The sequence below is a fragment of the Manis javanica genome, chromosome 8, assembly GCF_040802235.1.
Source record: "Manis javanica isolate MJ-LG chromosome 8, MJ_LKY, whole genome shotgun sequence".
NCBI lineage: Eukaryota > Metazoa > Chordata > Mammalia > Pholidota > Manidae > Manis > Manis javanica.
Genome location: NC_133163.1, coordinates 83,365,982 through 83,438,070, shown reverse-complemented (window position 1 = coordinate 83,438,070; position 72,089 = coordinate 83,365,982). Strand labels below are relative to the sequence as shown.

Here is a 72,089-nt window from a genome sequence, read left to right as displayed (position 1 = left end):
CAGCTTCATTGGCTCTTACTCACTGTTCTTAGCTATTTTGGGCTTTCTGTTGCTGTAATATACCAACCATGCAATCTGAGACCTGTACGTTGGCCCTTCTCTCCACCTGCAAAGAGCTTTGCCTGGGTAAATGCAGGTCTAGCTTCTCATAATTCAGGTTTCAGCTTGAGTGTCAACTCCATAAAAAAGGACTTTCTATCTAAAGATCTTCCCTCTTGCCTTTCTGTAACAGTCATTATCATATACTTTGTTTAATGTCTTCATAATTTTATTTCTCTTTGAAAGACTGTTTAGTTAAGTTTTGTTTCTCTCCACAGGAAAAATGGTCCATAAAACAGAAAACATGACTTTTTGTTCTTTCTACCTAAAGAGGTGTCCGGCCTACAGTGGGAAATGAATAATTTTTTGTTTTTGTCCAAAGAGCAATGGTAAATAAAAGCTGAGAGGGAGAAAGAAACAACTACCTTTCCAAATCACAAGGAATAGAGGGGGGAAATCTAGTAGATTTAGCAGAAATGTTAGAATAAACTTACTCAGGATAACAAACTGGTAGAGTCTAAAGTACATTTGTAGGTTACTATGTAGTACATAGATAAGCACATGGAAGAAAAGAAAAAAAAATCACTGAAAGTTATTTCACTTAACTATAGTTGTCAAAATTTTGCTATATTTCTTTTAGTATTTTCCTTTATGCATTTAAAATTATAGAAAATGTTCTATATACATGTATATGTAATATGTATAAACATATATGTATATACATGTTATATATATGCTGGTCTACAATCCACTTAACGATATGAAATGTAAGTCATTTAACAATATAATATTTGTCATTTAACAGTATGATGTGTGTCTTTTCATGCCGATAAACCTACTTCTATCATGCAGTTCTTGGTGGCTATATAGTAATCTATTATATGGATATAGTCATTGCTTTAGCTGATACTTCATTGCTGACTTGAAGTTACTTCCAATTTTTAGTTAGCAACAGCTCTTCTATGAAATGTACCTCCTTGTATACACATACAGCTTTGATTACTTCTACATAAAATCATAATAGAAATAAAACTGCTGTGCCAAAATGCATTTGTGAGGCTTGATAACATATTGCAAAAATGCCGTTAACACGGTTGGGTTGACTTAAAATTCCATCTCTCGCAGTGAATTAGAGCACTGCTTGCTTTACCTTTGCAAACAGTGGATATATAATTAATCTGAATCTTTGCAAATATGAAAGATAGTTATCTACTGGTCTGTTTAAAATATTTCCTTTTTGTTATAAAATATTACATGCTTAAAAGATATATAACATATATTTGAGTTAAAAAGCATGATAAGAAAATGCTTGTCAGCTAACATAATACATGGCAAAAAGCTGAAAGCTTTTCCTCTAAGATCAGGAGCAAGACAAGGATGCCCACTCTCACCACTTTTATTCAACATAGTACTGGAAGTCCTAGCTATGGCACTCAGACAAGAAAAGAAGATAAAAGTTATCCAAATTGAAAAGGAAAAAGTAAAACTATCACTATTTGCAGATGACGTGACATATAGAAAACCCAAAAGACTCCACCAAAAAACTATTGGAACTAATAACTAGATTCAGCAAAGTTGCAGGATACAAAATTAATATACAGAAATCCCTTGCATTCCTATATACTAACAACAAACCAGCAGAAAGAAAAATCAGGAAAACAATTCCATTCACAATTGCATCAAAAAGAATAAAATACCTAGGAATAAACCTAACCAAGGAAGTGAAAGACTTTTACTCTGAAAACATTAGACACTCATGAGAGAAATGAAAGAAGACACAAATAAATGAAAATCTATCCCATGCTCATGGATGAGAAGAATTAATATTGTCAAAGTGGGATCCTGCCCAAAGCAATTTACAGATTCAATGCAATCCCTACCAAAATATCAATGACACTTTGCAGTGAACTAGAGTAAATAATTCTAAAATTCATATGGAACCACAAAAGAACCCAAATAGCCAATACAATCCTCAGAAAGAAGAACAAAGCCGGGGGTATTATACTCTCTGACTTCAAGCTATATTACAAAGCTATAATAATTAAACAAGATGGTACTGGCAAAAGAACAGACACATAGATCAGTGGAACAGAATAAAGAACCCAGATATAAACCCATGTGTATATGGTTAATTAATATATGATAAAGGAGTCAAGAATATACAGTGGGGAGAAGACAGTCTCTTTGATAAATGGTGTTGGGAAATCTAGACAGCTACATGCAAAAGAATGAAACTGGATTACTGCCCAACTCTATACATAAAAGTAAACTCAAAATGGATCAAAGATCTGAATATAATACATGAAACCATAAAACTATTAGAAGAAAACACAGGCAAAAATCTCTTGAACATAAATATGACCAATTTTTTTCTGGACATATCTCCTCGGGCAAGGGAAATAAAATCAAAGGTGAACAAGTCACACTACCTAAAACTAAAATCTTCTGTACATCAAAGGACACCATCAGCAGAACAAAAGGCAACCCACAGTATGGGAGAATATATTCATAAATGATTTATCTGATAAGGGGTTAACATCCAAAATATATAAAGAACTCATACACCTCCACACCAAAAAACCAAATAACCTGATTGAAATATGGGCAGAGGACCTGAACACACATTGTTCCAAAGAAGATACACAGATGGCTGGCACATGAAAAGATGCTCCACCATTGCTAATCATCAGGGAAATGCAAATCAAAACCACAATGAGACATCACCTGACACCATCAGAATGGCCACTATCCAAAAGACAAGATATAACAGGTGTTGGTGAAGATATGAAGAAAAGGGAGCCCTCTTACACTTGTGGTAGGAAAGTAAATTAGTGTAACCACTATGGAAAGCAGTATGGAGCTTCCTCAAAAACTGGAAATAGAAATACCATATGGCTCAAACAGAATCACAGACTCCAAGAAGGACTGGTGGTTACCTAAGGGAAGAGGTTGGAGGGTGGGTGGGAAGGGAAGAAGAAGGGGATTAACAGGCATTATAATTAGCACACATAATATATATTAGCACACATAATTTAGGTAGTTCATGGGGAACGCAATATAGCACAGAGAAGACAAGTAGTGACTCTATAGCTTCTTACTACACTGATGGACAGTGACTGCAATGGGGTATAGGGGGAGACTTGATAATATGGGTGAATGTTGTAACCATAATGTTGCTCTTGTGAAACCTTCATAAGATTGTATATCAATGATACCTTAATAATAATGAAAAAAAGAAATACCATATGGCTCAGGAATTCCACTTCTAGGAGTTTACCCAAAGAAATCAATCCCTGATTCAAAAAGACATATGTACCCCTATATTTACTGCCATATTATTTACAATAGCCAAGGTATGGAAGCAACCAAAGTGCCCATCAATAGATGATGGATAAAGAAGAGGTGGTACATATACACAATGGAATACTATTCAGCCATAAAAAATAAATCTTTCCATTTGCAATAACATGGATGGATTTAGAGGGTATTATGCTCAGTGAAATAAGCTAAATGGAGAAAGACAAATACCATATGATTTCACCTATCTGTGGAATCTAAACAAAACAACAAGTGAACAAAACAGCATTAGACTCACAGACACTGAGAAGTGACTGGTGGTTACCAGGGGGGAGGGGTTGGGGTATTAGGTGGGGAATAAAAGGCCACAAAATTCTCAATCATAATATAAGTTGGTCATGGGAATGGAAGTGCAGCATGGAGGATATAGTCAATGGTTTTGTAACATCTTCCTATGTCGACATATAGTAACTATACTAGTTGGGGTGAGGATTTAATAATATGTGTAACTATTGAATCACTATATTGTATACTTAAAACCAATATAATATTGTGTTATCAACTATATTTAATTGAAAAAAAAAAGAAAGAAAATGCCTGTGGCTCATCTATATTTCATCTACCCTCCCAACACCTATCCCTTTACCCTACCTCCAACCTGGAAGTAGTCACTGTTCTGGATTTGTTTATTCTTCTTTTGCTTTCTTGAAAAATAATTTTATTAAAGAAGTATAGATACACAAATAATATGTTGTTTAATTTTGCTTATTTATAATATTTATATAATTCTTCTTTAAAATATGTATAAATAATCAGAATTCACTCAAGAAAAATATAAATATATACCTTGAACGAATTTGTGTCATCTTTTCAGTTTTAAATTCATTGGTATAAAGTCTCTTTATAGCAGTTTACTATTTTAAAAGGAATTAAATACATCATGTAGATATAGTCCCTTCTTAATCATATCTCTGTGTCTGTTTTTCCTCCCCCATTTCTATTGCTGGGTATTTTGTATCATATATGTATATGTATAAATATAAATATATAATGTGTATATATAAATAATATATATATATATACACATGACATATATATCAGCTTTATTGAGATATAATTGATATACAAAGCACTGCATTTAATGTCTACAATTTTATTAGTTTTGGTACATGAAAATAGCCATGATACCATCACCACAATGTATTAGACATATGAAACACTTTCCAAAGTTTCCTTGTGTCCCTTAATTTTATTAATCTTTCTTTTGTAGTTAGAACACTTAACATAAGAGGTGCTGTTTTAACAAATTTTGAAGACCATATTGTTAACTATAGGCACTATTTTGTACAGTAGATCTCTAGAATTTATTTATCTAGCATACCTGCAATTTTATTGCATTGGAAAACTCCCTATTTCCCAGTCTTGGCAACAACTGATTCTATAAATTTGCCTATTTTAGAAACCTCATCTAAGTGGAATCATATAGTATTTTTTGTTCTGTGAATGGCTATTTCACTTACCAAGTGTCCTCCAGTTTCATTCATGTTGTTGCAAATGGCACGATTTCCTTCTTTTTTAAGGGCTGAATCATAGCCATTTGACTGTAAAGACCACATTTTCTTATCCATTCATCTGCTGATGGACACTTGGGTTATTTCCATATCTTCGCTATTGTGAATAATGCTGCAAAAAACACAGTAGTGCAGATATGTCTTTGAGATACTTATATGGCAGTTCTCTTAATTTTTAAAGGAACCACCATACTGTTTCCATAATGGCTGCACCAATTTATGTTCTCACCAATAGCATCCAATAGTTTTAATTCTCCACATCCTTACCAACATACACAAACACACCAACACATGTACATGCAAATGTGTGTGTGTGTGTGTGTGTGTGTGTGTATATATATATATATGCAGCCACATTAAGACGTGTGACGTGATAACTCAGTAGTTTTGATCTGCATTACTCTGATAATGATGCTGAACATCTTTTCCTACCTGTTGGCTATTTTTATGATTTTGAGAAAGAACAACATTTGAGGCATCACACTTCCTGATTAGAAATTATATTACAAAGCTACAGAAATTAAAACAGTATGGTATTGGCATAAAGACAGACATATAGATCAATGTAACAGACTACAGAACCCATTAATAAACCCACACATATATGATCAACTGATTTTGACAATGGTGTCAAGAATACATAGTGGGGAAAGGATAATCTCTTCAATAAATGGTGTTAAGATAATCTCTTCAACAAACCTATGCCATACACAAAAATAAACTCAAAATGGATAAAGGCTTAAATGTATACCTGAAATATAAGTCTTCAAGGAGACATATAAAAGAAAAGCTTCTTGATGTTGGTCTTAGCAATGATTTATTTGATATAATTCTAAAAACACAGGTAACAAAAGCAAAAATAAAGAAGTGGGGTTATGTCAAACTAAAAATCTTCTGCACAGTGAAGGAAACAATCAACAGAGTGAAAGGGTAACCTATAGAATGGGAGAAAATATTTGCAAACCATATATATGATAAGAAGCTAATTTCTAAAATTAAATAACTCAATAGCAAAAACCCACAAATAACCCAATTAAAAAATGGATGAGGGACATTAACAGATATTTCTTCAAAGAAGACATACAATTATAGTTTTATTTTGCTGCAGTTAACAAGAAGATTGTCTAATTATTAGTCTTTTAAAATAACCAGCTTCTGGTTTTGTTAGTTTTCTCTATTTTTTATTTATTTTCAGGATCCTTGATTTCTGCTCTTACCTATTCTATTTTACTTACCTGAATTTACTCTGTTCATTTTCTAACTTCTTATACTGGGAAGTTAGATATTTAATTTGTTGACTTCTTTTATCATATATTCATTTCCACTGAAGCTCATACAGGCTTTTCTACCCCACAGGTTCTGCTCTAAGTATCCACAAATTTTTCATTGAAACAAAAATTACTTAGAAGTTTTAAAATTTGAAATGTATGAGAATTAGAAAAAACTCTTTTATAAATTATAACTTGATGTTGTGGTCAGAGAATCAGGTCTAACTGATATTCCTTGATATATGTTAAGACACATTCTCTTTGTCACTTTTTGTAACTGTTTCACATGTTTGAAAAAAAATGTGTATTCTTTAATTGCTGGACACCGAGTTCCATATATTTTAGCTAGGTTATGATTGTTTATTTAATCATTAATATTGCTCAAAATTGTTCAACTCCATAGCATTGTCATTTTTCTTTTTGTCTACTTGACTTATAGATGGTGTAAGAAATGCATGGAAGTTTTATGTTGGAAAAAATGTTATTAAACTAATTTTTGCTTTTTCTATTTTGAGACTAATATTGTATACAAGCTTAGAATGTTCCTGATGAACTGAATCTTTTATTATGTTGTAACACTCTGTACTCCTAATAATGCCTTTGAAATTAGCATATATTATTGTTTGATATAAATACAGCCATGCTAGTGGGGTTTTTTTGGATATATCATTTCCCTATTATTTTACTTTTACCTTTTCTGTATATTTAGGTATGTGTCTTGTAAATAGCACATACATGGGTTTTCAAAGTCCATTTTGATATTCTCTACAAATATGTAAAGCCCAGAAAATAGCTTTCCTTCACTGAGTTGTTATTACAGCTGATTATTGATAGAAGTTGTCTCTGAACCATTTGGATACATTGATTAATTATAAAAATTATTCTAGCCTACATCAGAAATAATTAATAAAAAATATTTTTAACATGAATATTATCACATATTAACTATGTGTTCTGCATTGGGCACGACTGCTTGTTTGCCTTTTGTCTGGGTTATGGCAGGGTGTGGTGGAAGTGCCAGAGCCAATCAATTTTAATTCCTTTTAAGAATTAATACAAGGCAATAATATCTGAAGAATGATGGTAGTAACAGAAGCAGAGGAAAAGATTATAGGACAATGAAAGAAACATACAAGAACCTCTTATTAAATGTGGTCAAGGAAGGCTTTTCTGGAACCGGTATATGTATTTTCAGACTTTCTGATGTAACAATTCCTCTGATACTCTAGTAATTTATACTTTATCACTTAACAGCACTCTGGTGAAAAATCTAAGTTCCTGGGTTTTGTCTGTGGGACTGAAAAGCATCTAGCAAGCCAAAGTTCTTAAGGATAAGATAGCATTATGCTCCGTGGTTTCTCATTTGCTGTTACCGCGTTCTCACTGAAGAGGGTGTTTTTGCCATGAAATCTCTAATAGTACTAGAGTAGAATAATATTCTTTTCCTTTCTGGGTGCTTCTCAGGCATTCTAAAGTGTTCGATTTCTTAGTACTTCTAGTGACTCATTTTAAAGCAAAATGTTTCTTTATATCCATCTAAGGCACCATTAAATCTGGTACCCAGAAGCTACTTTTTTTTCTTTTGTTCTTTTGTCCTTTTTATTCCCTGGGTGAAAATCAGTGTGGATTCTGAGGTGTAATTCCCAGGAAAATCCAATCAAGGAAGGGCTGGCTATTCCCAAGACACACTATCATTTGGTCACCAGTATTCAAGGTTGCTAATTAGAATCTCTTTTATTTGAGAAAATCAGTATTAAACTCTTCGTTTTGGAAAAGTTTACAGTTTCAGTCAGAATATGAAATTGTCCTTCCCTGAACTTAGAAAAATGTTCCCTCTTCATGTACGATCATGTAAAATGTATGTAAAACAAATGTTTTACAGACTGAACATTAATCCAACCTACCCTCAGGTCTCTCTCCAATGATCACTCAGTAGTTATTTCCCTTCCTAAGCTACAGTTTAATTGTTATTCGACATATTTGTTGCATATGTATTCTGGGCAAGGCACAGGGAGAAGTATCAAGATGAGTAAACTAAGGCTCTTCTTAAGGGTACTGGGGGAAGGCTTTTTTCCGAAGAGATGACACTAAACTGGAGTGTGAAATGGAGGGTGAGATTTTGACTAGAACAGGGTGTTACAGGAGGAGGAAACAGCATGATATTTTCATCTTCTCTATTTTTATTCTCTTCTATTCTTCCATTCAGTATTTAGTGTTTCACCAACTCCTAAGTGACATTTTCAGTTTCTGTTTTTTTATAAGCTCCCAATTTCTCTCAGTTGCTTTTCAGCACCCATCAAACTAATTCTTTCATTTCTCTTTTAGAAATTATAGCTCTTATATAATAGGAGCTTTCAATCTTCTCACAAAATTTGGAGGGAATTGATCTATTATCTGAGAAGAATAATTCTTTGGTCTAATTCAGGTAAGAGTGAGTTCTAGTTCCTATAGCCTTTCTTTGCAAATAGGATTAATGACATTTTCATCATGAGTATGAGTCATTTGTAGGGCTCAGAAGCAGTCAGTGGAATGCAGTAAAGTGTAATTCTCATGTTAAAACTCCACTATAGGGAGCTAAGATCAGGTATAGGCCACATTTCAGAAGTGGGGTGAAAAACTGTTGATGTCTCTTTCTGGTATGCAAGGAGAGCAGGTTGAGAGTGGGAGAGTTTTAGCAGCCTGGAATAGTCAGGAAGCATGGCATAGTTAGGGACATATATAACAAAAATTAAAATAGTACATAAACCCAGGCAAGTGCATTGATTTCCTCTTAGCACGTCACGTAGGAATGGTACAATATATAAATGGTTTAACTGAGAAAGATCTAGAAAGGATAATTCTGGATGCTAGGAACTTAGAAGAGAGTAGATTTGGATAAGAAAGCCATAGTGAAGGTCTTGCACAGTCAGAAACAGTACGAGGATAGTAGATAACTGAACAGGAATAGAAGTCAGTATGACAACAGATGGCAAAGGAACCGGTAGACACTTGAGATCCACTTTGCCTTCTGTGAAATTTTATCAAGTGGCAAAATCTACTTCCTCATGTTCTTGAAGTTATTTTTAACTTTAGGTCATCAGTGACTCACAGAATAGTGTAGTGACTCTGGAGTCAACTTGTTCTTTAATATTTTTTGTTTAAAGAGAAATATATGTGCAAAATAGAAAATTTATGAAAGTATAATGAGAAAAAATCATCCATTGCTCCTTCCTAGAAAAACAGTGTTAAAATGTTGACATTTGATTCAGGTACTTACATCTTTACAACAATTGCAAGAACTGGGTTTGAATTTGACATTTAGCTGTGCAAAATCAGGCGATTTACTTAGTCTCTTTGAGTCCTTGTTTTCTAATCTGTAAAATATGAACCATAGTTTCTTTCCTATGAGCCCAAAGAGTATTAGGCTATTTTGTAACAAAAGATATGAAAGGTTTTTAGAAGCTGTAAACTTATAAATTTATGGGAAAAAAATAAGTTACTGTTATAAAATTTGCTATTTGTATCCTGTAGGAAATGATTAATAAGACAAAAAAAGAAATTGCAGCATTTATGCTCAGATGGAACTTGAATTGTTTTAGTTGCAATTATGTGAAAGAATGGGAACATTTTCAATTCAGATGAGTTTATAACTTATAGGACTCATAAATCATGAGGACTAGTGATATTTTAATGTACAGTATCTTTATTCCCAGGGGATACAGTATGGCTGTATAATATGTAATATTAATATAATATTGTTTTCTAAAGCCAGTATGAGATCAGAGTTAACAGAAATATGACCTGCAAGATACAGGAAATAATAATTTATAACTAGATAGACTTTCATTAATATTTTACAACCAAGACTCATTAGAAGATTATGAAATGGAAATGATGTATAGATAGTGAAGGAGATAAAAGAACTGCTAATATGCTAAAAAGAATTGAGAAAGTAGCTGCCATTAATAATAAAATATATCTATTCTGGATATCATAAGATTAAGGAGAGGTGTAATACTTTTTATTAAAAATATTATATGGCTGAGTTACTGCCCAGGTGGCTTCTTTGGCATTTTTTACATACATAAAGGGTCAATATTGGTGAATAATAATAGTTTCCATCTCTACTGAGGATTCAGCAGAAGTAAATAGTCCTAAAAAATCATCCTAAATAAATTATGTTTGATGATTTGGAGAGTAGTGAATCAAACTATTTCTGAAACTCTCAAAAGGATGCTCAAAGCAGTTTTTAGTATTTACACATTTGCATATATTTAGGCATGTATTTAGGCATGAGCTCCGATATTTGGCCTCCAGACCACAATTTAAGTTGTTCCCAATATTAATGAATCTATTTATAATTCCTTTTTTTTCCTTTTTTCAATTGTGCCCACATTAAGAATGAGAGAAGGCGAAATTAAATAAGATGGTTTTGCTTAACTATCTAGAATAAAATTACATTAGCATCAGATAGTCTAATATCTAAACCCTTGGATTACTTTTTCCCTGAGAACATTTTTGTATGTTCAATTAACAGATATGTCTTTGGCTCATGTAATGGGAATAACTTTTGATCTTTTTCTTCAACTATAGACTAGGCAGACAAAAAAAAAAATAGGCCTTTCTTCCCCCATGGAGTGACAACTCAAGCCTCCTATAAAGTCCATACTGCCCCTCACCCACTACCACCAGTTGTTTTCTGTCCTTTGTTGAAAGAGCTCTCCTTTGGCTGATCTTCTTTTTTTTTGTCTTTTAAAAAATGAAGTATAACTGACATATAACATATTAATTACATAACAACACAATGGGGATTTAAATCCTTAAGGATTTAGGTCCTCTCTATTAAATGACTCTAGTTAGAATTCTTATTTGAGGAGTTATCTTCTTCAGGTCTAGCCGATAGAACAGACATTACCAAAAGGGACAGAGATGCACACCCCAGTATCTACAATATTTCTCAGGAAGTAGGAAATGGTTAACAGTATGAAGTGATATAGAGAGATGGTAAGGATGGTGATTTAGCTACTCTGAGGTATTTGGTGACCTTTATGAGACCAGTTTAAAGAAGGTCATCTATGGTCAATAGAGTAGATAGTATATAGGGGAAATAAATATTTCTTGAAAGTAGAAGCATAGAAGGAGATCATCCTGGCAAAATGGTATGAAGCCAAATTATAGCAGTATACTCTAAATTAGGAATTTGTACTTTCAGAGGCAATGAGAACTAGTGAACAATTTTTTGATGTTGCTACATAGGGAGAGTAATCTGATGGCTATATTCAAGTTAGATGGAGAAAGATCAATTGTCCTGTATTACAGCATTTCAGTAATGGTTAGTAAATAAAGGACTTGAGAAAAGCAGAATAGATGAGATGCTTGTAAAATATATTACAATATTGTAATATAATACTTATTACATGTAATATAATGTGATGGCATAATAGATGATTATTAGTTTAGTTGCAGTCATTATATTTTGTTGCAGATTAATATATAAGCATCTAGGTGATCAAAGTTAGTAGGCTATGGGAAATATGACTATATTGTTTAGGATAGAATTAGGGATGATTGATATACCCACTTAGATTCAACCAGTATTTATATGCCAGTAAAACTACTAGATCCTTTAGTATATATTGCCTTTCACGCAGTGGTCAAGTTTTTGGGGAGGGTAAAATTAGAATACAATGGAAGCCCACTAGAAGAAGAGAACAAGGCAAGATCTTAAATAATGTTATTATTTATATAATAAACTGTAAGGGCCCAGGGAAGCTGTCTCCAAATGTGCCACAATGGCATATTGATTACTTTGAATTAAAATGACTGGAGAAACCCCTGGTGCAAGAGGGATACTCTGACCCTCCTCTCTCACCCTGAAACCAGGAAACAAATCTTCTCTGTGAAAGGTACCCTCCTTGAACTAGGAGGTACAGAGACGTCTTTATCATCAGACATAGGGAATTTAGATCCGGGAAGACTGCATAAACAAATCTTGCTATTTTTTTTTTTTTTTACTAGTTTACTACTCCAGGCCAAATGTTATTTAGAAATCCTTACTAATTGAAGACCCCAAACATAAGTTTTCTCTGTCCTTTTAATTTATCACAGATTTATTGTCTCTGTCTAAAATGTATAAAAACTGACTGTCTTGGTCATTTCTTTGGGTGTTAATTTTCCTATTGGGCCTCCATGTGCACATAATTAAACTTTGGCTTTTTTCTCCTGTTAATCTGTCTCTTGTCAACTGATTCCTAGACCAGCTGGAAGAACCTTGAAAGGCAGAGGAAAATTATTCCTCCCCAAGAGAACAAAAGATGAAAAACCAGGAATGACAAAAGGAGGAGTTTGAGAATTAGGACTACCAGGAAGGGTTCACTGTCGCTAAGGATGGTTATGGTGATATCATAGTTACTGAATTCTTGCTATGGGTCAAATACTGTTCTAAGCTTTCTACTCATGACAGTTTTTGAGGCCAGTCTATTATTACTCCAATTTAACAAATAAGTGGACTTAGACACAATAAGATTAAGTAACTTCTCTAAGGTCAATGTAAGTGGTAGGGCAAGTGATTAAGCTTAAACCCAGCAGTCTGATTTGTGATTCATCATTTTAAAACAATTTTTTACATCTGTTTCTCCAGAAATTAAACCCAAGAAGGAAAATGAATGAATCAATTTGAATAAACTATATAGTTACCCAAATTCAGATATTCGGAGGTGATTAACAGGGTTGATTTTTATTTTAAATTCTAGTTCTTTGTTATCTTGTAGAGAAAATTTCACTTGCCTTTAAGAGCAGACTTCACTGCGACAGGAAATATTGGGGATGACATTAATTCTAAGTCTGGAAACTTAAAAAAAGCAAACTCTCACGTGAGCTTTTGTTTAATCACTTCATTACACAGCAATACGTAAGAATACTGTTCTGCAAACACTGATGTCATGATATTTATTTCCCAGATTTTTAGGCACTTTTCTATTGTCAAGTTATTATTCCAACACCTCTTAACAAGGAGTCTAACACTGTATTAGGTGGCATTTATGTATCTGTAGGGTATTAGAGAGTTAAAGCAGTATCAGACTAGCCTGGATATATTAAATGAATCTTGGAATTGACTGGTTGATACAGATGATCTCTAAAGGTTCATCTCAAATATTATAATTCATATATATAAAGCACATATTAAGTGTATGTTATTAGGCTGATGTTGGGTACCAGGCTGCTGGAAGAAGCAGATGCCAATTTCAATAAAAAATAATAATAGCATGTAAAGGGATTAATGATCAACATAAACAAGACCCATTGGAGCTGAGCAATTCAGAAGAATTTAAACAGAGGATGATTATTCTTGAAATCCAAATTTGAGGCTAGAAGGTTAGGTACAATGAATATCTTAAAGCACATAGGATAAAGATGATAACATAGAAATCATGAAGGGAAACAAAACAGGGATGATAGATTCAGGAGTCATTACATGTAAAACAATTAGAAGTTCCAGAAAGATAAAAGGGAACTTTTTTATTATGTGTGGAAAGGAGAAGAAATAGGGGGGAGTATTTTAAGGGTCTCGTTTTAATTAGTTTGGGGAAAGTATAAAGGAAACAGAACAGATTGGTAGGGAAGATAGTTGACATGTTGAAGTAACAGTAGAGGAATGTACTGGAAAAGGGATGATAAACATGAAAAAAAGGATAGAATAGTTGGACTCCATGGTAACAGGGGGGTTATGAAATGAATACTTTTAATCAAACCAGCAAAAATTAAATATGAAAAATTACTACTTTTTGCTGATGACATTATTATAAACCTAGACAACCTGACATTTCATTAAAAAACTATTACATCCAATGACAGAATGTAGTAAGATGACTACATATAACAGACAAAAAGAAATTATTTTTCTTCATTCTAGCAAAATCTAGAAATGACAAAGAGAAAAGATATTCCATTCATAATGCCAAGAAATAAAACTATAAAATATGTGGGAATAATTTTAACAAATAAGGCATAGAATGAATATAAAAAATTGGCAAAATCTTATTGAAGGTCATGAAATAAGGTTTGAATAAATGGATGGGTATATTATGCTCTTAATGAGAAGACACCATCAAAATAGTGTTGCTTCATTAAAAGTTTATACATAGATTCAATGCAATTCAAATAAGAAGACCAGTGGAATTTTTTTGTGGGATTGGATAAAACAATCTTAAAGTTTACATGGAATAATATATGCTCAAAAACAGCTGAGAAAAATATGAAAAATAAGAACAGTAAAGGAAGAACTTGCTTTATCAGATATAGTGACACATTGTAAAGCCACTGGTGTGAAATACTCTGATATTTCTACAGGAATAGATGAATACGTCAGTGGAAACAGACCCCAAAATAAGAGAATTTCATACAATGCAAAAATGGTAGTTAAATTCAGTGGAGAAAGAATGGGCCATTTAACAAACAATGCCACTACATTTCTGTTCACCTGAAAGAAATTAGCAATAGACTTATATTTTAAGACATATACAAAAATGATAGAGCACAGTCTTAAATAGAGATAAAAAAAATAATAAAATATTGAAAGAAAATCCAAGCATGTGCACAGGTGATCCAGGAGCAAGGGAGATCTAAACTAAGACTAAACTCAGTTTCTATGAAAGAGTAATACCTGTATTTAACCACACAACAACGAAAAACTTGGGTGTAGACAAAGAAACCATAAATAGAATTAGTGGATAACTGATTTAGAAAAAAGTATTTAACAAATGACGAAAGCTTAATATAGTTTTATATAAAAAGAACTTACAAATTGAGAAGAAAAAGACAGCACAGTGGGAAATGGGAAAAAACATGAATAGACAATTCGCAGAAGAGCAAATCCAAATTGCAAGAAGGTTCAAGTTTATTGGTTCTCAGTGAAATGAAAGTTAGAGTTAACAGTGAGCTATCACTTTAAATCTACTTACCGGAAACAATTTAAAAAGTGTTAACATTTAATTTTGTGGAAATATGTGTTGGGATAGCCTTTTTGGAAACAATAAGGCAAAACTACTAAAATTAAAAATAACACATAGTTAAGCTACTGATTCCACTCCTGGGAACCGATGATACAGAGGAAAAGCATCAGTACACAAGGATGTATGTATAAGGATATTTATTTTCAGCATTATCTGGAGGGGCCATAAAACTAGAAACAAGGTAAATGCTTATTACTTCATAAATAAATTATGGTCTATCCACACTGTGAATATTAGGCAGCCATCAAAAGGAATAAATCAGAGCAACTTCTAGACAGTTTCTGTTGCCTTTTTGCACATATTTCCATTTTGTGGCATATTTCAGTATAGAAACTAGAAAGTATAATTCTACTTCCTGATGCACCTCTCCTTAAATTCTTAGGTGACTACATTTCCTTTCCTAATTATGTGCTGAAGACCAAACTAAATTTGAGGGACATGATTAAATGATACCAAAGGTCTAGACATGGAAAAATGCCTGGTGCTGGCTGGCTGTGATCCTGTAGTATGTAAACTCTAACTTTGTACAGCAAGGTGATTGTTAGTTTTGGACATTTATTTAACTCTATAGCCAGGACTGCCTTTTCAACTTAAAAATTATCCTTTTCTCCCTCTTATGCTCTTATTCAAAGCCAGCCTAGAATACAAAGTTGATGGATGGAGGAAATCACTCTATGGTGTCTGACTTTATGTTGCTGGGACTCACCAGTTCTTGGGAGATTCAGATTCTTCTTCTTCTGTTTTTCACAACATTTTATATAGCAAGTATGCTTGGAAACCTTCTTATTGTGCTCACAATCGTCTCAGACCATCACTTACATTCCCCTATGTACTTTTTGCTGGCAAATCTCTCTATCATTGACACAGGTGTTTCCAGCATTGCAACCCCAAAGATGATTTATGACCTTTTCAGAAAACATAAAGTCATCTCCTTGAAAGGGTACATTACTCAGATGTTCTTTATTCACACTGTTGGGGGTACAGAGATGGTGCCGCTCATAGTCATGGCGTATGACCGATACACTGCTATCTGTAAGCCCCTCCACTACCTGACCATCATGAGTCTAGAAATGTGTATTTCTCTTTTGGCTGTTGCTTGGACCATTGGACTCATCCACTCTGTGGCCCAACTGGCTTTTGTTGTAAACTTACCCTTTTGCGGTCCCAACAAAATGGATAGCTTTTATTGTGACTTTCCTCGGTTCATCAAACTTGCATATATGGACACATACAGACTGTAGTTTCTGGTCACTGCCAACAGTGGTTTCATCTCCATGGGCACCTTCTTCATCTTGCTTGGGTCTTACATCTTCCTTCTGGTCACAGTTCCCAAACACTCTTCAGGTGGTACATCCAAGGCCCTCTCCACTCTCTCAGCTCACATCACCGTGGTGGTCTTTTTCTTTGGTCCTTGCGTTATTGTCTATGTGTGGCCATTCCCTACCTTACCCATAGATAAATTTTTAACTGTCTTTGATGTCCTTACCACTCCTTTTATGAATCCTATTATCTATACATTTAGAAATAAGGAGGTGAAGGTGGCAATGAGGCGATTGCTTGTTAAGGTTTTAAGCTTCAGGAAGACTTCTTTCATGCACAGCCCAAGAAATTCAGCTTCATCTTGACTACTCTTGGAAATCAATCTTTTTACACTTTTCACATGTCTTTTCAGCTTAGTTATTGATTTCAATATCCACTGTGAAATCTCTAAAATAACTCTGTTCTGATCTGGTCAGTTTTTCATCGGGACCCTGAAAATTTTGAGGAGGGAATTCAGCCTTGGAATGTAGTGTCTTTCCTGTTTATTGAAGATTGGTGAAGGCTGAAATTCTACATACTGGGCACATTTTTCCACTAAGAGAAAATGATGGATACCTTTCTCTTTGGTAATGATTCTCAGAGACATAGCTCTTCTAATCTACATGTGTATCAACATTCATGTTCTCTGAGTTTCTCAGCGTCCTTAGACCCGGAGGAACTAGCAAAATGAACACAAATTGCCAAGGTAGGTTTGAGAATTTGAGACTTCTAAGATCTAGTTTTTCCCAAACACACTAGTATTTAGTTATTACTAAGGTTTTTAGATTTGGTTAGGAGTGGAAGGTGAAATTTGGGATAAATCATAAAATAACAGCTTAGGAAATGTGATATTATTAATTAATAAAATATTTTGAGACCAGAAGATGTAAATTCCTACAACAGTTGTATGATAAATATATTGTATCCTAACTATATCCTAAACAACAGTCACTCTTTTTATATGACAAAAAGGACTATGTGAATATTAAGAGATAATAAATGTATTGAATATTTTGGAGCTACAAAGAAATGACACTGGTTTATGAATAAATGAATAAAATGTAAAAATGATTTCTATATTATGTAAAACAGGTTTATAACTAAAACATCAAATACAAAATGTAGACATTACAAAAGAAAATTTATTGCAAAACTGTCTACAAAGAGATTAAAATGATAAGAGTGCATTAAACTTTCCATGTGATAAAGTACATCATATGTAATTATTTTTAAAAATAAATACATTGCATCTTTTGCATCCATGGATGTTTTGTTGCCCTTGCCTAGCTTGCATTAATACTCAGTCTATAGGCACAGACCTGATCTATAGGCACATTTGCCCTCTTACAGCACTAAATTATCTCCCTTCCACTTTATCTTGCATCTACCTACCACTTCAGCATTTTATTAAAAAAAATAATAATAATAAGGGAGAAATGTGGGATTCACATATAAATCAAGTATAAAAATCAAACGAATAATCATAATTGACCTGATTGTTTATAGTTCATGATGCATGATCAAAACCGAAAGTTTCTGTGATGACTGCCCTTGCACTGTTCACCATGTAAGAACTTATTCACTATGTAAGAACTTGTTCACCATGTAAAAACTTGTTCTTTATGCTTCAGAAGATTGGAGACTGTTGAGAATTAGGCATGGGGTTGATTAATGATTGTGCATTGAGTCCCCTATACAGAATTTTATTGTTGTTAACAACCATTTGATCAATAAATATGAGAGATGCCCTCTCAAAAAAACAAACAAACAATTGAAGATGTCCTCTATCAGTTGCTAATCCATAAAATAAAATAAATATTTTAAAGGAAAAAAAATACATTGCATCTTTTGCATCCATGGATGTTTTGTTGCCCTTGTTTAGCTTGGATTAATACTTAGTCTATAGGCACAGACCTGATCATCTACATTTGCCCTCTTACAGCACTAAATTATCTCCCTCTCCACTTTATCTTGCATCTACCTACCACTTCAGCATTTTATTAAAAAAAAAAATAAGGGAGAAATGTGGGATTCACATACAAATCAAGTATAAAAATCAAATGAATAATCTTATCTGACTTGATTGTTTGTAGTTCACGATACGTGATCAAAACCGAAAGTTTCTGTGATATGACTGCCCTTGCACTGTTCACCATGTAAGAATTTATTCACTATGTAAGAACTTGTTCACCATGTAAGAACTTGTTCATTTTGCTTCAGAAGATTGGAGACTGTTGAGAATTAATTAGGCTTGGGGTTGATTAATGATTGTGCATTGAGTCCCCTATACAGAATTTTATTGTTGTTAACAACCATTTGATCAATAAATATGAGAGATGCCCTCTCAAAAAAAATAAATAAATACATCACTTAGAAGTATAAATAAATATTCAAAGAGTATCTCACTGTTCTTTCTGGGTTACTAAGTCAATAGGGACAGGTGTTGAATGATGGCCTTATTATTCATGTGTAAGTTAGGCAACTTGTTATGAAACTGGCTTTCATCCATGAGCATCCAAATGATCACTGACAGCAATAGATTATTATTAAAATAGGGGAAAACTAATGTGCAAGGCTGAAATTAATGTTTCAGACAAATCTTTACCTTCTCCCCTACACAAATTTTCAGGTGAACCTTAGCTAAAAGATCACCTCTCTCAAGTTTAAGAGATGTGTTGGCATTCCTCTTGGGCAGTTCTTGCCTTTATATATTAACATTTTTCATCCTTTCAAAAATTGAGATATAATTTATGTTTAACATTATATCAGCTTCAGTGTACAATGTAATGATTCAATATTTGTATATATTATGAAATGATCACCACAATGCCTAGTTAACATCCATGACCACACACACTTACAAACTTTTTTCTTATGGTAAGAACTTTTTTTCTTATGGTAAGATCTATTCTCTCAGCAACTTTCAAATATATAATGTGGTATTATTAACTACAGTTACTATACTGTACATTACATCACAAGAATTTGTTTTATAAATGGAAGTTTCAGCTTTCCTTTGGTGTGTATATATAGTTATCAAATTTTACTAATAAGAAGCATACTATAATACCTCACTGTGTGCTTTTTTGATTATTTTCTCAGGATAAAGTATTTGCTATATAATGATTGGGCAAAAAATAACCATATTCTTAAGACTTTTGGTTCACATTACTAACTGTCCTCCTGAATGAGAATTTTGTTGAAAGATTTAGACACTGATCTAAATGTTTTCATTTTCATTAAAAAAAAATTCAAAATTTTCTTGAGATTTCTATTTTGATCCATAGATTGCTTAGAGATAGATTCTTTAATGTAAACACATTTTGGGGGTTTTACAGATATTTTTCTGTTATTAATTTCTTATATATTTTCACTGTTGTCAAAGGACACATGTATTATCTCAGTTCTTTGTGACATTATTGAGGTATGCTTTATTGTCCAGAATAATGGCTATTTTTATGATACTTCACTTAAAGAATGTGTGTTCTGCTATTATTGGTGGAATACTCTATAGATACCAATGAGGTTAATAGGTGCTTTTTAAGTCTTCTACACATTTCTTGATTTTTGTCTACTTATTTATTAATAGTGAAATTTTAAAGTGTAGTTATGGATTTGTCTATCCCTTGACTTTTATTTGTTTTTGCTTCTTGTAATTTGTAGATTTGTATTCAGCACATACACATTTAGGATTATTATGTGTACCGAGGATTTGAGTCCTTTATAATTATGAAATTATTATGAAATTGAGTTTTCACTTTCAATGTTCAAGTTTCCAAGTTCAATTTCAATGATTCCATCCTATCTTCACTATTATCTTATTAGCTATGCATCATCATTTTTACTATTTGCTTTAGGATTTACAGTATACATATTTAGCTCATAATAGACTCACTTCAAATAATATTATGCCACTTAATATATAGTGTAAGATCCTACAACAGTCATACTTTGTTTCATGCATTTTACATCCACGTTATAATTGTTACATTACTTTTTGCTTCAAAAATTTAATCCCTTCAGCTGTTTGTCTGAAAATGTCTTTTTTTTGTCTTTTCAAGCTGCTTTTTATTTATTTATTTATTAAGATATCATTGATGTACAATCTTACAAAGTTTTCACATGAGCAACACTGTGGTTAGAACATTCACCCATATTATCAAGTCTCTTCCACATACCCCATTGCAGTCACTGTCCATCAGTGTAGTAAGATGATAGAGTCACTACTTGTCTTCTCTGGGCTACACTGCCTTCCCCCTGCCCCCACTATATTATATGTGCTAATCATAATGCCCCTTCTTCCTCCCTCCACACCCACCCTCCTCACCTACTTCCCTTTGGTAACCGCTAGTCCCTCCTTGGAGTCTGTGAGTCTGCTGCTATTTTGTTCCTTCAGTTTTGCTTTGTTGTTCTACTCCACAAATGAGGGAAATCATTTGGTACTTCTCTTTCTTTACCTGGCTTATTTCACTGAGCATAATGCCCTCTAGCTCCATCCATGTTGATTTGTTGAAAATGTCTTTTTTAAACGTCAGTTTTGAAATATATTTTTGCTATGTAAATAACTATTACTTGACATATTTTTTTCTTTCTTTAAAGTACTTTAAAAATGTCTGGTATTGTTTCCTGGCTTGAATAGTTTCTCATGAAAAGTTGGCTTTAGTTCTTTGTTCTCTGTACATGATGTGTCATTTTTCTCTGGATCCTTATCTTTTTTCTCTTTATCACTAGTTTTTGGCAATTTGATTATGCCATTCGGCCTGAATTTTTGCTATGTTTATTCTGCTCAGAGTTGCACTCATATCTCTCTATAGCTTTTTTGTTTTTTGGTAAAATTTGGATGCTTTAATTATTACTTTTTGTCTCCTTTCCTTACTTTTTCCTCTAGGTATCCAACTGCATGTATGTTAGGTTCCTTGATATAGTTTCACAGATAGTTGATGGTTCAGGTCTTTTTTTTAATGTTCTCCTTTTCGCCCTTCTTCTTTATTTGGATAATTTCACTGCTATGTCATTAAGTTCACTGATTGTACCTTCTGTAGTGTTTAATCTGATGTTCATTCTATGTAGTGAGTTTTTCATATCAGATATTGTTTTTTTTCTTTTTTTCAGTGTTCCACTTGGGTTAAAAAAAAAAAAACCTTCCATTTATCTTTTCATCCTGTTCATGTTTTCTATACTCTAGCATGCAGAACTACTAGTTCCAGGATCTCTCTTATTTCTGGTTCTGTTCCCATTTATTGATTTTTTTTTTCTTGATTCTTTGCATGCTGGACATCGTGATTTTACATTGCATTTTTTATGTTGTTGATTCTGTTAACTGGTTTGGGTTTTCTTTTAGTGGGTAGTAATGTCATGTGGAATCAGATGGATTCTTTTGAGTCTTGTTTGTAACATTAACGGCTCTTCCAAATTTTGTTTGATACCATTAGTCTCTTTGTCTATTTCTGTAGTTTTTATATACAGAGGCTTTTAATATATGTTAGGGTTTCCTTCTTCCTCCTCCTCTCCATGATTTTCCTTTCCAAGGTTTTTGAGCTATTTTTGTTTGGTCTGTCAAATGAAATTTATAATCAATTTACCTAGGTCCTGAAAAAGCCTGGTGATACTTTCACTGGGATCACATTACATTTAGAGATTAATCTAGTGAAAATTGACATCCTTGTGTTTTTCTTTTTAATTCTTTCCTTTTACATATGTCTTTCTGCCAAAGTGTTTCCAATTTTTAAATTATATACTTAAATCTCACAGACTTTTCTGGAGTCTCCTCCCACCACAACTGTCTACTGAAGGTTTAGAGGAAAGGTTAAAATCAAATACTAGTGTCTATCGCTAGCTATAGGGAAATAATGATAAAATAAACTCCTTGGAGTAAATATTCTCTCTTATTTTTTAAATGAAAATTGTTGAATAGGAAATTTATATTAAAGAATTAGAAAAGGTTATTCAAGGATCCAATTCCTTTTCCTAGAGGCTAGCAATTTTACCTTTTCTTTTGTATTTACTTGCATGTGCATGTATAGAATATTATCTCCCATTCCACCTTCCTTTTCTTGTAACCAATGGTTTCCTACTAGTCATTATCTTGTACCTTGTTGAGAGAATTTCATATCCACACAGAGCTTCCCCAATCTTTCCTTGCAGCTCTACACTATTCATTTATATGGATGTTCCACAATTTATATAGCTATTCCTTTATTGATGAACATTCCCACTTATCTTCTGCAGTTATAAATATTAAAAAATCATTGTTTAATAAAACACACATTAAATCTCTAATGTCATCTAATACATGTCTGTTTTCAATTTTCACAGATATCTCTGTAGTTCCCCCCACTTTTTCATTATATCAGAGTAATTTTTTTCAGGTTTTAGTTTATCTCTTTCTGGGTTTATTACAATTTTTTGAAAGGCCATAAATTTTATGGTTTCATTTTATAAAATTACCAGAATAGGCAAATCTATAGATATAGAAAATCAACTAATGCTAACAAATGGTTGCGGCATAGGGGAATGGGGATTGCCTGGTAATGGGTATAAGGTTTCTTTTGGGGGTAATAAAAATGCCAAAATTAGATTGTGATTGCACAGCTCTCTAAATTAAAAAACACACTGAGTTGTACGCATTAAATGAGTCGATAATATAGTATGTTAATTATATCTCGATAAAACTAAAAATAAGGAATTAAGTTGAAATAATGTTATTCTCAGAAGGAAAACTATAAAAATTTGTCATAATACCAGATTTAAAAGAATAGTTGAAAAAGTTGTTCAAGAGAACAGTAATGAGAAAACAAATCCTACCATTTGCAACAACATGGATGCAGCTAGAGGGTATTATGCTCAGTGAAATAAGCCAGGTGGAGAAAGACAAGTATCAGATGATTTCACTCATCTGTGGAGTATAAGAACAAAGAAAAAACGGAAGGAACAAAACAGCAACAGACTCACAGAACCCAAGAATGGACTAATAGTTACCAAAAGGAAAGGGACTGGGGAGGATGGGTGGGAAGGGAGGGATAAGGGGGGAAAAGGGGCATTGTGATTAGCACACATAATGTATGGGAGGCATGGGGAAGGCAGTATAACAGAGAAGACAAGTAGTGATTCTATAGCATCTTACTATGCTGATGGACGGTGATTGTAATGGGGTATGTGGGGGAGACTTGATAATGGGGGGAGTCTGGTAATCATAATGTTGCTCATGTAATTGCACATTAATGTTACCTAAATAAAAATTTAAAAAAGGGAACACTAATGATAAAACAAGGATATTTGTAATATCGGAACAGAAAAAGAATAGAATGATAAATGTAGCAGTCTGTTTTTCTCCTCTTGACTTTTATGCTGAGTTCATAAAATATGTTTGGGAGTGTTCCCTCCCCTTCAGTTTTCTTGGAAGAGTTTAAGGATTGATGTCAATTCTTTAAATGTTTGGTAGAATTTCCCAGTAGAGCCATCAGGTCCTGTGATTTTTCTTTGTGGGAGGTTTTTGATTACTGATTCAGTCTCTTTATTGAAATTTGTTCAGGATTTTTATTTCTATATGATTTAGTCTTGGTAGCTTTACATGTTTCTAGAAATTTATCCATTTCTTCTAGGTTATCCGATTTGTTGACATATAATTATTTATGGTAGTCTAAGATCCTTTGAATTTTTGTGGTGTCTCCTCTTTCACTTATGATCTGAGCCATCTTTTTTATAAAGTATAGTGAAAAGTTTTTAAATTTTGTTTATTCAATAAACAGCTCTTAGCTTTGTTGATCTTTTCTATTTTTAGTTTCAATTTCATTTTATTTTTGCTCTAATATTTTTTTTCTATTTCTTTCCAAGAATGTTGTTCTTTGTTCTTTTCCTATTCCTTGTAGTGTAAAGTCAGGTTACTTGAGATATACATGTTTTTCTTTAACCAGGCATTTATTGCTATAAACTGCTACTTAGAACTTCTTTTGCTGTATCCTATAAGTTTTGGCCTGTTGCATTTCCATTTTTATATTAAGCTATTTTTTGATTTGGTTGTTTGACCCACTGGTTGTTCAGGAGTCTGCTTTTACTATTAAATTAAAATTTTCTTAGATTGTGATTAATGTCTATACTAGTTCCTTTTTTTGGAAATTTATTGTGATTTAATAAAAATGGTCATATAAATGGTTTCCATGGGTACTTGAAAAGAAGGAATAGTCTCAGTTTTAGGTTTCAGAGTATGATGTTACATAGATGTATCTTATGTACGTATTTCAGATCTTTTATATCCTCTTACATATTTTTGTCTATTTGATCTGCTATATGAGAGACACAGAGAGTTATCTGGCCTATAGATATTAATTCATTCCTGTTATATAATCATGTTGAATTTCACCTTACAATGATAACAGGTAGAATCCAAATGAATATAACACAGATAAACATCTATGGACAAATAACATAGCTGTTTGTTTTGTATTTGCATTTTTCTCTGATAAATGAGGCTTAATATTTTTATTCTAGTGTCCGATGAAATTTAAATATTTAGTCACTTCAACTTCTTCATTTTCACATCCAATTTGTATTATTTTACTTTTCTACTTATCTTTTCACTATTTAGTAAATCAAAACATCCATTAGTTGATTTATAATTTTAAATTATGTATTTTGACCGCAATTCTGAAAGATGAGGTAGTTATACTATCAGCACTACTCATTATCCCATTTGCCTTTCCGTCTTTTACTAATATCATTTTATAATGTCAAGGTTCATAGTTTTCATATACTGTTCTATAATAATTACCCCTACTTTCTAATTTTAGCTTTAGTTCTATAATGAAATAAACTTAATGTTTATTCCGGTTGACTGAAGTTTGCACTCTAGTAGTTTTTTCAAGATGATCTTGTGGAATACGTTTTTACGTTTTTACATTTTTCATGCTCAAAAATATTTTCCTGTAATGTTTATACTTGGAAGATACTGTGACTGTGTATGAGTTTCTTTTTTCCTTGAGGTTTTTGTAAGGATTCCTTCAATGTTTTCTGATGCTGAATGACACTTTGGCAGGCTTAATTTTTCTCCCTTATTAGTAATTAAAAATTTTGCCTATATGGTCATATTTTTTTTCAGTTATTTCTTCTGTTGAACATTTTGTGTCAGGCTTTTTTGTTTTCGTTTTTGTTTTTTGGATGGGACATTCAATCTGGAAAGTCATCTTATTCCTGAAAAGTCTTCTTAAGCAATAACCTTAAAGATGTATTCTGTTTCTTTTGAGTTTTCTTCTCTGGGATTCCAATTATGTGTATATTGAATATTTCAAATCTGTATCCTCTCTTTACCCCTTTTAATCTCTTAATTTGCATTTCATTGGGTTCATATCCCTGTTTTGTTTTGTTTCTTTTTACCCCATCTTATTTCACATTCAGCAGTGTGTTTAACCCTGCTCTTTTTCCAATTTTACCTTGATATCTGTGAGTAATTTTTTTCTATTATTTCTTTCTTGAAGTTTGTTCATACTTAATCTCTTTCTGAGTATTTTGTCACATCTTTTTGAGCTTTTAAGTCTCTAATCATGTCTTTTTACAATAAAGTTGATCAATCCCATATGTTTAAAGAATTCATGGTGAAATATTTGGTACTGATTTTCATCTGCTCTGTGGCAATATTTTTTCTGGGGTCTTTTCCCTGCCATTTGTTTCATGTTTACATTCTCTTTTTTGTTGTGTGGATCTTGTGCTGGCTTTAAAATTTTTTTTAATTAAAATTTATATTTGTTTTCTTTTAAAAACTACTTTTCCTTTGTTTAGTATTTTATAGCTTAGAATGTAGAAATGTTTGTCCATGGTAATCTTACACTCTTTCCTATTACCAAATTTTAATTTGCTGTAATATCTTGTTTTATGAGCTCTTTTACCCACTTTCTCTTTCCTCCATTCACTTCTTTCTCTTTTCTGTTTCTGAGGCTCTTTTCTGGTGAAAATTTAGCTTAAGCATTCCAAATGAATAGGTTTTTCCATGTGCCTAGCTTAGGGTCTACTGTTCATTCTGCATCCTTGTCATTGAAGGGTAAATTCTGTCTCTGAGGTTGGATGGAGGTATGTGAGGAGAAGGCAGAATGATGTTCCATGCATAGAGGCATACTGCCCAGGTCACTTCTGACTGACATTCTCTCCATGCTCTTTCCCCTACATTCCTAGTTCTAGGGGAAATGTAGTGTCAGGCTTTTTTTTTTGTCTCTTGTGGTGAGTACTTCCAAAATCTACTCTCTCAGCTGCTGGCTTTTTAAAAAACAGGATAAATTTTCATGTACCAACTTTTTGTACAAATTTCATGTCAAGGAACATATGTAACTGTGTTCTAGTTTAGCAGGATTTCTTTTCTTAGCTAATTTTTCCCTTCTTTGCATAAGCTTTTTTCCTTCTTTACTTCTATGAGCCATTGGAATTACTCAGGCAATTATAGGGATGTACTTAATACAAAAAGATTTTCTTCTCTTCCCTTTACATAAAACATATACTACTTACAATTTGCATTTACAACTTCTATAATAATTAGTAAAAAATTCCAGGATTGTATTTATTTTCTGCATTTTCTCTCTTGTTTGCTAAGTCATATGTGTAAAAATAGACATGATATCTGATACTTTTTCTTTCATGTTTTTCTCCTCTTTTTGTACTTTCTTCATTTCTCCCATGAATCAATAAGAACACTAGAGCTGTATACAACATAGGAAGCTTTGGAAATGGAAGGCACTGTAGGAATTATTTTCTATGGTCTTCTCATTTTACAGATGAGGAAATAACCCTATAGAGATATGAAATAAGTTATCTGAAGTTGTAGAGTGAGTTATTTATTAAACTTGAATAGAATGTAAGTCTCTTCTCTTCTGATTCCTAATCCATAATTAAATCTAGCACACTACAGTTGTTTCTGACTTTATGAAACTCTTATCCTTAGTGTGAAGTTGTGGATCTACAAACAGTTCCATATTATGAATATGCTAGCATTTGATGTATAGCAGAACAGATTGACAAATAATACACACACACACACACACACACACACACACACACACACACACTCTGAGAATTTCTATAAAATTTCTTGTTTTACCAGCCAAGGTTCTTGGGTGGAGTTGATTTATTCATTTTAATTAATTAATTTTTATTTTGATATCATTAATGTACAATTACTTGAACAACACTATGGTTAATAGACTCCCCCTATTATCAAGTCGCCCCCACAAACTCCATTACAATCACTGTCCATCAGCGTAGTAAGATGCAATAGAATCATTACTTGTCTTCTCTGTATATACTGCCTTCCCTATGTCCCCACCCCCCTACATTATGTGTGCTAATCATAATGCCCCGTTTTTCCCCCTTATCCCTCTCTTCCCACACATCCTCCCCAGTCCCTTTCCCTTTGGTAACTGTTAGTCCATTCTTGGATTCTGTGAGTCTGCTGCTGTTTTGTTCCTTCCATTTTTTCTTTGTTGTTTTACTCCACAGATGAGTGAAATCATCTGATACTTGTCTTTCTCCACCTGGCTTATTTCACTGAGCATAATACCCTTTAGCTCTATCCATGTTGTTGCAAATGGTAGGATTTGTTTTCTTCTCATGGCTGAATAATATTCCATTGTGTATATGTATCACAACTTCTTTATCTGTTCATCTACTGATGGACACTTAGGTTGCTTCCATTTCTTGGCTATTGTAAATAGTGCTGTAATAAACATAGGGGTGTATATGTCTTTTTCAAACTGGGCTCCTGCATTCTTGGGGTAAATTCATACGAGTGGAATTCCTGGGTGAAATGGTATTTCTATTTTGAGATTTTGAGGAACCTCCATATTGCTTTCCACAATGGTCGAACTAGTTTACATTCCCACTAGCAGTGTAGGAGGGTTCCCCTTTCTCCACATCCTTGCCAACACTTGTTGTTTGTCCTTTGGATGGTGGCCATCCTAACTGGTGTGAGGTGAGATCTCATTGGGTTTTAATTTGCATTTCTCTGATGATTAGCGATGTGGAGCATCTATTCATGTGTCTGTTGGCCATCTGAATTTCTTCTTTGGAAAAGTATATGTGTTCAGATCCTGTGCCCATTTTTTTTGAGAGGGCACCTCTCATATTTATTGATCAAATGGTTGTTAACAACAATAAAATTCTGTATAGGGGACTCAATGCACAATCATTGATCAACCCTAAGCCTAATTCTCAACAGTCTCCAATCTTCTGAAGCATAATGAACAAGTTTTTACATGGTGAACAAGTTCTTACATAGTGAATAAGTTCTTACATGGTGAACAGTGCAAGGGCAGTCATCACAGAAACTTTCGGTTTTGATCATGCATCATGAACTATAAACAATCAGGTCAATTATGATTATTCATTTGATTTTTATATTTGATTTATATGTGAATCCCACATTTCTCCCTTATTATTATTATTTTTTTAAATAAAATGCTGAAGTGGTAGGTAGATGTAAGATAAAGGTAGAAAACATAGTTCCGTGCTGTAAGAGGGCAAATGTAGATGATCAGGTGTGCGCCTATACACTAAGTATTAATCCAAGCCCTGTGCCCATTCTTTTAATTGGTTTATTTGCTTTTTGTTTGTTGAGCTGTATGACCTCTTTATATATTTTGGATGTCAACCCTTTAGCGGATCTGTCATTTATAAATATATTCTCCCATACTGTAGAATGTCTTTTTGTTCTACTGATGGTATCCTTTGCTGTGCAGAAGCTTTTTAGTTTGAGATAGTTCCACTTGCTCATTTTTGCTTTTGTTTCCCTTTACTGGGTAGATATGTTCATGAAGAAGTTCATGTTTATGTCCAAGAGATTTTTGCCTATATTTTTTTTCTAAGAGTTTTATGGTTTCATGACTTGCATTCAGGTTTTTCATCTATTTTGAGTTTACTTTTGTGTATGGGGTTAGACAATAATCCAGTTTCATTCTCTTACATGTAGCTGTCCATTTTTGCCAACACCAGCTATTGAAGAGGCTGTCATTTCCCCATTGTATATCCATGGCTCCTTTATCATATATTAATTGATCATGTAAGCTTGGGTTTATATCTGGACTCTCTAGTCTGTTCCACTGGTCTACGGGTCTGTTCTTTTGCCAGTACCAAATTGTCTTGATTACTGTGGCTTTGTAGTAGAACTTGAAGTCAGGGAGCACAATTCCCCCTGCTTTATTCTTCTTTCTCAGGATTGCTTTTACTATTCGGGGTATTTTGTGGTTCCATGTGAATTTTAGAACTATTTGCTCTAGTTCACTGAAGAATGCTGTAGGTATTTCAACAGGGATTGCACTGAATCTCTAGATTCCTTTAGGCAGGATGGACATTTTGACAGTATTAATTCTTCCTAGCCAAGAGCATGGGATGAATTTCCATTTATTAGTGTCTGCTTTAATTTCTTTTAAGAGTGTCCCATAGTTTTCAGGGTATAGGTCTTTCACTTCCTTGGTTAGGTTTATTCCTAGGTATTTTATTCTTCTGATGCAATTGTGAATGGAATTGTTTTCCTGATTTCTCTTTCTGCTAGTTCTTCATTAGTGTGTAGGAGTGCAACAGATTTCTGTGTATTAATTTTGTATCCTGCAACTTTACTGAATTCAGATACTGGATCTAGTAGTTTTGGAGTGGATTCTGTAGGGTGTTTTATGTATGATATCATGTCATCTGCAAACGGGGACAGTGTTACTTCTTCCTTACCAATCTGGATGTCTTTTCTTTCTTTGTGTTGTCTGATTGCCGTGGCTAGGACCTCCAGAACTATGTTGAATAAAAGTGGGAGAGTGGGCATCCTTGTTTTGTTCCTGATCTTAAAGGAAAAGCTTTCAGCTTCTCACTGTTAAGTATAATGTTGGCTGTGGGTTTGTCATATATGGCCTTTATTATGTTGAGGTACTTGTCCTCTATACCCATTTTTTGAGAATTTTTATCATGAATGGATGTTGAATTTTGTCGAATGCTTTTTCAGCATCTATGGAGATGATCATGTGGGTTTTATCCTTTTTGTTGATGTTTTGGATGCTGGTGATGTATTTTTTGAACGTACCATTCTTGCATCACTGGGATGAATACCACTTGATCATGATGGAAGATCTTTTTTTATGTATTTTTGGATTTGGTTTGCTAATATTTTGTTGAGTATTTTTGCATCTATGTTCATCAAGATATTGGTCTGTAATTTTCTTTTTTTGTGGTGTCTTTGCCTGGTTTTGGTATTAGAGTGATGTTGGCCTCGTAGAATGAGTTTGAGAGTATTCCCTCCTCTTCTACTTTTTGGAAAACTTTAAGCAGGATGGGTATTAGGTCTTCACTAAATGTTTGACAAAATTCAGCAGTGAAACCATCTGGTGCAGGGGTTTTGTTATTAAGTAGAGTTTTGATTACCATTTCAATTTCTTTGCTTGTAATTGGTCTATTCAGATTTTCTGTTTCTTCCTGGGTCAGCTTTGGAAGGTTTTATTTTTCTAGAAAGTTGTCCATTTCTTCCAGGTTATCCAGTTTCTTACCATATAATTTTTCATAGTATTCTCTCATAATTCTTTGTATTTCTGTGGTGTCTGTGGTAATTTTTTCTTTCTCATTTCTGATTCTGTTTATGTGTGTAGACTCTCTTTTTTTCTTGATTAGTTTGGCTAGGGGTTTATTTATTTCGTTTATATTCTTGAAGAACCAGCTCCTGCTTTCATTGATTCTTTGTATTGTTTTACTCTTCTCAGTATTATTTATTTCTGCTTTAAGGCTTATTATGTAACCCCTTCTACTGATTTTGGGGCTCATTTGTTCTTCCTTTTCTAGTTTCATTAATTGTGACTTTAGACTGTTCATTTAGGATTGTTCTTCTTTCCTGAGCTATGCCTGTATTGCAATCTATTTCTCTCTTAGCATGGCCTTTGCTGCATCCCACAGATTTTGTGGGTGTTGAATTATTGTTGTCATTTATATCCATATATTGCTTGATCTCTGTTTTTATTTGGTCATTGATCCATTGATTATTTAGGAACATGTTATTAAGCCTCCACGTGCTTGTGGGCTTTTTCATTTTCTTTGTGTAATTTATTTCTAGTTTCATACCTTTCTGATCTGAGAAGCTGGTTGGTAAAATTTCAAACTTTTTGAATTTCCCGAGGTTCTTTTTGTGGCCTAGTACATGATCTATTCTTGAAAATGTTCAATGTGCACTTGAGAAGAATGTGTATCCTGTTGCTTTTGGATGGAGTGTTCTGAAGATGTCCATTAGGTCCATCTGTTCTAATATGTTGTTCAATGTCTCTGTCTCTTTACTTATTTTCTGCCTGGTTTATCTGTCCTTTGGAGTGAGTGGTGTGTTGAAGTCTCCTTAAATGAATGCATTGCATTCTATTTCCCCCTTTAAGTGTGTTAATATGTGTTTCACATATGTAGGTGATCCTATGTTGGGTGCATAGGTATTCATAATAGTTATATTCTCTTTTTGGACTGACTCCTTTATTATGTAATTATACATTATTATGTAATGTCCTTCTTTGTCTCTTGTGACTTTCTTTGTTTTGAAGTTTATTTTGTCTGATGCAAGTACTGCAACTCCTGTTTTTTTTCTCCCTGTTAGTTGCATAAAATATCTTTCTACATCCCTTTACTTTCAGTCTGTGTATGTCTTTGGGTTTGAAGTGAGTCTCTTGTACGCAGCATATAGATGGGTATTGTTTTTCAATCTGTTCAGTGACTCTATGTCTTTTGCTTGGTGCATTCAGACCATTTCCATTTAGGGTGGTTATCGACAGGTATTTACTTATTGTCATTGCAGGGTTTAGATTCGTGGTTACCAAAGGTTCAACGGTAGTTAGTTCTCTTTCTATCTAACTATGTAATTTAACTCACTTCATGTGCTATTACAAACACAACCTAAAGGTTCTTCTTTTTTTTATCCTCCTTTTTCTTCCTCCTCCATTCTTTATATGTTATGAATCATATTCTGTGCTCTTTGTCTATCCCTCGGGTGACATCTGTTTAACCTTTGGAGTACTTTCATCTATAGGAGTCCCTCCAAAATGCACTGTAGAGGTCATTTGTGGGAGGTAAATTCTCTCAACTTTTTCTTATCTGGCAATTGTTTAATCCCTCCTTCAAATTTAAATGATAACCTTTCTGGGTATAATATTCTTGGTTCAAGGCCCTTCTGCTTCATTGCATTAAATATATCATGCCACTGCCTTCTGGCCTGTAAGGTTCGTGTTGAGAAGTCTGATGATAGCCTGATGGGTTTTACTATGTATGTGATCTTTCTTCTCTCTCTAGCTGCTTTTAAAAGTCTGTCCTTATCCTTGATCTTTGCCATTTTAATTATTGTATGTATTGAAGTTGTCTTTCTTGGGTCCCTTGTTTTGGGGGATCTGCACGCCTCCATGGCCTGAGAGACTATCTCCTTCCCCAGATTGGAGAAGTTTTCCTCAATTATCTCCTCCATGACATTTTCTATCCCTTTTTATCTCTCTCTTCTTCTTCTTCTGGTACCCCTATAATGCAAATTTTCTTCCATTTGGATTGGTCATCTAGTTCTCTCAATATTCTTTCATTCTTAGAGATCCTTTTTTCTCTCTGTGCCTCAGCCTCTTTGTATTCCTCCTGTCTAATTTCTATTCCATTTACAGTCTCTTCTCCTACATATAATCTGTTTTTAAATCCTTCCTTTGTATGTTTCTTTTCAGATATGGAATTTCTTAATGATTGAATCTCCAACTTAAATTCATTCCTGAATTCTTGAATATCTTTCTGTCCCTCAATAAGCATGTTTATGATTTTTATTTTGAACTCTTTTTCAGGCAGATTGGTGAGTTCAGTTTCATTAGGCCCTTTTTCTGCGGTTTGTGAGATTTTGGTCTGAACCATATTCTTTTGACGTTTCATAATTCTGCGTGGTGCCCACTAGTGCCCAGAAGCTCCAGTCTCTGGAGCTGCTCAGCCCCTAGAGTGAGTCAGGGTGTTGTAGGGGAGTGGAGCTGGTGCCTGGTAGGAGGAAAGGTCTGTTTCCTGATTCCCGTCTGCGGTGCCTGTCTCGAGTGTCAGAGCCAGTGGGCCAAGCACACAGGTGTAAGCCTCTGTGATTTGCATCTCTAGCTGTTGTAGGCAGGGCCACCCTCTGGCTGGCCTGATGCCAGCACAGTGACTGCAGGTTTGTGAGCCAGTGTTGACAGGCTAGGAGGAAGGTGCAGCAGGCTGTGTGTCACAGTCAGGGGCTTGGAGCTGAATAGGCAGCCAGGGAGATGGGGTGACTGAAGATCCTCAAACTTCCCAACCAGCTGGGCAGAGTGCACCCAGGCAACTTTGTCCAGCTCTCCCCTTCCCTGTGCAGCAAGCTCTGTGCGAACCCCGCTACTTCAGCAGCCCTCTCACTGCTAGGAAGCCTCTCAAACCGCCTGCCTTTCCTTTGTCCCAGAGCGGCATGTGTGCATCCTGTCCTCCACAAATGGCCACCATGTGTCTCTCAAGCACTTCACTTATCTGAGCTCCTCAACATCCAGAGCACCACACAGTGTAGGTTTCTGCTCTCAAAGCAGACCTCCAGGGCTCGGTGTTCAGCAGTTCTAGGCTTCCACACCCTCCCCCTCTGTTCTCTTCCTCCCGCCCATGAGCTGGTATGGGGGAAGGGCTTGGGTCCCACCTGATAAAGGCTTTTGTACGTTACTCTACTTTGTGAGGTCTGCTCTGTTCGTGAGGTCTGCATGCAGTCTGGTTCAGCCTTCTTTCTTGTTGCTGTTTCAGGGTTAGTTGTAGAAATTAACTATATTTTCATACTATATGTGGTTTTGGGAGGAATTCTCCATCTCACCTCTCACGCTGCCATCTTGAATCCCAAATTCGGTGTTGATTTTCTATAGATATAAGAAATTGTATATTTATGTACTCCTTGGAGATCCTTCCTTAACATTATGAAATGAAGATTTCAAATTAATAGAGAAATGGTGTTTTCTTCGTTTTTTTTCCATCTCTTTTTCCTCTATTTCATGACTCAATAATAGCTTCTTCCATTGGTCTGCCAGGATTCTGGGTGACAATTCCCAGTGAACTCTTATCAGTACCAGATCCTGTCTCTGCAGTATCATTTGGCCAGTAATCTTCTGTGTGTCAATTAGTGTATCTCCTACTATAATAGCACTTCTATAGCTTTTTGTGCATGAAGTATTGCCAGTTTTAACCAAGGAATGTTGAATGTGGAAATAGCCACATGTTAGATTTTTAAATAAGTGAGTTGGGGACAAATATAGAAATAGTTTAGGGATATTCGTGTCCAATGTTGATGTAGTCAAAGACCAGTAATGAATAAATGTTTCTGGTGACAGGATCGTTTTGTATAAAAATCAATTAAATGTTACCTTGTACAATAGAAGCAGTTTCAGTTGAACTTAATTGGCAAAAATCAGTACAAATGAGAAGAAAAAAGGCATGCAATCAGAAACTGAAATTACTCCCCCCCCCCCCCCCCATTGCTGTCCAAGGTCGAGATCCAAAAAAGGGAATTTGAATGGTTAGGAGACAGTCTTGTAAGTTGGAATAGAATCTGAATTGGTTTGGTTCTGGACTTTATTTCATTTGGTGTGGAGACAGAGCACCTTTGTTTTCTCTGTCAATTAGAGAGTAGGAAAAACTGAACCTCCTCTATGCAAATCTAAAGGAATTCATGTGGATCAAGACAATGGCGGTCTGGCAGGTCAACCCGGATGCTCTGAGATGCAGATATTACACATATTTACCTTGTCTTAGTATGGTTTTTTTAAATAGCATGGAGAATTATGGATGTGTTTGAAGGAGCTGAAGAAACTCAGATGCTTGTGAAAACACTTGAGGACAAATCTTCCTTCTCTCTTACTTAGATCTGCCTAGAATGCTGAAAGTAGAACATGGGGCATCCAGAAAGGGACTACGGTGTGTCATACAGTCAGAAAGTCATGAGAAAAAAGCAAAGTCTTATCTATATACTGGTTAAGAGGAAGATCAGAGAATCAGTATCAATTCTACCATCTAACTGTTATAACCTGTGGCTTTCCCTCTTTTGGTCTCAAGGAGTTAATAGTACTAACTTTTATGGTTTTTGGAAATATCCAAGAAGGTAGTATGTATAAAGAAGTTATTGTGGTGTCCTGCACATGGTGGTCACTGTTTATTTTTTTAATTTTTAAAATTTTGATATAATTAATGTACAATTACTTGAACATCATTATGTTTACTAGACTTCCCCATTTTCAAGTCCCCCCACATACCCCATTACAGTCACTGTCCATCAGCGAAGTAAGATGCCATAGAATCACTACTTGTCTTCTCTGTATATACTGCTTTTCCCATGTTCCCCCCTTCACATTATGTGTGCTTATCGTAATGCCCCATTTCCCCCCTTATCTCTCCCTTCCCACCCACCCTCCCCAGTCCCTTTCCCTTTGGTAACTGTTGGTCCATTCTTGGGTTCTGGTCACTGTTTTTATTTTGATTTTGATTGTTATCATTATTTCCATACATAGCTCATCAAACACTTCTCCAGAATGGGACATATTTCCTGATTATATCTCAGTATTCTTTAAGCTCAGATATGAAGCTAAACATCCAAATAAATTATATCCATATTTTAAAGTGTAGCATAGGTCTTGATTTCTTTCTGAACACAGCCCTGATCACTCTGGCCAATGGGCATTTTTCTGCTTCAAAAATTACATGAGCATACTATTTATGACATTCTCTATAAGGCACATTAATTATTATTTGTATTTTTGTGTGCTCAAATGCAAAAAGAGTTAAGAGTGGTAAATATCTTAATACCTCAGAAAGTCCATAGTGTCCTGGAACAATGTATTACACTTAGAAGGCATCTAGTAAACGTTTGCTGATTGATTACAGATCATTATGATAAAGGGGAAAAAATGACATAGCAAATTGACAATAATATGCTAATTGAGCCATGTAAGTACTCCAAAAGGAATTAGAGAAGAGGGAGATTGACAGGAAGAGAGGGCTTTCTATGGGATATGGGACTTACAACCAATTTAAGGCAAGGGAAAAGATAGTGCATACAGTAGCAGTTCAAAGCAGAATATTATCATGGTGAGTCTCATTACATATTAGGCTAGTATTGTGTTACAGAACCATAGAAATGTGTAGGCTTGGAAGGATCACTTAGCATCACACATCCAGCCTCTTTACAAGTAATGAAACTGAGTTCAGAAAGTCAGTTGAGTTTGTAGAAGAGATGGGAGAAAGAACTTACTGAAGTTCTTATGGACTGAGGGCTGGAAATTGACCACAACTCTTCTGATAAGTGCAGTATTCTGTCCAGCATTCCATGAACTGTGAAAAGTGAACACGGGATGGACAATGATCCACAATATCAATCACATAGAATTTTGCCTGCTGCATTGCATTAGCTCATCCATGTTTGGATTTACAGCATCAACCTCTTTTCTGGCTTGTCTTTACTCTAGCATATGCTGTCACAGTTCAAGATTTGTGAGTGCTTTCATTCCTTGAGCTGTGCTACAGTAACTGGATACCTTTAGGGTTTCTACATTACCTTTTCTCTTGAAAGGTAAATATGATTTGATAAAACTGCAACAGATTGATGCTCAATATGAGGAAATATTAATGGGACTGGTAGGATTGCAAATACGTAGCAATAAAAGGGGTAAGAAAATGAAGGCCTGAGGTTTGGGGAACTTCATGGGCAGGAAGCACAAACTGTGAGGGAGCATCAGTGAGTTCATGTCCATTTCCTCTTTCTTCTCATGTCATTCCAGGGCATTCCTAGGATGCCTCTCATAGCCCTCCTGATTCAGAAGAACATTTCACCTAATCTCTTATCGATACCTAGGGAATGAGGGAAGCTGGGGAGTTAGAAGCTGTGCTTTGTAGTAGTGAGTTACTGCTTCTTTTCTGCAACTACAGTTTAAGGGGTTATATTAGGAGTGTTTTGTCTGTGTGAAGGCAATATTTTTTCTTTACAATTTGAACCTCATGTAGTCAGTGACTTCCCACAAAGTTGATTTCCTTTTCACTCTCTTTTTCAGGTAAAATTAGTGTCACCCCTGCTTGCAGAGGCAATGGATGAAGCCAATCACACTGTGGTATCTGATTTTGTGTTCCTGGGACTCTCCAGTTCGTGGGAGATGCAGCTCTTCTTTTCCTCTTTTTTTTCCTGTGTTCTACATGGCAAGCCTGATGGGAAACCTCCTCATTGTGTTCTCTGTGATTGCTGACCCTAACTTGCACTCCCCCTTATATTTCCTGCTGGCTAACCTCTCTTTTCTTGATGTGGGAGTTTGCTCTATTGCAGCCCCCAAAATGATTTATGGCCTTTTCAGAAAACACAAAGCCATCTTTTCTGGGGGGTGTATAACTCAGATCTTCTTTGTTCATGCTACTGGGGGCACAGAAATGGTGCTGCTCATTGCCATGGCCTTTGACAGGTATGTTGCCATATGTAAGCCTCTCCACTACCTGATCCTCATGAGCCCACACATGTGCATTTTGATTTTGGCTACAGCCTAGGTTCTTGGCCTCATTCACTCAGTGGCCCAAGTGGCTTTTGTTGTAGACTTGCCCTTCTGCGCTCCTAATGTATTGGACAGCTTTTATTGTGATTTTCCTCAACTCATTAAACTTGCTTGCACAGATACTAATAGACTGGAGTTCATGGTCACAGCCAATAGTGGACTCCTGTCTGTGGGTTCCTACTTCATATAGATTATTTCTTTTACTTATTTATTTATTTGTTTGTTTGTTTGTTTATATTTATTTATGTTTCCTAGGCTCTCCCCTACCCCAAGTCCCCCCTACAAACCCCATTACAGTCACTGTCCATCAGCAAAGTAAGATGTTGTAGAATCACTACTTGTCTTCTCTGTGTTGCAAACCCCTCCCCTTCCCCCACCCCCAACATTATACATGCTAATCATAATACCCCCTTTCTTCTTCCCCACCTTTATCCCTCCCTACCCTCCCATCCTCCCCAGTCCCTTTCCCTTTGGTAACTGTTAAGTCCATTCTTGGGTTCTGTGAGTCTGCTGCTGTTTTGTTCCTTCAGTTTTTCCTTTGTTCTTATACTCCACAGATGAGTGAAATCATTTGGTATTTGTTTTTCTCTGCTTGGCTTATTTCACTGAGCATAATACCCTCTAGCTCCATCCATGTTGTTGCAAATGGCAGGATTTTTTTTCTTCTTATGGCTGAATAATATTCCATTGTGTATATGTACCACATCTTTTTTATCCATTCATCTACTGATGGACACTTAGGTTGCTTCCATTTCTTGGCTATTGTAAATAGTGCTGCGATAAACATAGGGGTGCATCTGTCTATTTCAAACTGGAGTGCTGCATCCTTAGGGTAAATTCCTAGGAGTGGAATGCCCGGGTCAAATGGTAAATCTATTTTGAGCATTTTGAGGAACCTCCATATTGCTTTCCACAATGGTTGAACTAATTTACATTCCCACCAGCAGTGTAGGAGGGTTCCCCTTTCTCCACAACCTCGCCAACATTTGTTGTTGTTTGTCTTTAGGATGGTGGCGATCCTTACTGGTGTGAGGTGATATCTCATTGTGGTTTTAATTTGCATTTCTCTGATGACTAGAGATGTGGAGCATCTTTTCATGTGTCTGTTAGCCATCTGAATTTGTTCTTTGGAGAACTGTCTGTTCAGCAACTCTGCCCATTTTTTAATTGGATTATTTGCTTTTTGTTTGTTGAGGTGTGGAGCTCTTTATATATTTTGGATGTCAAGCCTTTATTGGATATATCATTCATGAAAATATTCTCCCATACTGTAGGGTACCTTTTTGTTCTATTGATGGTGTCTTTGCTGTACAGAAGCTTTTCAGCTTGATATAGTCCCACTTGTTCATTTTTGCTTTTGTTTTCCTTGGCCAGGGACATATATTCATGAAGAAGTCGCTACTGTTCACATCCAAGAGATTTTTGCCTATGTTTTTTTCTAAGAGTTTTATGGTTTCATGACTTACATTCAGGTCTTTGATCCATTTTGAATTTACTTTTGTGTATGGCGTCAGACAAGAGTCCAGTTTTATTCTCTTACATGTAGCTGTCCAGTTTTGCCAGCACCATCTGTTGAAGAGACTGTCATTTCCCCATTGTATGTCTATGGCTCCTTTATTGAATATTAATTGACCATATATGTTTGGGTTAATGTCTGGAGTCTCTAATCTGTTCCACTGGTCTGTGGCTCTGTTCTTGTGCCAGTACCAAATTGTCTTGATTAATATGACTTTGTAGTAGAGCTTGAAGTTGGGGAGTGAGATCCCCCACCCCAACCCCACTTTATTCTTCTTTCTCTGGATTGCTTTGGCTATTCGGGGTCTTTGGTGTTTCCATATGAATTTTAGAAGTATTTGTTCCAGTTTGTTGAAGAATGTTGTTGGTAATTTGATAGGGATTGCATCAAATCTGTATATTGCTTTGGGCAGGGTGGCCATTTTGAGGATATTAATTCTTCCTAGCCAAGAGCATGGGATGAGTTTCCATTTGTTAGTGTTCTCTTTAACTTCTCTTAAGAGTGTCTTATAGTTTTCAAGGTATAGGTCTTTCACTTCTTTGGTTAGGTTTAATCTTAGGTATTTTATTATTTTTGATGCAATTGTGAATGGAATTGTTTTCCTGACTTCTCTTCCTATTGCCTCATTGTTAGTGTATAGGAAAGCCACAGGTTTAAGTGTGTTAATTTTGTATCCTGCCACGTTGCTGTATTCCAATATCAGTTCTAGTAGTTTTGGAGTGGAGTCTTTAAGGTTTTTTATGTACAATATCATGTCATCTGTAATTGGTGACAGTTTAACTTTTTCTTTACCAATCTGGAATCCTTGTATTTCTTTGTTTTCTCTGATTGCCATGGCTAGGACCGCCAGTACCACATTGAATAACAGTGGGGAGAGTGGGCATCCCTGTCTTGTTCCTGATCTCAGAGGAAAAGCTTTCAGCTTCTCACTGTTCAGTATGATGTTGGCTGTGGGTTTATCATATAAGGCCTTTATTATGTCAAGGTACTTGCCCTCTATACCCATTTTGCTGAGAGTTTTTATCATGAATGGATGTTGAATTTTGTCAAATGCTTTTTCAGCATCTATGGAGATGATCATGTGGTTTTTGTCCTTCTTTTTGTTGATGTGGTGGATGATGTTGATGGATTTTCCAATGTTGTACCATCCTTGTATCCCTGGGATGAATACCACTTGGTCGTGGTGTATAATCCTTTTGATATGTTTTTGAATTTGGTTTGCTTTTATTTTATTGAGTATTTTTGCATCTACATTCATCAGGAATATTGGTCTGTAATTTTCTTTTTTGGTGGGGTCTTTGCCTGGTTTTGGTATTAGGGTGATGTTGGCTTCATAGAATGAGTTTGGAAGTATTCCCTCCTCTTCTATTTTTTGGAAAACTTTAAGGAGAATGGGTATTATATCTTCCCTGTATGTCTGATAAAATTCCGAGGTAAATCCATCTGGCCCAGGAGATTTTTTTCTTGGGTAGTTTTTTGATTACCGCTTCAATTTCTTTGCTGGTAATTGGTTTATTTAGATTTTGTCTTTCTTCCTTGTTCAGTCTTGGAAGGTTATATTTTTCTAGGAAGTTGTCCATTTCTTCTAGGTTTTCCAGCTTGTTGGCATATAGGTTTTCATAGTAGTCTCTAATAATTCTTTCTATTTGTCTTGGGTCCGTCGTGATGTTTCCTTTTTCGTTTGTGATTCTGTTGATGTGTGTTGATTCAATTTTTCTCTTAATAAGTCTGGCTAGAGGCTTATCTATTTTGTTTTTTTTCTCGAAGAACCAGCTCTTGGTTTCATTGATTTTTTCTATTGTTTTATTCTTCTCAATTTTGTTTATTTCTTCTCTGATCTTTATTATGTCCCTCCTTCTGCTGACTTTAGGCCTCATTTGTTCTTCTTTTTCCAATTTCGATAATTGTGACATTAGAGTATACATTTGGGTTTGTTCTTCCTTCTTTAAATATGCATGGTTTGCTATATACTTTCCTCTTAAGACTGCTTTTGCTGCGTCCCACAGAAGTTGGGGTTTGTGTTGTTGTCGTCCTTTATTTCCATATATTGCTGGATCTCCATTTTAATTTGGTTGTTGATCCATTGTCTATTTAGAAGCATGTTGTTAAGCCTCCATGTGTTTCTGAGCCTTTTTACTTTCTTTGTACAATTTATTTCTAGTTTTATATCTTTGTGGTCTGAAAAGTTGGTTGGTAGAATTTCAGTGTTTTTGAATTTACTGAGGCTCTTTTTGTGGCCTAGTACGTGGTCTGTTCTGGATAATGTTCCATGTTCACTTGAGAAGAATGTGTGTCCTATTGCTTTTGGGTGTAGAGTTCTATAGATGTCTTTTAGGTCCATCTGTTCTAGTGTGTTGTTCAGTGCCTCTGTGTCCTTACTTATTTTCTGTCTGGTGGATCTGTCCTTTGGAGTGAATGGTGTGCTGATGTCTCCTAAAATGAATGCATTGTATTCTATTTCCTCCTTTAATTCTGTTAGTATTTGTTTCAGATATGCTAGTGCTCCTGTATTGGGTGCATAGATATCCTCTTGTTGGACTGAGCCCTTTATCATTATGTAGTGTCCTTCTTTATCTCTTGTTATTTTCTTTGTTTTGAAGTCTATTTTGTCTGATACTAGTACTGCAACACCTGCTTTTTTTTCTCCCTATTGTTTGCACGAATTATCTTCTTCCATCCCTTGATTTTTAATGTGTGCATGTCTTTGGGTTTGAGGTGAGTCTCTTGTAAGCAGCATATAGATGTGTCTTGTTTTTTTATCCATTCAGTGACGCTATGTCTTTTGATTGGTGCATTCAGTCCATTTACATTTAGGGTAATTATTAATAGGTATGTACTTATTGCCATTCATGGCTTTAGATTCATGGTAACCAAAGGTTCCAGGTTACTTTCCTTAGTATCTAAGAGTCTAACTTACCTCACTTAGTATGCTCTTACAAACACAATCTAAAGGTTCTTTTTATTTCTCCTCCTTCATTTTTTATAAATTAGTTATCAAATTCTGTACTTTTTGTATATCCCTTGATTGACATTGGGGATAGTCAATTTAATTTTGCATTTGCCTCGCAATCAGCTGCTCCACCCTCCCAACCATAGTTGTACTACCTCTAGTGACACCTATCCAAGCGTAGGAACACTTCCATCTCAAGCAGTCCCTCCAAAATAGACTGCAGAGATGGTTTGTGGGAGGTAAACTCACTCAGCTTATGCTTATCTCGAAATTATTTAATCCCTCCTTCAAATTTAAATGATAAGCTTGCCAGATAAATTAATCTTGGTTCCAGGCCCTTCTGCTTCATGGCATTAAATACATCATGCCACTCCCTTCTGGCCTCTAAGGTTTCTGCTGAGAAGTCTGATGTTAGCCTGATGGGCTTTCCTTTCTATGTGATCATATTTCTGCCTCTGGCTGCTTTTAACAGTCTGTCCTTATCCTTGTTCTTTCCCATTTTAATTACTATGTGTCTTGTTGTTGTCTTCCTTGAGTGCCTTGTGTTGGGAGATCTGTGGATCTCCATGGCTTGAGAGACTATCTCATTTGCCAGATTGGGAAAGTTTTCAGCAACTGCCTCCTCAAAGACACTTTCTATCCCTTTCTCTCTCTCTTCTTCTTCTGGTATCCCTATAATGCGAATATTGTTGTGCTTGGATTGGTCACACAGTTCTCTCAATATTCTTTCATTTTTAGAGATCCATTTTTCTCCCTGTGCCTCAGCTTATTTGTATTCCTCTTCTCTGGTGTCTATTTCATTTATTCTCTCCTCCACCGTATCCAACCTACTTTTAATACCCTCTATCATGCTCTTCAATGATTGGATCTCTCACCTGAATTCATTCTTGAGTTCTTGGATGTCTTTCCATATCTCCATTAGAATGTTGATGATTTTTATTTTGAACTCCCTTTCAGGAAGAGTCATGAGATCCATATCATATAAATCTTTCTAGGGAGTTGTATTGATAATTTTACTCTGGACAAGGTTCCTTTGGCATTTCATGTTTGTATATCGTGCCATCTAGTGTACAGAACCTGTATTCTAGAGCTGCTCAGCCCCTGAGGCAATGTCCTGTGTCACATGGGAGCGGTACTGGTGCCTAGGCGGAGGAAAGATCTGTTTCCCACCTCGCGGCGGCTGTGCCTGTCTCCACTGCCTGAGTCAGGTATATTTTGTCCCAGGGGAGCTGGATATGGATCCTTGCTTTCCACAAGCAGCCAGAATCCCAGTCTCCCCAGGAACTCTGCCTGTATTAACTTTCCAACCCAGTAGTCATGCGAGTCTCATGAAAGCACCATGAAATGTTGGTTTGTGCTCCTAGTGCAGCTCTCTGGAGCTAGGTATTCAGCAGTCCCAAGCCTTCCACTCTGTCCCTGCTCCATTTCTCTTCCTCCTGCTGGTGATCTGGGGTTGGGGAGGGGCTCAAGTCCTGCAGAGCCACAGTTCTGGTATGTTACCCCGTTCGGTGAGTTCTGCTCTTTTCTCTAGGTGTATGCAGTCTAACGCCATCTTCTTTCCTGTTGCTCTCTCAGGATTAGTTGCACCAATTAAATTTTCTAATTGTATCCCGTTGTAGGAGGAAGCATCTCTCTCTCCTCTCATGCGGGCCTCTTTAATCTGCTTTCAGAAGACACATTTTACAGCAAATGAAATATAAGAAAAATAATAATGGGTTCACAGACATATGGAACTCATTAGTGAACCTACATGCTCCATCACTTACTAACAGCTGATTTTGTTGATTAGTAGAATGGCCTGCTGAGATGCAGGGGTGCTAGTTGGAGCATTCACCTTAGGCTGATGACATGCCGTACCTCAGGATGCACTATAAGCCTGGGATAAGTTACACATGCAGGTTGTATTACTTTCCTTTTCACAGCTCCTGTGGGGTCTCCCTCTTCTGCAGCTACAGCTTTTCACATGTGGTCCTAGAAATAACTCCTTCCCATCTCCCTGAAGTCCTGGGATGATAAGACCTCACTGCTCTTGCCAGCTTTGGGTTCCATTACCACCACCAAAACTCTTGCATATAATCCATCAATCAACTCACTTTAATCATCCATTTGAAAGTGACCTCTCTTCCTGTCTGGACTTCAATACCCTGAAATAGCTGTAAAAAAAATGAAAATAAATAAACTAGAGCCATATGCATTAATATAGATAAATAGATATAAATGTAGAGCAAAAAAAATAAGGTCTGTAAGAATACCTACCACATGATATCTACCTCTAGAGAAAAAGGCAGGGCCTTGGGGTAAGTAGGAGTCATGACCAAAGTGTCCTTGGTTTTATTTGTGATTTTCTAATTTTTGAAATGAGAAAGATTCATGTATTTTCTGTATAATTAAAATTGATTTTAAAAATTAAAATTTTTCCTATCAAGTCATTCTGTGAGATTTTGAGTTTTCAAAGTATCATTTGCTCATATCAAAAGTTAAGATTTTATTAATTCTAATATGTATATATATATATTTTTCCAGCTAAAATTAAACATATGACTACATGGTTTGAATCTGCTCTCTTTCAGATAACTCTGAGGGTTAAGAATAATGTGTCCCTGAGCTGATTATAGGCCTCTTTCAAAAATCATACGCTGTCTGGCATTACAGGTATTCAAAAGGGAGGTTGGGGGTCATGGATATGAATACCCTTTGAGAAGACACTGAGTGAGGTTAATAGTTTAACTTTGGCATAATTGTATTCTTCATATTTTATTTTTCTTGGTTCAACAAATATTTATAGAATATTGACTCAATGTCAGAAAATGTGCAAGACACACAGATAGTGTAGCAAACAATAAGACAGCCTCTCTGCCACTGAGGAGCCTCCATTGTATGGGACACAGAGGGAGAAACAGTTGCTATGTTATGATGTACAGGCAGCGAGAAGCAAGTGCACAAGATGCTAAGGGAGTACAAAGTGGAGCATAGAGGAAAGCGGTGGCTGTGCATCAGAACACCTCAGGTGCCTATTGAAAAAGCACAGGTATGGTGAAATGAGAGAGAGACTTTCTCAAATAGTCTGCTGTGAAGACATAGATATGCCACAGACATGTAATATGTGTGGGACCAGAAATTCACTGTGCTTTTTCAATAGTCCTAAAGTTCCCTGTTTCCACCAGAACTTTCCAGTTCTTTATTTGAAGCCTATGTCCACTTGCCTGTAGCACTGTGAAAGTAAAATAAAGATATTATCAGGAGCCAAGATGGCAGTGTACGTAGAGCAGCAGAAAACTCCTCCCAAAACCACATATATTTTTGAAAATACAACAAAGACAACTCTTCCAAAAGGGAGACCAGAAGACACAGGACAACATCCAGAGCACATCCACACCTGAGAGAACCCAGTGCCATGTGAAGGGGTAAGATACAAGCCCTGGCCCAGCGGGAACCAAGTGCCCCACAGTCCAGCTCCAGGGGTGGGGGAGGAGAGGAGTTGGAGCATGGAGGGGGACAGAGCCCAGGACTCCTAAACACCCAGCCCTAGCCATGCGCACCAGAGCGCAGACATAGTGCATGCGTGGGGTCCTGGGTACTAGGGAAACAGGACAGTAAGACCTGTGAGTGGGTCCCTACAGCCAGCGCCCCAGGGACAAAGAAAAGCGAGTACTTTTTGGAAGTCTTAAAGGGACAGGGACCCCACAGCTGGATGGTAGCATCCTGGGACACTTAGTCCAGCAGCAGGGAACACCGGGCACCCTAAAACCCTGGATAGCAGGGAAGTTCAGAGGCCCCTCACAACAGCTTAGAGGCTGTTGGAGATAAACAGCCTCCCCGCCATTCCCCTCCGATGCAGCTCCACCATATCAGAGCAGTAGTCTGAGGCAGGCCACGCCCCCAGAAGAGCGGAGATAAACTCCATAGCAGCTGGGCAAGAATCAGAAGTCCCATTTGCGTGCAGCTGCCATGCACAAGCCACTAGAGGTCACTGTTCTCCCAGGAGAGAAAGGCCACAAACCAACAAGAAGGGAGGTTTTTCCAGCCGTCACTTGTGCCAGCTCTGCAAACAATCTCTATCACCATGAAAAGGCAAAATTTGAGGCAGACAAAGATTACAGAGACAACATCTAAGAAGGAGACAGACCTCACCAGTCTTCCTGAAAAAGAATTCAAAATAAAAATCATAAACATGCTGATGGAGATGCAGAGAAATATACAAGAGCTAAGGGATGAAGTCTGGAGGGAGTTTACAGATGTCCAGAGGGAGATTACAGACATCCAGAAGGAGATTACAGAAGTGAAACAAACTCTGGAAGGATTTATAAGCAGAATGGATAAGATGCAAGAGGTCATTGATGGAATAGAAACCAGAGAACAGGAATGCATAGAAGCTGACACAGACAGAGATAAAAGGAATGAAACAATATTAAGAGAACTGTGTGACCAATCCAAAAGGAACAATATCCATATTATAGGGGTACCAGAAGAAGAAGAGAGAGAAAAAGGGATAGAAACTATCTTTGAAGAAATAATTGCTGATAACTTCCCCAAACTGGGGGAGGAAATAATTGAACAGACCATGGAAATACACAGAACTCCCAACAGAAAGGACCCAAGGAGGACAACACCAAGACACATAATAATTAAAATGGCAAAGATTAAGCACAAGGACAGAGTTTTAAAGGCAGCTAGAGAGAAAAATGTCACCTATAAAGGAAAACCCATCAGGCTATCATCAGACTTCTCAACAGAAACCTTACAGGCCAGAAGAAAATGGCATGATATATTTAATGCAATGAAACAGAGGGGCCTTGAACCAAGGATACTGTATTCAGCACGATGATCATTTAAATATGAAGGAGGGATTAAACAATTCCAAGACAAGCAAAAGTTGAAGGAATTTGCTTCCCACAAACCACCTCTACAGGGTATTCTAGAGGGACTATTCTAGACGGGACCACTCTTAAGACTAAACAGATGTCACCAGAAAAAATAAAATCACAGCAAAGAAAGCAGACCAACCAAATACTAACTAAAGGCAAAAAAATAAAATCAACTACCTACTAAAAGCAGTTAAAGGAAACACGAAAGAGCTCAGAATAAAACAACCAACATATAAAGAATGGAGGAGGAGGAATAAGAAGGGAGAGAAGAAAAGAATCTCCAGACAGTGTATATAACAGCTCAATAAGTGAGCTAAGCTAGGCAGTAAGATAATAAAGAAGCTAACCTTGAATCTTTGGTAACCACGAATCTAAAGCTTGCAATGGCAATAAGTACATATCTTTCAATAGTCACCCTAAATGTAAATGGAATTAATGCACCAATCAAAAGACACAGAGTAATAGAATGGATAAAAAAGCAAGACCCATCTATATGCTGCTTACAAGAAACTCACCTCAAGCCCAAAGAGAGGCACAGACTAAAAGTCAAGGGATGGAAAAACCTATTTCAGGCAAACAACAGAGATAAGAAAGCAGGGGTTGCAGTACTAATATCAGACAAAATAGACTTCAAAACAAAGAAAGTAACAAGAGATAAAGAAGGATACTACATAATGATAAAGGGCTCAGTCCAACAAGAGGATATAACCATTATAAATATATATGCACCCAACACAGGAGCACCAGCATATGTGAAACAATTACTAAGAGAACTAAAGGAGGAAGTAGAATGCAATGCATTCATGTTAGGAGACTTCAACACACTATTCACATCCAAAGGACAGATCCACCAGACAGAAAATATGTAAGGACACGGAGGCACTGAACAACACACCAGAACAGATGAATCTAATAGACATCTATAGAGCTCTACCTCTAAAAGCAACAGGATATACACTATTCTCAAGTCCACATGGAACGTTCTCCAGAAGAGACCACATACTAGGTCACAATAAGTGCCTCAGTAAATTCCAAAAGATTGAAATTCTACCAACCAACTTTTCAGACCACAAAGGTATAAAACTAAAAATAAATTCTACAAAGAAAACAAAAAGGCTCACGAACACACGGAGGCTTAAAAAAATGCTCCTAAATCATTAATGGATAATGAACAAATTAAAATAGAGATCAAGGAATACATGGAAACAAATAAGAACAACACAAAGCCCCAGCTTCTGTGCGATGCAGTGAAAGCAGTCTTAAGAGGAAAGTATATAGTGATCCAGGCACACTTAAAGAAAGAAGAACAATCCCAAATGCATAGTCTAATATATCAATTAACGAAACTGGAAAAAGAAGAACAAACGAGGCCTAAAGTCAGCAGAAGGAGGGACATAATAAACAGAGAAGAAACAAAGAAAATTGAGAAGAATAAAATAATAGAAAAAATCAATGAAACCAAGAGCTGGTACTCTGAGAAAATAAAATAGATAAGCCTCTACCCAAACTTATTAAGAGAAAAAGAGAATCAACACACATAAACAGATTCAGAAATGAGAATGGAAAAATCATGACAGACTCCACAGAAATACAAAGAATTATTAAAGACTACTATGAAAACCTATATGCTAATAAGCTGGAAAACCTAGAAGGAATGGACAACTTCCTAGAAAAATACAACCTTCCAAGAATGAGCAAGGAGGAAACACAAAACTTAAACAAACCAATTACGAGCAAAGAAATTGAAATGGTAATAAAAAAACTACCCAAGAACAAAACTCCCGGGCCAGATGTATTTACCTCGGAATTTTATCAGACATACAGAGAAGACATAATACCCATTCTCCTTAAAGTTTTCCAAAAAATAGAAGAGGAGGGAATACTCCCAAACTCATTCTATGAAGCCAACATCACCCAATACCAAAACCAGGCAAAAATCCCACCAAAAAAGAAAACTACAGACCAATATCCCTGATGAATGAAGATGCAAAAATACTCGATAAAATATTAGCAAACCGAATTTAAAAATACATCAATAGGATCATACACCACGATCAAGTGGGATTCATCCCAGGCATGCAAGGATGGTACAACATTGGAAAATCCATCAACATCATCCACCACATCAACAAAAAGAAGGACAAAAACCACATGATCATCTCCATAGATGCTGAAAAAGCATTTGACAAAATTCAACAACCATTCATGATAAAAATTCTCAGCAAAATGGGAATAGAGGGCAAGTATCTCGACATAATAAAGGCCATATATGATAAACTCACAGCCAACATCATACTGAATAGCGAGAAGCTGAAAGCTTTTCCTCTGCGATCGGGAACAAGACAGGGATGCCCACTCTCCCCACTGTTATTTAACATAGTACTGGAGGTCGTAGCCACAGCAATTAGACAAAACAAAGTAATACAAGGAATCCAGATTGGCAAAGAAGAAGTCAAACTGTCACTATTTTCAGATGACATGATATTGTACATAAAAAACCCGAAAGGCTCCGCTCTAAAACTACTAGAACTGATAGAGGAATACAGCAAAGTGGCAGGATACAAAATTAACACACAGAAATCTGTGGCTTTCCTATACAAGAACAATGAAACAATAGAAAGAGAAATCAGGAAAACAACTCCATTCACAATTGCATCAAAAAGAATAAAATACATAGGAATAAACCAAACCAAAGAAGTGATAGACCTATACCCTGAAAACTAGAGGACACTCTTAAGAGAAATTAAAGGGGACACTAACAAATGGAAACTCATCCCATGCTATTAGCTAGGAAGAATTAATATCTTCAAAATGGCCATCCTGCCTAAAGCAATATACAGATTTGATGCAATCCCTATCAAATTGCCAGCAACATTCTTCAATGAACTGGAACAAATAGTTCAAAAATTCATATGGAAACACCAAAGACCCCGAATAGCCAAAGCAATCCTGAGAAAGAAGAATAAAGTGGGTGGGATCTCACTCCCCAACTTCAAGCACTACTACAAAGCCATAGTAATCAAGAGAATTTGGTACTGGCACAAGAACAGAGCCACAGACCAGTGGAACAGATTAGAGATTCTAGACATTAACCCAAACGTATATGTTCAATTAACATTTGATAAAGGAGCCATGGACATACAATGGGGAAATGACAGTCTCTTCAATAGATGGTGTTGGCAAAACTGGACAGCTACATGTAAGAGAATGAAACTGGCCTCGTCTGACCCCATACACAAAAGTAAATTGAAAATGGATCAAAGACATGAATGTAAGTCATGAAACCATAAAACTCTTAGAAAAATACATAGGCAAAAATCTCTTAGACATAAACATGAGTGGCCTCTTCTTGAACATATCTCCCCTGGTAAGGAAAACAAGAGCAAAAATGAACAAGTGGGACTATAGTAAGCTGAAAAGCTTCTGTACAGCAAAAGACACCATCAATAGAACAAAAAGGTACCCTACAGTATGGGAGAATATATTTTTAAATGACAGATCCGATAAAGGCTTGACATCGAAAATATATAAAGAGCTCACCCACCTCAACAAACAAAAAAACAAATAACCCAATTAAAATATGGGAAGAGGAAATGAACAGTTGTCCAAAAAAGAAATGCAGATGTCCAACAGACACATGAAAAGATGCTCCATGTCACTAGTTATCAGAAAAATGCAAATTAAAACCACAATGAAATATCACCTCACACCAGTAAGGATGGCTACCATCCAAAAGACAAACAACAACAAATGTTGGCAAGGTTGTGGAGAAAGGGGGACCCTCCTACACTGCTGGTGGGAATGTAAATTAGTTCAACCATTGTGGAAAGTAGTAAGGAGGTTCCTCAAAATGCTCAAAATAGACTTACCATTTGACCCAGGAATTCCACTCCTAGGAATTTACCCTAAGAATGCAGCACTCCAGTTTGAAAAAGACAGATGCACCAATATGTTTTTTTTGCAGCACTATTTACAATAGCCAAGAATTGGAAGCAACCTATGTGTCCATCAGTAGATGAATGGATAAAGAAGATGTGGTACATATATACCATGGAATATTATTCAGCCATAAGAAGAAAACAAATCCTACCATTTACAACAACATGGATGGAGCTAGAGGGTATAATGCTCAGTGAAATAAGGCAAGCAGAGATAGAGAAATACCAAATGATTTCACTCATCTGTGGAGTATAAGAACAAAGGAAAAACTGAAGGAACAAAACAGCAGCAGAATCACAGAACCCAAGAATGGACTAACAGGTACCGAAGGAAAGGGACTGGGGAGGATGGGTGGGTAGGGAGGGATAAGGGGTTGGGGAGAAGAAAGGGTATATTATGATTAGGATGCATAATGGGAGGGTGGGAGAAAGGGGAGGGCTGTGCAACACAGAGAAGACAAGTAGTGATTCTACAACATTTTGCTATGCTGATGGACAGTGACTGTAATGGGGTTTGTGGTGGGGTCTTGGTGTAGGGGAGAGCCTAGGAAACATAATATTCTTCATGTAATTGTAGATTAATGATTAAAAATAAAATAAGAGAAAGAAAAGGGGGATTACTCCCTGATACGATAAAACTAACTGCAAATCACCGATTAATGCATGCTTTACATATCCTTAATTTTGATCTTTTAAGAGTGTCAGATGATCAGGTATGGAAGTACATTTTTCTGATAATATTCCTTTATCTTAAAAAAAAAAGCAGTCCCTGTGTGATGATCTCCAATAGGTTCTTCACAATGGTATAAAGGTCATATTAAAGTGTAGGGAAAGGGTTTGTTTGTGTTTATACAGAGGATCAAAGCCTAGTTTGGCTACCCAGAAAATGAATTAAGATACGATATGAAGAAGAACTTCCAACATCAACATCCTCTGGAAGAGTCATTCCAGAAGATGATCATCAAAAATCTTCAACAAAGATCCTGGTGGCGTGGTTGCAGTTGTAGCTGCATTCATCCCACCAGTTCCTGGACTTGCCATTGGAATGAAGAAAGAGATATCTAAGCTGGCCTGTTCATACAGTAAAACAACAAATTTGACTGGATATATACTGACAGAACTCAACCAAGAATTAGGAGAAGTGCAAGTTGCAGTGCTCCAAAATCGTGCGACTATAGAGTATCTACTGTTAAAAGAACATATGGGAGGTGAACAGTTCCCAGGAATGTGTTGTTTGTTTTAATTTGTCTGATTTTTCTCAAACTATTCAAATTCAGTTAGACAATATCCATCATATCATTGATAAGTTTTCACAAACGCCTAGGGTACCTAACTGGTTTTCTTGGTTTCACTACATATGGCTGGTAATTGTAGGTCTGCTTTTGTTATGTAGCTGTATTCCTATTCTGTTAATGTGTGTACGCAATTTGATTAGTAGTTTGTTAAAACCTATACATGCTTATGTTACACTACAAGAAGATATGTCAAAGAAATAATCAATCTTTCCATGTTTTCTTCTGTCTACTTTTATAGCTTTTCTTTTTCCTTCCTAATTACAACCCTTTAGTAGAATTCGTGCCTCATATCGAAAATTACTGAGTATCATAATTATTCCAAGTGGTAAAGATACCTCAAGATAAATGCTGGCCATAGATACCAATGGGCATAAATCTGCAAAGAAATAAAAAGCTAACTTTTTCAAAGAACATTGCTTCTCTCTCATTTACCAACTTTACATTTCCCTGTATGGCCCCGAAGATGACTGGTTAGCCAGAGATGGATAAGATTCCTCAAGGGAGGAACAACCTAAGACAGGCACAGTCACAGGGGGGCCATCAGGTGAGAAATTGGGGATCAACAAAGGTGAGGCTTAGAACGTCACCCCCCCTGTTTTGAGAGAAATCTTCTGCATCCATGGATGTTTTGTTGCCCTTGTCTAGCTTGGGTTAATACGTAGTCTATAGGCCCAGACCTGATCATCTACATTTGCCCTTTTACAGCACTAAATTATGTTTTCTACCTTTATCTTGCATCTACCTACCACTTCAGCATTTTATTAAAAAAAATCATAATGATAAGGGAGAAATGTGGGATTCACATATAAATCAAGTATAAAAATCAAACAAATAATCATATCTGACTTGATTGTTTATAGTTCATGATGCATGATCAAAACTGAAAGTTTCTGTGATATGACTGCCCTTGTACTGTTCACCATGTAAGAACTTATTCACTATGTAAGAACTTGTTCATTATGCTTCAGAAGATTGGAGACTGTTGAGAATTAGGCTTGGGTTTGATTAATGACTGTGCATTGAGTCCCCTATACAGAATTTTATTGTTGTTAGCAACCATTTGATCAATAAATATGAGAGATGCCCTCTCAAAAAAAAGGGTATTATCAAGAATCCTATTAAATAAATCCTTACTGTGTTTGAATCAAGTAACCAACTTGAATTCTCTCTTCAGCTTTCCTCAAGATCAATTACCATACCCTTAGATTCCTAAATTTGGTGTTTTCCCTGAACCTTATCTACATGATTTGGTATTGTTTTGGCCAAAATTAGAGAGCAAAAAAGAAAACAACTAAACTTCCAACAAATACAGATCATAGAAGGACTGATTCCCCTTTAATATCATTACAGCAGTTTCTCGACATCACACTTGACAATGATGGTAGGTAGGATTTATTCCAGGGATGCAAGGATGGTACAATATTAAAAAATTAAGCAATATCATACATCATATCAACAAAAAGTCAAAATTCTCATCTCAATAGATGCTGAAAAAGCATTTGACAAAATCCAACATCCATTCATGATAAAAACTCTCAACAAAATGTGTACAGAGGGCAAGTACGGCAACATAATAAAGGCCATATATTACAACCCACAGCCAACATCATACCTAATAGCAAGAAGCTGAAAGCTTTTCCTCTAAGACTGGGAACAAAAAAAGGACTCCCACTCTCCCTATTTTTATTCAACGTAGTATTGGAGGTCCTAGTCATAGAAATCAGACAAAACAAAGAAATAAAAGGCATCCAGATTGGTAAGGAAGAAGATAAACTGTCACTGTTTGCAGATGACATGATGTTATACATAGAAAACCCTGAAGAATCCACCAAAAAACTACTAGAACTAATAACTGAATTCAGCAAAGTTGCAGGATACAGAATTAATACACAGAAATCTGTTGCATTACCATATACTAACAATGAATTAGCAGAAAGAGAAATTAGGAAAACAACTCTATTTACAATTGCTTCAAAAGAATAAAATAGCTAGGAATAAACTTAACCAAGGAGGTGAAAGACCTATACCCTGAAAAGTACAAGACACTCATGAGAGAAATTAAAGAAGCCCCCAATAAATGGAAATACATCCCATGCTCATGGATAGGAAGAATTAATATTGTCAATGTGTGCATCCTGCCTAAAGCAACCTACAGATTCAGTTCAATCCCTATCAAAATACCAACAGCATTCTTCAAAGAACTAGACAAATAGTTCTAAAGTTCATATGGAACCACAAAAGACCCTGTATAGCCAAAGCAATCCTGAGAAGGAATTGATAGGGAGATTACGCTCCCTAACTTCAAACTCTACGATAAAGCCACAGTAATCAAAACAATTTGGTATTGGCAAAAGGACAGAGCCATAGATCAATGGGACAGAATAGAAAGCCCAGATATAAACCACACATATATGGCAATTAATATATGATAAAGGAGCCATGAATATACAATGGGGAAAAGATAGCCTCTTCGACAACTGGTGTTCACAAAACTGGACATCTACATGTAAGAGAATGAAACTGGATTACTGCCTAACTCCATATACAAAAGTAAACTTGAAATGGATCAAAGACCTGAATTTAATTCATGAAACCATAAAACTCATATAAGAAAGCAGGCAAAAATCTCTTGAATATAAACATGAGCCACTTTTTCCTGAACACATCTCCTCGGCCAAGGGACTCAAAATAAAAAATGAACTGGGATTACATCAAACTAAAGAGCTTCTGTACAGCAAAGTACACCATCAGCAGAACAAAAAGGCATTCTACAGTATGGGAAAATATATTTGTAAATGACTTATTCAGTAAGGGGCTAACATCCAAAATATGTAAAGAACTCACATGCTTAACACCCAAAAAACAAATAAGCCGATTAAAAAAGTGGGCAGAGGATCTGAACAGACACTTCTCAAAAGCAGAAATTTGGATGGCCAATAGGCACATGAAAAGATGCTCCACATTGCTAATCATCAGGGAAATGCAAATTAAAACCACAATGAGATATCAACTCATACTAGTTAGGATGGCCAACATCCAACAGACAAGAAACAACAAATGCCTGCAAGGATGTGAAGAAAGGGGAACCCTCCCACACTATTGGTGGGAATGTAAATTGGTTCAACTGTTGTGGAAAGCAATACGGAGTTTCCTCAGAAAACCAAAAACAGAAATACTATATGACCCAGTAATTTCACTTCTAGGAATTTACCTGAGGAAAACAAGATCCCCGATTCAGAAAGACATATGCACCCCTATGTTTATTGCAGCACTATTTACAATAGCCACAGTATGGAACAAGTGGCGATCAATAGATGAATGGATAAGGAAGATGTGGTACATATACAAAATGGAATATTATTCAGTCATAAAAAGAAAATAAATCCTTCCATTTGCAACAACATGGATGGAGCTTGAGGGTATTATGCTCAGTGATATAAGCCAGGCTGAGATAGACAAATACCTAATGACTTCACTTATTTGTGGAGTATAAAAACAAAGCAAAACTGAAGGAACAAAATAGCAGTGGACTCACAGACTCCAAGAAGGGACTAGTGGTTACCAACGGGAAGGGTTTGGAGAGGGTGGGTGGAGAGGGAGGTTATTAAGGGGCACTATAATTCACAATCGCAATATAGATAGGTCATGGAGAAAGCACTACAGCTTGGAGAGGACAAGTAATCACTCTGTATCATCTTACTGTGCTGATAGTGTCTGAAATAGTGGGGGTGGGGACTTGATAATATGGATGAATGTTGAAACTACAGTGTTGTTTATGTGAAACCATCATAATATTGTATATCAATGATACTTTAATAAAGAAAAGATAAAAAAGAGAAGGATAATTTCTGATGAGCAACAAAATCAGTTATATGATAAGTTTCTTTGGCTTCGAATAATCCTCTTTGTTTATCTAGTACATGTTATTAGTTATTATTCTTCAAAGGAGAGGATGGTTAACATTGGTAACACTGACAAAGCAATCTAACATCCAATGCCCACTGTGGATTGACCAGGTGCACCCTTGGGTACCAGTCCACTAGAACCCTCAGTATTCATTGTGTTAGCAAGGCTACCTGGCAACTCAGTTACTGATACATGTAATTGCTGCAATAGTGGCCAAAAGGATGTTATTTTGTTTTTGTGAAATGTGCAGGTAATATTTGACTTCCAAAATTTACTGTTGCTTAGAGGGTATTAATATAATAGTATTTTTAATTGGGTCATTTTCTTCCTTTAAGTAACAGGAGAGTGAACCTACCAAATGGGCCAACTGATAGAGCCAACCACTTTGTGGTGTCTGTGTTTGTGTTCCTGAGATTCTCCAATTTCCAGGATAACCACCTTCTTTTTTGCTTTTCTTGTTTTTTCTATATATCTTATATGATAGGAAACCTCCTCATAGTGGGACTGTGACCTCTGGCCTTTACTTACACCTTCCCATGTATTTTCTGTTAGCCAGTCTCTCCGCTATTGATCTGATATTAATGCAGCACCTAAGATAATCTGTGATCTTTTTGGAAAGCAGAAAGTCATCTCCTTTGGGGTCTTTATAGCTCAGATCTTTTAAAGCTATGATATTGGAGGCCCTGAAATGGTCCTTCTCATTGCCATGGCCTTTAACAGATGTATGGCCATATGTAAGCCTCTCTGCTGCTGAGCACGATGAGCCCACAAATGCACACTTTGATTTTAGCATTTCCCTGTACCACTGGTCTCATTTATTCATTGTTCCAATTGGCTTTTGTGATAAATTTGTCCTCTATGGCCCTGGTTTATTAGAAAGTTTTTACTGTGACGTAATTCAGCACATCAGACTTGACTGCACCGAAACCTACAAACTAGTGTTCATGGTCACTGCTAATAGTGGGTTCATTTCCATGGCTACTTTCTTCTTGCTCATCCTCTCATATTTTCATCATGGCCACTCTTCAGAAACACTCCTCAAGTCTCTTTCTATTTTCTTAGATCTTGTTAACTGTGGAGGTTTTATTCTGTGGTCCACTGATTTATCTGGCCTGCTCCTTCAGCACATGTGGATAAATTTCTAGCCAAGTCTGATGCAGTTTTAACTCCTTTTCTAAATTCAGTCATTTGCACATTTTGGAACAGAGAGAGGAAGATAGCAACAAGGACAGTGTTTAGTCAGCTGTGCATTTTAGAAAAAAATAATTAAATAGGTTTATTGAAACAAAATTTCCAGGTGACGATTGATAAATTTTATGTGCCTAATAGCCAATCCTCATGAAGAAGGGACTATTTTTTTGAAGTTTTATCTTGTTCTTTAATTTGGAACATACTCCTCTGTTTCTTCATTTTGCCTTATTCTGTGTTGGCTTTTATCTATTAAACAGCCACCTTTCCCAGTCTCCAAGGAGTGGCCTCCTGCAGATGAATCTTACTGTTCAACCCTGTCCCAGCTCTTGGTTGTCTCTCAAACGTTTGTGATTGGCCAAGCAGCCCATTTTATTTTTAATGGCTCCTAGTAGTTGTGGCTGTGCCAAGACCTGTCAGTGTCCCACAAGGGAGGATATTGGTCAGCACCAAGATTCAGGCTGATTGGAAGCCAGACCCTTAGGCAGTAGGTTTTAAAGAGCACAAATACATACAGTCCTATGGGACTGCAAGCCCAAGTCCCAATGGCCACCACTGGCAGGCGATCGAGAGGCGTCCCCAGGGCTGCAACTGCAAAAACTGGGGCTCCAGAGAAGCGTTATCAGTTGCTCTCCGTGAGATACCGGTGAGCTGCAGTGAGGGGGAGGGAGAGCATGAAGATGGCATGCGCGGCCCACGTGTCCTGAGAGCACAGAGCACGCTGCCTACAGCCGGCACACCTGAAGCCGGCGCCTGGGGCTGAAGCTGCCAGACAGGCAAATAGGCCTCGCTCACAGAAAGGCTGCGGCTGTTGTGGCGCGCCGTCTGCGCAGTGGAAGTCTGCGGAGAACTCTCTCTGTCACAGCCCTCCTGTAGGGCCCAGGAACGCGAGCCTCCCGGGCAGCAGTGCTGGGCAATGCAGGGGCATCCCCCAGGCCGCACGCAGGTAAGCCCCCTCTGGGGGACACCGACGCTTTGGCGAGGAAGACCACGAAGACGGGGCCTGCCGGTCTCTGCCCAAGCAGGCCCCCAAGTCTGTCAAATCAGATGTCTGCCTCTCAGGCCTACGCTCCCAAGACAGACAAAAAGCAAAGCGCCGCGCCCACAGGAATTCTGGGCCCTCCTGGATCCGCGCTTCCACCTGGGCCTGGGGCAGGTGAGTCCGAGGCTGCGGGTCTCCCGGATGCGAGCTCACTGGATGATTTGGGGGCTTTGCAGGTTCAAACCCTTCCTCTCCAGGGCAAAGCTCAGCATTTTGAGTTCCCTCCCAGTTGTGGGCCTCAGGGCAGGGGGTGAGGTTTATGGGACATTTGTCCCAGCCTGCCTTACCTGCTTCCGCGAGCCTTCTCTCCGTGGTGGTGCTGGCGGGTGGGAGCTGCTCAGCCAGTTTTCAGTTTTTTTCCCCCAGAGGAAGTCGTTCCACATGTAGCTGTAGATTCAGTGTGTTTGTGGGAGGAGGTTACTTCAGGATCCTCTAGGTCGCCATCTTGATCTGGAACTAAGACCTTTATCACCCGTGTGGTGGGTTTATTGTTTTCACTTAAGAATGGGCAACATTCTTCTCAGAAAAGAAAGGTGTTAAGGGAGGGGCCTTTCTCATCCCACCGGCGGTGCACACTGAGAGGAATAAGAAGCAAGGTGAGAAGGGTGTAAGGCAGTTTTATTTAGCAAGGCTGAAGTACACTCCCAAGAGAAAGCGGGTAGTCTGAGAGGTCAGGACGAACCCTCCTTAGCTAAACTCTTGTCGGTTTTACAGGGAAGTGTGAGGGGTGGGCTAAGGTGGGGCTAGTTGATTGGCAGGTTCAGATTACATAGCTGCTCTGGCTTGGTGCATGCTCTTACCCATAATGCATATAGAACCTCTCCCCTGCTCCAGGTTGGGTAGGAAATTCTAATTAGCCTGTGAATGGATTTATATCTGGGTGTTACTTGTGCAGGCGCCAGCCTTGGGGATTCCCCAGCTCTGTCTTACTTTTCCTCTTAGGCAGAGTGGGTGTAAACCCACCTAGGAAGGTTACCGGCTTCCACCTCTCCCTTTCTGCTGCTCATATCTTACTGCCTACTCTTAACAGAGGGACTTTTATCTTAAAAATATAGAAGTCAAAGTTTGTATTAACCCATACTTTTCAATTTACAAATAACCGTGCCAATAATACCTTACATGTTAGATAATGATGTAAATAAGTCTTTCTCAGGATAGGGATATCACTGTTTTCAAGCTATTCTCTCTATAATTGCTATGCTTCTTAACATCATGCTTTATTATCTATATCCTATATCTCCCTTTTTCACTTGTTTTGTGTTATTTCAGCCTTTGGTTATGGGTAAAAAATGTCAACCATCTTTAGGATTCTGTGATTATTTACACCTTCTTATTCACAAATCTTCCATGTTTTGATCTGTATGTTTAAGAATGTTCTTGACTTTATTTTCAGTAAAGATCAGGTGTTGCCAAAATTTTCTGTAAAGGGTAGGTTGTAAATAGTTTTGGGTTTGTGGGCTGTTATGATTTCTGTTGCAACTACTCAACTCTGCTGTTGTAATATTGACGTGACAATGAAACACAACTGACAACACATGAAAGAATAGGTATTACTAAGTTGCCATAGAACTTTATTTACAAAAACAGGAGACAGATTGTATTTTGGGTGCCCAACGTAGAGATTTGCCTATTCCCCACAAATATCACAGTCTTTGTCTTAAAACAAGAGTCTAAAGTGAAAGGCAGTATAGCAGCATACTAAATTTGCAGTTAAAATGAGAGATTCTTGTCCTAGTGACACCAACTCATTTTTTGTGTTACTTAAGTCACTTACTGTACCTGAACTTGAGCTTCCTTAAAAACTGTAATAGAACTCACAGGTTTATAGTTATGACTAAGAAGGTATTTGAAAAGGCCTTTAAATGTTTTAAAATATTTTTGAAAGCCAAAATGTTAATAGTGATATCTTTCCCTATTGGGGGCAGATATAGTGGTTTTTTATTATCTTGTACTTATCTTTAATTTTAATATTTTTTATGACAAATGTAATGAAAGGAGCTACTAAAATAGTCAAATACATACAAAAATCTCTTAAGCCTTTGTATTTTTCACAGATTTTTGATGTCGAACCTGATAGAAGCATTTTGCTAGCCTGTGTAAATCAATCAGTGGTGACAATTTACTTGCCTTCATACTTGGCCTCTAGAAGAAATCTAACAGCCATGGCTTTTAGTCTCAAACATTGCATTGCCTTTCTCTTAGTATATGCTTTGATGAATTTATAAATCATTATTATACATTTTATCATCCTGTCTGATAGAAAATTATATCTTAGTGGTTTGCAGATCCTTAATTCATTGAGTTTGTGTCAACCTCTGAGTGTGCTACCACTGGGGATACTAAGATGCTTTCACATACAATTTCTGTACCCTTTGAAAATGGAGGTTACAACAGCAGTCTCTAATTCTCTGCATAATTCATGAGAAAATACATTTCGGATTGTTGATTACAGTTTTAACCTTGAATAGTTATGTTGAAAATAAGGGTGAGACCAGCTGGAGTTGTCACCAAGAATGTACTGCAGGCTAACATAGAGGCAAGCCCTGAAAGCCAGTCATAAAAAGAAAGACCCCCCTAGCATTCTTAAAAGGTAGCCAAATATGACAATGTTTATATGGGAAACTATAGCAGATTTAGTATATTTGATTTGTATGTCTCCTAATGATAACTTATTGTCTAGTGTAGGCACAGTAGTGTTCCAGGAGTTATGGATATATAATATATAAATTTAAACTGTCTTTGACTTTGGAAATTTACAGTCTAAGGGAATTGGAGTTTGGAAAAAGAAAGCTAGTCTATTGCTTATTGGTGAAGGGAGACAAAGAGTAAAATGAGAAAAACCACTTCCTTAATGTGAATTTAGCCACAGTTGGAATAAAGGGCAAGTTTACCTTATGCTCTCTGATAAATCTATATGGTGCTGATTGATTAGATTAACACGCTTCCCAAATTAGAGAAATAGTCAAGGAAAAGAGTCATTAATGAGGAGAATTTACAGAAGAATATTATTAAAAACTCATAGACCTGGATGTAGCCTAGGCATGTATATTTTCATCTCTTGGTAGTCATTTAAGTAAAATTATGTTTGCAGCTTGGAAGTAGGAGTCTTTGATGTACAGTATTTAATGTTATTATGCTTTAAGCTGGTATGAGTTAAAACCCTTGCCTCATCCATTTTGATCAAGGATTTGCAAATTCTCTTAATTGTTCCCATACCAGGTAAAATTTAAGGCATGTTAAATTAGAAAGTGTTGCAATTAGTTACCTTATAAGGAGAGAAACTATAAGCCAAGGAAGTTCAAATGTTTTTGAAAGTTTATCTAATTTAATTTGGGAATTACATTTATCTTTTCTACTAAACCATAAAATAGGAGATGGTATAGGTGGAGTTTTTGTGTAATGAGAATGCTGCATTGCAAGGAGTAATAGTATAAAGCCCTTACAAAGATGCTTGCTCCTGTAGTGTTCCCCCCCGGATAGATCTTTGGAGGAGCTCAAAGGAGTCATTACACAATGCCAAAATTGGTTTCCAACATCAAAAAAATGCTATTGGAAATGATATGGATGAAGATAATCTCTGTCAGTTTTAGGACATCTGTTTTGTAGACACAGGTGATTTCAAGTAGAACCTTGTTTTGATTCAGTGTGAGCTCATCCATCATAGTAAGGACGAACTTGTCATAATTCTAAATAAATACTGCCAGGGAAATTTTACAAAATCACTTAGAATACCTCTAATACCCACCTTATTTTACAATAATAGAATCCTGGCAAAACTCTAAACATTGGGCATATGGGAGCCAACATCTCACAAACTATCTGAATACTTCCAATTGGCTACCTATTATTATTTCCTACAAGGGGCTATGACTGTGTTTTTGTTTTTATTTTGTAGAGCTCTGCAAGGCATTATCATTTACACAAAAAACTTCTCTGTCCATCCCACCTCTCATCTTCTGGCCTAGTAGAAAAGACAGATGGAATTTTCAAATAAAAGTCAAATTTTCAGAAATATTTGAACTTCCTTGGCTCATAGTCTCTCTCCTTAAGGATTAGTAAAAGGGCAATCCATGAATCTAAGAATATTACCTGATTTTAGACTCCTCATTCTTACAAATAGATATGCCCAAATACTACAAGGAACTCATGTAATTCACTCAGTTGGTCAACAGCAGGTAGGAACATCTTTTCCTCATACTCCCAAGGAAACGTTGCATGACCCAAACCCTAGAGAATTTCCCCGAGGAATTACTGATTCATTTTTTATGTTGTCATTCAAGTAGAGATTCCTATAAGAAGATAATTAATTGGAGGACATCAAAAATTTGTAGTTAACCTTAGCCAAAGTTATAAATGACTCTGAAGCTCTTGAGGCTCAGTAGGCAAATCTAAACATTTTAGCTTATGTGATAATGGACAGCCAAATAGCTTTAAACTTTCTCTTATCCCGGAAAGTTATGTAACAAAAAACATTTATGAACTGTTTATTGCACTTGGATAAATATGTGAGCCAGACAGAACAATGAATCTCTAAATTGAAGAAGATGGTTTACCTGGTTTGCCGAGGTAGGTGAATAGATTTGGAGGTGTGCTGTTAGCCTGAGTTTGGTAATTTCCAGTTATGTCTCTGAAGCATTCTGTGATGATTAATCATTATTCTGCTCTTGAATTGCTGTGCATTTCAAATGCAAGTAATTTCCAAAGATTTAAATGCTGCTATATAGCCACCATTATCTCACATGATTCAACAAATCATCATTTGACAAAATGAGCATGGAGATCAGTCCCTAATTGGAATCCAAATTCTCGTTTCTGTGACAACGATGCCATCTAGGGATGCTAACAATGATGTAGATCATAAATGAGGCGACTTTTTTCTGTCCCTCTGGTTTGGCCAGGGCACAGTCATCAGTTTATGTAAGGCTGAGAACTGGAACAACCCTGTCCATCAGTTATGTAACAACCTTAGAATATCTTGGGATTCATGTAACACTACACCCAAAAACTTGCCTTGGCTGCATGAACTCTTGCCTTAAGACATCAACCGATCCAAAAATTTGCCCTGTTTCTGATAGCCTGCTTTAATGACTTGTGAGATCAACCCATAAGCCATAAAAATTATTCTCTCACTTCCCCTAGTTACTCTTTTGGAATTGTTTGTGTTTTCTCTTTCTGCAGTAAGTCAATATGACTGTTAACTTACATAGCAGATTTCTTTGAGGGGGAGATTTCCACATAAAAATCCTTAAATTTACTAAGGGCATATGGGAGCCAAATGTTATAATGCTTTAAAAACATTTTAGGTAGGAATTTCCCAAGCTGAAAACATAAAAAATTATACTGTATTTTTGTCTTGTAAAGAAAAAAACTTAATATAAAAAGTTCCCAAATATGAAAACTTTTTATACTTGTAATGTGAATTTTAGAATTCTTCCTTAACTTTAGAAAATAGTAGGAGGGTAGGTGGCTATTTCTTTTATTTTCTCAAGCTATAGTAGCCATAGCATCAAATCAAGATTCAGAGGAGGCTAGACACTTTCTCCTAGTGTGTGTCTATACTTTAGTCTTTGTCTCTTATCTTTATTTTATCTCTAACCCTAAAGAATCAACTTCAGTCTGTCTTTGAGGTGAAACAGTCCTCTCTTCTATTGAAATTAGTTATCACTACGTTTTTTTAATACAATGCCAAACCCTCAAATTAATTTTAATGAATAACTCAATTTGTGATAACAATTCATTTAGTCTTAAGACCTTTAAAATCTGGTATCTCAAAATCCATCAATTATCATAGAATGAAAAGGCATCCAGGCTTTTTAAAAAACAAACATTCTTAAAAATTCATGTAAATACTCAGTCTAGTTACATTGCTTTTAAACAATTGTCTGTCAAAGAGAAGTTAATGTTTTTCTTTTAAGGTGTAGTCCTCATCCCAAAAGGAAATAGTGTAATCAAAACAGAGCATTTTCAGTTCCATTCTTAACACTTCAATCAATAGTTTTGGCATTTATCCAATTTCCTTTGCCAGAAGAGCATTTCTGTTGATTTTAAAAGCTAAAATGAGGAAGATTTTATCAGCAAGTTTTTGTTATAAGTCAGTCTTGTCTGGCTAGAGGCCAAATAATGATTTATTTGGTAATTTAGTTTTAACCTTTTTCTTCTCCTTCATGTCATTTACCATTCTATACTTTTAATATATTTAAATATAATTTTTCTATATTATCTGGCTTTTTAGCTTATTTCTGTGTTTTATCTCTATGAGCCACACATGCTGGCTACACCTCTAAGGGTTTTAATTTTCTATAGTTCACTAGTTATGAATGGGAAGAAATGACCCTCAAATAATATTTGCCAGGCTAGTGGAAAAGGAAAAGGGGAGAAAATTGTGATAAACAATTTTTCCTATTGCTGCATCAAGCTTCAAAGGCAAGGAATTATTTTGTTGTCTCTCCTAGCAAGAGAAAGAGCAAGAGAGAACAATTAAAGAAACTTTCTTCCCACATTGCTCTTTTATAATTTGTTATGCAGTTTTTCTACAAGAATTCTTGTACTCTCTGTACATTATGTACAATTATGACTTTTAATCGGGTGTTTTGTCTTGATAATCTGGCAATTTTATGTAAGTGTATTGTTTTATGAATAATTATGTCCATGTTTGGAACAAAATAATTCTGCCTCTCCAGAATTTGCGACCTGACAGTTCTTTACAGGGGAAACCCTTCCCAGACCATCTTCTGCCTCAACTTCAAAATCAACTTCTGTTTGTACAGGGAGAGTGTTGGAGGGTGTGGGAAGGTGCCTTAAAATACATTGACGACAATGTTTCTATTGATCTCTCTTATATCAGGGTCAAGCAAATAAATTGGATTCATATCAGTATGAATCAACCTCAGGATTCAACTATTTACACTTGCTTTCATGAAGAACACACTCAAACCAAATCACCTCAGTACAGCACTTTAAATATTCTTACAGACCAGTTTCTCTGCAGTGAGACAGATTTGGCCAGTGGGTGTCCACAGGAGAATTTTTCTTCTCCTTTGAGCAGCATTTAATTACACTGGAGGAAAGGCTGGCTTTTTTTACCACAAACTAATCAGCTCTTGCTCTGGGTAATGGAAATACTTTCTGTTAGAAAAATTGAGAATGACTTGGAAATGGACAAAGAGATTATTGGGTGCCCTTTCAGTGTATTACTGAGGATCCCCTGGGATTATGTGGTTCTGTACTGTGGGTCTTTGTCTTTGACTATAGGCTTTTTTCAGCCCTATAGAGATAGAATTTAATTTGTAGGAAACTGATAGTAATGCACATATTTCCTGTTCAGAGCAATGGAAATGATTTCTGTTCATTGAAATGAAAATACATTTTGTCCATTAGAGAATATAAATACCTGTGGGTCAATCCTCATTTGAAATGGTTTTAACATTTTACTAGTTGCCTCATTTATTAATGACTGAATGAGCATCATGATTTTAGCTTTTTGAAAATTACCCTTTAATTTCTCTATCCTGGTCAACTAGCTCTATGGTGCAGACCTGAATGAGTGACACAAGCTAGACTCTGGCACCTCACCTGCAGGAGACCACCGAAAGCCAGCCCAATGGTTAGTGCTTGCCTAACTCATTACCTGGATACTGCTACTCAGTAAGCCACATTCAGACTGTTTCCCAGTATGAGACAGAGTCAGATCATGGATTTTTGGCTTTAACAGACTTACTTCTCTTCCCCATTATTCCTCTGAACTACCAATCTTGACATTTTAGTCTTTTGCTATATTGGAGTTAATAAAATGTTTCCATTCAACACTTTTTTCTGTGGCTTAAATTTTATTTTTTATTTTATTACATCAACAAAATGGAAATTGAGACTAGTTAGAGACAAACACAAGCATTTTATAATGACTCCCTGTACAAATTTACTCGGAGTTTTTATTGAGGCATGACTTAGAGAATGTTTGTTAACTTAGACTGTGGTGGTGGTTGTACAACTTGTCCATTTTAAACATCTCTGTGATTTTTTTTCCATGACTGGACACCTATAGTTTAAGATGGTCATTGCTTGTGATCTGGTTTTGCTCCTCAGAATTTATTACTCCTCAGAACTTACTGCTCTTACTTTCTTTGTCAATTCCTAAAACTGCTCTTAGATATGGAGAGTCTGATAAAAGTTAATGAGTGGAAAAGTATAGCTTTTCATGGATTCATATGACCTTGGATCCTTACCCAGTAATTTTATGAATTTCCTTTTCCTTATCTCATTTCTGCTGCCAGCAAATTTATGGGAAATGAAAATCAAACAGAACAAAACAAAACAAAACAAGTTTGCTCTATCCCAAATTAGAGATTGGCTGCAGAGACAGGCAGTTCTTGCTGAAAACCCCAAAGGAATGTTTCTAGCTGTAAGTTTTGGTGGGCTTGTGATTCAGTGCTGAAGTAGTCTGTTCTATTGCCCGCTGTTGGAAGTTGCTATCTGAACTGCAGATAGCATATGATGTTTGAACTGACTTGTAGTTTGTAGGGCTATAAAGAGAATAGTGGACTCAGGGATTGAAGTTTTTAACTAGTAAGAACATGTGTAAAACTTAGTGGTGATGGGGTTACTGATACAGGAGTCATGAGTAGTTTCATAGCTTTACTGAACAAATTCTACCTCTAATACCAAACACATTTTATTATAACTTAAGTGAACAACTGCAATTCTCTGTGGCAAATATGATTTCTAAGTTTAAATGGTAGGGCTACCAGAGCACAGAATTGCCTGCCCTGGAGAACAGACAAGAAGCTGTGAGTTGGATAGTTCAAAACTGACTGTGACTTTGATTGAAGGAGGCTCATTTTCAGAACTAAAGCACTTGCCATATGGCAGGGGAATTGCTGGAATTCTCTCTGGGAGTGGAGGTGCTGGTGAATGCCATTGTTTCTATTCCCCCTAGATACTGCTAACATGGATGGGAGCAGGGTAGGCTCTATTGGTTTATGTTCCTCCTGCACACTGCTAGTGCAGATGGGAGCAGAGTGAGCACTGTTGTTTATGTTCTTCATGTACATTGATAATGTGTACAGGAGCAGAGACAGGGAGAAAATACTAGGTCCTGACAGGTGGAGGCAGGCTTTTGGACTCTGCCACACACCAAATATAACCATCAGAGATCCAGCAGTCCAACCTGGATGGCACTAGTAGGATGCAAATGTGGATTCACTCTACCCATATGCCTTAACCTGGCCACTTCCTTTGCATAGCCTGGGCCCAGGGCCAATATTGGAGACGTCTGGACTGTACCCATCAACCCTCTGCTGCTCCATTAGCATGGCCCTAGCTGAAGCCCAACTGGATGAGCCCTGGACAATGCCCCACTGCCCCCAGTTGCCCCACCAGAAGGCCCTACCTGTACCCACCATGGAGTTCCCGGTAATATGCCTCTACAAGCTGCTGTTCTGCTAGTCTAGCCCTGGCTGCCAATGACACAGGAGAACACTAGTCCACACCCTGGGAGCCCCAGCACCAGGAAACTCCAGGCCATGCCACCCAGACTGCAGCTAGCTAGCCAGATCCACCAGGCATGCAGCTTTACCAAGGTGATAATCCTACACAAAGCCATGACTCTAAGAGAAGAGGTATCCCTTTCACCAAACCTATAGAAACAAATATAGAAAGTCAAACAAAATGAGGAGACACAGGAATATGCTTGAGACAAAAAAACATGATAAAACTTTAGAAAAATAACTAAATGAAACAGTTAAGCAATTACCTGACAATAAAAAACTTGGAGAATAGTGAAATTAGAAACATAACAATGCAAAAATCTTTTGGGATGCAGCAAAAGCAGTTCTAGAGGGAAGTTTGTAGCAGTACAGGCCTACGTCAAGGAAAAAAAACTCAAACAATCTTATTCTAAACAAACTAGAGAAAGAGGGACAAAGCCCAAAGTTAGTAGAAGGAAGGAAATAATAAATATCAGAGCAGAAATAAGTGAAATGGAAACTAAGAAAGAGTAAAAATGAACAATGCATCTAAGAGCTTATTCTTTGAAAAGATAAACAAAAATGATAAACTTTTAGCTAGACTCATTAAGAAAAAGACTCACACTCAGAAAGAGGTTACAACTGACACCACAGAAATACAAAGAATTTAAGAAATTACTATGAAAAATTATATGCCAACATATTGGACAACAGGGAAGAAATGGAAAAATTCCTAGAAACATGCAATCTCCAAGACTAAAAAAGGAAGAAATAGAAAATCTGAACACACTGAGTACTAGTAATGAAATTGAAATGGTAATTAAACAAGTAACTCCCAACAGACAAAACTCCAGGACCAAATGGCTTTGGAGGAGAATTCTATCAAACGTCTAAGGAAGAGATAATGCTTATCCTTCTCAAAGTATTCCAAAAAAATTGAAGGGGAAGGTAAGCTTCTAAATTCATTCTATGATGCCAACATCATCTTGATGCCAGTGACAAAGACACTACAAAAAAAGAAAACAAGAGATCAATATTCCTGGTGAACATAGGTACAAAATCCTCAACAAAATATTAGCAAACTGAATTAAAAAATACATTAAGAGGATCATTCCCCATGACCAAGTGGGATTTATTTCAGGGATGCAAGATAGTTCAACATCTGCAAATCAATCAGTGTAATACACCATATTAAGAAAAGGAAGGAGAAAAGCCATATGGTCATTTCAGTGGATGCTTAAAAAGTATTGGATAGAATTCAACATCCAACTAAACAAAGTGAGTATAGAGGGAACATACCTCAACATAATAAAGGCCATATATGATATACCCACAGCTAACATTATACTCAATGGTGAAATGCTGAATGCTTTTCCTTTAAGGTAAGTAAAGACAAGGATGACCACTCTCCCCACTTTTAGTCAACATAGTACTGAAAGTCCTAGCCATTGAAATCGGTTAGAAAAAGAAATAAAAAGTGTCCAGATTCGTAGGGAAGAAATAAAATTGTCATCATTTGCAGATAACATGATACTATATATATATATATAGAAAACCACCAAAAAACTGCTAAAATTAATAAATGAACTTAATAAAGTCACAGGATACAAAATCAATATAAAGAAATCTGTTGTGTTTCTATATATAAATAATGAACTAATAGAGAAATTAATAGGTCAATCCCATCAACAATTAAATCAAAAAGAATATAATACCTAGGAATAAATTATACCAATGAGGTGCAATCTGATTAAAAAGTGGGCAGAGAACCTGAATAGACATTTTTCCAAAGAAGACATATATGGTCAACAAGCACATGAAAAGAGAGCATCATTAATCATCAGGGAAATGCAAATCAAAACCACAGTGAGATACACCTCACATCAGTCAAATGGCTAATACTAACAAGACAAGAAATAAAAATGCTGGTGAAGATGTGGAGAAAAGGGAACCATTGTACACTATTTGTGTGATTGCAAATTGGTGCAGTCACTATTGAAAGCAGTATGAATATTTCTCAAAAAACGGAAAGTAGAAATACCCAGTAATACCATTTCTGGGAATATACCCAAAGAAAACAAAATAACCAACAGGCACATGAAAAGATGCTCCACATTGTTAATCATCGGGGAAATGCAAATTAAAAACACAATGAGTTATCACCTCACACCAGTTAGGATGGCCAATATCCAAAAGACAAAGAACAACCAATTCTGGCAAGGATGTGGAGAAAGAGAAACCCTCCTACACTGCTGGTGGGAATGTAAATTAGTTCCACCATTGGGACAGCAATTTGGAAGGTTCATAAAAAGATAAAAATAGAAATATTATTTGACCCAGGAATTCCACTCCTAAGAATTTACCCTAAGAAAACAAGACCACAGATTCAAAAAGACATATGCACCCCTATGTTTATCACAAGCACTATTTACAATAGCCAAGATAGGGAAGCAACCTAAGTGTCTATCAGTAGATGAATGGATAAAGAAGAGGTAGTACATAGGCACAGTGGAATATTATTCAGCTGTAAGAAGGAAACAAATCCTACCATTTGCAACAACATGGATGGATCTAGAGGGTATTCTGCTCAGTGAAATAAGCCAGGTGGAGAAAGACAAATACCAAATAATTTCACTCATCTGTGGAGTATAACACTGAAGCAAAAAATGAAGGAATAAAACAGTATCAGGCTTACAGAACCCAAGAATGGACTAGTAGTTACTAAAGGGAAAGGGGTTTGGGAGGGTGGTTGGGAAGGGAGGGAGAAAGGAATTAAGGGGTATTATGGTTAGCACACATAATGTAGGGGGGGGTCACAGAGAAGGCAGTATAGCACAGAAGACAAGTAGTGACTCTATAGCATCTTACTACGTTGATGGACAGTGACTATAATGGGGTATGTTGGGGGACTTGATAATATGGGTGATGGAGAAACCACAATGTTGCTCATGTGAAATCTTCATAAGATTGTACATCCATGATCCTTAATAATAATAATAAAAAGAAAACAACTAATATGAAAAGATAAATGAACTCCTATATAGGCTTATTGCAGCATTATTTATAATACCAAAATATGGAGACAACCTAAATGTCCATAAATAAATGAATGAATAAAAATGACATGGTACATATACAATGGAATATACTCAGCCATTAAAAAGAATGCTATCTGCAACCATATGGATAGACCTAGAGTGTACTATGCTAAAGGAAATAAGTCAGATACAAAAAGACTAATACCACATGAATTCATTTATATGTGGAATCTATAAACAAAACAAAACCAAAATCAAACAAAACAGAAATAGACTCAGTCACAGTGAAAGACTGGTGGTTGCCAATGGTGGTTGAGGGCAGAGGGAAGGGTGAAATAGGTGAAGTGGGAAAAATTAGAATGTTTGATATCTTGATCTGGGCAATGTTTATATGAGTGTATACACATGTCAAAATTTATCAAGCTCTACACTAAGATTTGTGCATTTTATTGTATGTACCTTGATTTTAAAAAAAGAAAAAAAATAACTAATAGAGAAATAAAGATGTCAATACATGTAAAAAAAAGAAAGCAATATAATTTACAATAGCATCACAATGAATAAATTAGTTAGAAATAAATTTAACTAATTTATGTGAACAATCTCTACACTGAAAATTACAAGATTTTAATGATAGAAATTGAAAAGATGTGGATAAATAGAAAGCTATTCCATGTTCATGGATTGGAAGAATTAATATTTTAAAATGTCCATCCTAACCAAAGCTATCTATAGATTCAATACAATTCCTATCAAAATTAAAGTGGCATTTTTCACAGAAATAGAAAAACAATTATAAAATTCATGTGGAACTGAAGTAGACCTCAAGTGGCCAAAGCAGTCATGGTGATGAACAAAGTTAAACGCATCACACTTCCTGATATGATCTTTTATTACAAAGTTATAGTCATCAAAGTAGT

General features: G+C 36.2%; 2 pseudogenes; both read left to right on the top strand.

Moving 5' to 3' along the window:
- Positions 1 to 15,815: 15,815 nt before the first annotated feature.
- LOC140843279 (olfactory receptor 4F3/4F16/4F29-like) lies at positions 15,816 to 16,790 on the top strand (annotated as a pseudogene).
- Positions 16,791 to 37,298: 20,508 nt separating this feature from the next.
- LOC108394616 (olfactory receptor 4F15-like) lies at positions 37,299 to 58,391 on the top strand (annotated as a pseudogene).
- The last annotated feature ends 13,698 nt before the right edge of the window (positions 58,392 to 72,089 follow it).